This window comes from Salmo salar, chromosome ssa13 (assembly GCF_905237065.1).
Source record: "Salmo salar chromosome ssa13, Ssal_v3.1, whole genome shotgun sequence".
NCBI classification, from domain to species: domain Eukaryota; kingdom Metazoa; phylum Chordata; class Actinopteri; order Salmoniformes; family Salmonidae; genus Salmo; species Salmo salar.
Window position 1 is genome coordinate 10,904,223 of NC_059454.1, and position 60,948 is coordinate 10,965,170.

General features: G+C 42.2%; 3 protein-coding genes and 1 long non-coding RNA gene across 22 annotated transcripts in view; 2 read left to right on the plus strand and 2 right to left on the minus strand.

Moving 5' to 3' along the window:
• Positions 1-11,069, plus strand: part of LOC106566409 (myelin transcription factor 1) — a 137,147-nt gene extending 126,078 nt beyond the window's left edge. For 10 of the 12 annotated variants that reach the window (XM_045692921.1, XM_045692919.1, XM_045692922.1 and 7 more), the window contains 6 exons: positions 356-439; positions 4,808-5,029; positions 5,332-5,423; positions 5,681-5,784; positions 9,036-9,179; positions 9,358-11,069. In XM_045692921.1, the coding sequence (XP_045548877.1) occupies positions 356-439; positions 4,808-5,029; positions 5,332-5,423; positions 5,681-5,784; positions 9,036-9,179; positions 9,358-9,501 (790 nt within the window). In that variant the 3' untranslated portion in view covers positions 9,502-11,069. The remainder of the gene's footprint in view (positions 1-355; positions 440-4,807; positions 5,030-5,331; positions 5,424-5,680; positions 5,785-9,035; positions 9,180-9,357) is intronic. The other 2 variants (XM_045692923.1, XM_045692925.1) reach the window with 1 other exon arrangement.
• A 9,264-nt stretch (positions 11,070-20,333) lies between these two features.
• Positions 20,334-28,403, plus strand: LOC106566428 (protein-L-isoaspartate O-methyltransferase domain-containing protein 2). Of its 6 annotated transcripts, none has more exons than XM_014134456.2 (6): positions 20,334-20,357; positions 21,820-22,131; positions 23,128-23,230; positions 23,389-23,560; positions 23,935-24,058; positions 24,219-28,403. In XM_014134456.2, exons 2-6 carry the CDS (start codon positions 21,825-21,827, stop codon positions 24,671-24,673), a joined length of 1,161 nt encoding a protein of 386 aa, XP_013989931.2. In that variant the 5' UTR covers positions 20,334-20,357; positions 21,820-21,824; the 3' UTR covers positions 24,674-28,403. The 6 variants fall into 6 exon arrangements, with proteins under 6 accessions (XP_013989931.2, XP_013989928.2, XP_013989926.2 ...); XM_014134453.2 differs by having other exon boundaries at positions 20,347-20,532; positions 21,785-22,131; XM_014134451.2 differs by lacking the exon at positions 20,334-20,357 and adding an exon at positions 20,539-20,836 and having other exon boundaries at positions 21,785-22,131.
• Positions 28,404-28,479: 76 nt separating this feature from the next.
• On the minus strand, positions 28,480-46,533 carry LOC106566426 (kinesin-like protein KIF3B). Of its 3 annotated transcripts, none has more exons than XM_045692931.1 (9): positions 46,360-46,533; positions 42,988-44,514; positions 41,314-41,415; positions 41,030-41,152; positions 40,694-40,812; positions 40,259-40,375; positions 39,973-40,078; positions 39,639-39,838; positions 28,480-30,409 (listed from the first exon to the last, which is right to left on the minus strand). In XM_045692931.1, exons 2-9 carry the CDS (start codon positions 44,404-44,406, stop codon positions 30,289-30,291), a joined length of 2,307 nt encoding a protein of 768 aa, XP_045548887.1. In that variant the 5' UTR covers positions 44,407-44,514; positions 46,360-46,533; the 3' UTR covers positions 28,480-30,288. The 3 variants fall into 3 exon arrangements, with proteins under 3 accessions (XP_045548887.1, XP_045548888.1, XP_013989924.2); XM_045692932.1 differs by having other exon boundaries at positions 42,988-44,458; positions 46,360-46,450; XM_014134449.2 differs by lacking the exon at positions 28,480-30,409 and adding an exon at positions 36,185-36,858.
• A 4,086-nt stretch (positions 46,534-50,619) lies between these two features.
• On the minus strand, positions 50,620-51,887 carry LOC106566427 (uncharacterized). Its single transcript, XR_001319878.2, has 3 exons — positions 51,708-51,887; positions 51,292-51,392; positions 50,620-51,154 (listed from the first exon to the last, which is right to left on the minus strand). It is a non-coding gene; the product is annotated as an uncharacterized lncRNA (long non-coding RNA).
• Positions 51,888-60,948: the final 9,061 nt, after the last annotated feature.

The window sequence follows — 60,948 nt, forward strand, 5'->3', positions numbered from 1 at the left end:
AGACACACAAGGCCAGTGAAGCTTAGAAAGAGATCATGGCAGTTTCAGGCAGGACTCATACACTCACACACTCATCTGCAATTGTGAAAATCAAGTTTTATCTATTTTTGATATGCTTATCCTTTTAGCTTGGTTTTACTACTTTGTTGGATTTACTATTTAAAATAGCGGTTTTGGTTTATTTTATTTTAATTTAAAATGTTTCACTTTCTTTCGGGCATTAGAATAAAAAAATAAGATGCTTCCATATAATGTTCCATCCCTTTGTCAAACAGTAACGTCACCACCATAAAAGACGATTGTTCAAGGTGTTTTTCCACCCTTTTTTTATCGGCTTCATACTTTCTGTTTTCAGTTTGTCTGGGTGCCCCCGTGCCAAGAAAGGTGGATTAAAAACATCTCCCACCAAGGACGACAAGGAGGACTCCGAGCTCTTAAAGTTCGTACCACTAAGAAAGCCACGCCCTTTTTTCTTCCAATTAAGATATACGGTAAAAGTCACTTCCAAAAAAGTAAAGGCAGTCACCATGACCTCCGTGCAGAGGCAGGATGACCTGTCCCCAGTCTGTCTCCTAGAGATGACATCATCACAGCAGTACCACACCCAGACCAGCCTGAGACACACTGCGCTGCCTGTGCTGACTCATAGTACTGTAGTTCATCGTAGAGTATTGCAGTGTAGATCATGTCTCAAAAAATATTACATTAACATTTCTCTGAAATTGTCTCTTTTCAACTGACGACAGCTAATAAAAGACCTTGGTGTCTGTGTTTGTTGAATGTGCTTGCTTGGTTATGCTACCACAACATGATGCCAGGCAACAGGTACAGTACCTATAGTGAGGTACCTATAATATTAAACCTACGGCGATGAAGAAAACCTTTGTTTTTGGCCTCACAGTGAAATAGTGTTACATAGTGAAACAGTGTCACAGAGTGAAATAGTGTTACATAGTGGAATAGTGTCACACAGTGAAATAGTGAAATAGTGTGACACAGTGAAATAGTGAAATAGTGTCACACAATGAAATAGTGAAATAGTGTCACACAATGAAATTGTGAAATAGTGTCACATAGTGAAAGAGTGTTACATAGTGAAGTAGTGTTACATAGTGAAGTAGTGTTACATAGTGAAATAGTTACATAGTGAAATAGTTACATAGTGAAATAGTTACATAGTGAAATTGTGTTACATAGTGAAATAGTTTTACATAGTGAAATAGTTACATAGTGAAATAGTTACATAGTGAAATAGTTACATAGTGAAATTGTGTTACATAGTGAAATAGTTTACATAGTGAAATAGTTACATAGTGAAATACTGTTACATAGTGAAATAGTGTTACATAGTGAAGTAGTGTTACATAGTGAAATAGTGTTACATAGTGAAATAGTGTTACATAGTGAAATAGTGTTACATAGTGAAATAGTGTTACATAGTGAAGTAGTGTTACATAGTGAAATAGTTACATAGTGAAATAGTGTTACATAGTGAAATAGTGTTACATAGTGTTACGTAGTGACATAGTGTTATGTAGTGACATAGTGTTACATAGTGAAATAGTGTTACATAGTGAAATAGTGAAATAATGTTACATAGTGAAATAGTGTTACATAGTGAAATTGTGTTACATAGTGAAATAGTGTTACATAGTGAAGTAGTGTTACATAGTGTTAGGTAGTGACATAGTGTTATGTAGTGACATAGTGTTACATAGTGAAATAGTGTTACATAGTGAAATAGTGAAATAATGTTACATAGTGAAATAGTGTTACATAGTGAAATTGTGTTACATAGTGAAATAGTGTTACATAGTGAAGTAGTGTTACATAGTGAAATAGTGTTACATAGTGAAATAGTTACATAGGGAAATAGTGTTACATAGTGAAATAGTGTTACATAGTGTTACATAGTGAAATGGTGTTACATAGTGAAATAGTGTTACATAGTGAAATAGTGTTACATAGTGAAATAGTGTTCCATAGTGTTACATAGTGAAATAGTGTTACATAGTGAAATAGTGTTCCATAGTGAAATAGTGAAATAGTGTTACATAGTGAAATAGTGTTACAGAGTGAAATAGTGTTTACATAGTGAAATAGTGTTCCATAGTGAAATTGTGAAATAGTGTTACATAGTGAAATAGTGTTACATTGTGAAATAGTGAAATAGTGTCACATTGTGAAATAGTGTTACATAGTGAAATAGTGTTACATTAGTGAAATAGTGTCACATTGTGAAATAGTGAAATAGTGTTACATAGTGAAATAGTGTTACATAGTGAAATAGTGAAATAGTGTTACATAGTGAAATAGTGTTACATTGTGAAATAGTGAAATAGTGTCACATTGTGAAATAGTGTTACATAGTGAAATAGTGAAATAGTGTTACATAGTGAAAGAGTATTAAATAGTGAAATACTGTTACATAGTGAAATAGTGTTACATAGTGAAATAGTGAAACAGTGTTACATAGTGAAAGAGTGTTACAAAGTGAAATAGTGAAATAGTGTTACATAGTGAAATAGTGTTACATAGTGAAATAGTGTTACATAGTGAAATAGTGAAATAGTGTTACATAGTGAAATAGTGTTACATTGTGAAATAGTGAAATAGTGTTACATAGTGAAATCGTGTTACATAGTGAAATAGTGATACATTGTGAAATTGTGAAATAGTGTTACATAGTGAAATAGTGTTACATAGTGAAATAGTGAAATAGTGTTACATAGTGAAATAGTGTTACATAGTGAAATAGTGAAATAGTGTTACATAGTGAAATAGTGAAATAGTGTTACATAGTGAAATAGCGAAATAGTGTTACATTGTGAAATAGTGAAATAGTGTTACATAGTGAAATAGTGTTACATAGTGTTACATAGTGAAATAGTGTTACATAGTGAAATAGTGTTACATAGTGAAATAGTGTTACATTGTGAAATAGTGAAATAGTGTTACATAGTGAAATCGTGTTACATAGTGAAATAGTGTTACATTGTGAAATTGTGAAATAGTGTTACATAGTGAAATAGTGTTGCATAGTGAAACAGTGTTGCATAGTGAAACAGTGTCACATAGTGAAATAGTGTTACATAGTGAAACAGTGTTGCATAGTGAAATAGTGTTACATAGTGAAACAGTGTTACATAGTGAAATAGTGTTACATAGTGAAACAGTGTTACATAGTGAAACAGTGTTGCATAGTGAAACAGTGTTGCATAGTGAAATGATGCCAGCTGCTGTAATGGCAGTCTTACACATTCTTTTTTTATATTAAATTATGTTATAACTATATTTACCATACACTTTGTGCTTTACATAGTGAAATAGTGTTACATAGTGAAATAGTGTTACATAGTGAAATAGTGTTCCATAGTGTTACATAGTGAAATAGTGTTACATAGTGAAATAGTGTTCCATAGTGAAATAGTGAAATAGTGTTACATAGTGAAATAGTGTTACAGAGTGAAATAGTGAAATAGTTTTACATAGTGAAATAGTGTTACATAGTGAAATTGTGAAATAGTGTTACATAGTGAAATAGTGTTACATTGTGAAATAGTGAAATAGTGTCACATTGTGAAATAGTGTTACATAGTGAAATAGTGTTACATTGTGAAATAGTGAAATAGTGTCACATTGTGAAATAGTGAAATAGTGTTACATAGTGAAAGAGTGTTACTTAGTGAAATAGTGGAATAGTGTTACATAGTGAAATAGTGTTACATAGTGAAATAGTGAAATAGTGTTACATAGTGAAATAGTGTTACATTGTGAAATAGTGAAATAGTGTTACATAGTGAAAGAGTATTAAATAGTGAAATACTGTTACATAGTGAAATAGTGTTACATAGTGAAATAGTGAAACAGTGTTACATAGTGAAAGAGTGTTACAAAGTGAAATAGTGAAATAGTGTTACATAGTGAAATAGTGTTACATAGTGAAATAGTGAAATAGTGTTACATAGTGAAATAGTGTTACATAGTGAAATAGTGTTACATTGTGAAATAGTGAAATAGTGTTACATAGTGAAATCGTGTTACATAGTGAAATAGTGATACATTGTGAAATTGTGAAATAGTGTTACATAGTGAAATAGTGTTACATAGTGAAATAGTGAAATAGTGTTACATAGTGAAATAGTGTTACATAGTGAAATAGTGAAATAGTGTTACATAGTGAAATAGTGAAATAGTGTTACATAGTGAAATAGCGAAATAGTGTTACATTGTGAAATAGTGAAATAGTGTTACATAGTGAAATAGTGTTACATAGTGTTACATAGTGAAATAGTGTTACATAGTGAAATAGTGTTACATAGTGAAATAGTGTTACATTGTGAAATAGTGAAATAGTGTTACATAGTGAAATCGTGTTACATAGTGAAATAGTGTTAGATTGTGAAATTGTGAAATAGTGTTACATAGTGAAATAGTGTTGCATAGTGAAACAGTGTTGCATAGTGAAACAGTGTCACATAGTGAAATAGTGTTACATAGTGAAACAGTGTTGCATAGTGAAATAGTGTTACATAGTGAAACAGTGTTACATAGTGAAATAGTGTTACATAGTGAAACAGTGTTACATAGTGAAACAGTGTTGCATAGTGAAACAGTGTTGCATAGTGAAATGATGCCAGCTGCTGTAATGGCAGTCTTACACATTCTTTTTTTATATTAAATTATGTTATAACTATATTTACCATACACTTTGTGCTTTACATCTCATCTCTCTCTACAAGTTACATATCTATAGATATACTAATGTTTACCCCTCTCTCTCTGTCACTCTCTCTCTTCCCTACAGATGCCCTGTGCCTGGCTGTGACAGTCTAGGTCACATCAGTGGGAAGTATGCCACGCATCGCAGTGCCTATGGGTGCCCGCTGGCTGCCCGCAGGCAGAAGGAGGGGATGCTCAACGGTAACCCTTTCTCCTGGAAGGCCTTCAAGACGGAGGCCCCCACCTGCCCCACCCCCGACTGCGATGGATCAGGACACGCCAACGGCAGCTTCCTCACACACCGCAGGTAAGGACCAATCATAACACAGAACACAGGCCAGCTTCCTCACATATCGCAGGTAAAGGCCAATTACAACACAGAACACAGGCCAGCTTCCTCACACACTGCAGGTAAAGGCCAATTACAACACAGAACACAGGCCAGCTTCCTCACACACTGCAGGTAAAGACCAATGACCACACAGAACACAGGGCAGATTATTACCCCTGGTTGCATCATCAATCTAACTGTATCATTTTGTGTTTCATTCATGGTTTCAAATACTCAACTTTATGAAATGGACCATTTTTATTCCTCCTGTTTTGTAGTCTCTCTGGCTGTCCCAGAGCTTCCTTTGCCAAGAAGAAAGCCAAGTTCCCTGGAGAGGAGTACCTGAGTACCAAGTTCAGGGCCAGTGACGGTAAGAGCAAAACGGAATAGGAAACACCTTTATGTGGCAGTCAATGTCTAGTCAATACAGTATTTCAAACTGGGTTGTTTGTCCATTACCTCTGTGGCATTGTTCTTTTCGAGTTTTTAATAGTTGGTTTAATAAAATAATGAGTTTTTTTAATGGTGAGAGAGCGTTGCGTCTTTTCGTTTTTCAAACTATGATGTTGGTCCAGTTTTCCTGTTCTCTCTTATGACATCATGCGTCTCTCCCTTTCCATCCTGTAGTTCTGGATAATGATGAGGACATCAAGCAACTCAACAAGGAGATCAATGAGCTCAACGAGACCAACAATGAGATGGAGACAGACATGGTGAACCTGCAGACACAGGTGTGTGTGTGTGTGTGTGTGTGTGTGTGTGTGTGTGTGTGTGTGTGTGTGTGTGTGTGTGTGTGTGTGTGTGTGTGTGTGTGTGTGTGTGTGTGTGTGTGTGTGTGTGTGTGTCACATCCTGGCCAGTATATAAGGTTAATTGTTTTGTAGTTTGGTCAGGGCGTGGCAGGGGGTATTTGTTTTATGTGGTTCGGGGTGGTGTGTTTGTGTAAAGGGTGTTTGATTTAGTATTTCCGGGTTTTGGTTTATGTTTAGTTAATTCTATTGTTAGTCTAGTGTGTGTGTTTCTATGTTTGGTTGATTGGGGTTGGGACTCTCAGTTGAAGCAGGTGTTGTCTATCTGCCTTTGATTGAGAGTCCCATATATTAGGGTGTGTTTGTATATGTTATTTGTGGGTGATTGTTCTGTGTGTAAGCCGTATGCTTTACCAGACTGTTTGTAGTTGTTCGTTCGTTTCGTTTTGTTATTTTGTATGTTCATGTTTGTAGTTAATAAAAATCAAGATGAGCATACACGTACCTGCTGCGTATTGGTCCTCCTTCACCGACGACAACCGTGACAGAATCACCCACCACCAAAGGACCAAGCAGCAGAGGAAGGAGCAGACGGAGTTCGAGTTGGACTGGCGGGAGAAGTGGACTTGGGAGGAAGTTCTGGACGGGGCCGGACCCTGGCATCAGGTTGGGGATTATCGCCGCCCGCAGTGGGAAATTGAGGCAGCCAAGGCAGAGAGGCGGTGGTACGAGGCCAGAGTGGACGCACTGAAGGAGATGCACGAGAGGCACCCCCAAGAAAATTTTGGGGGGGGGCACACGGGTAGTTTGGCTAGGCGAAGGAAGAGCCGGAAGCCAGCTACCCGTGGTTATATGGAGGAGCGTATGGGGTGGAGAGCGCTATGTTTCGCTGAGGAGCGCACTATCTCACCCATACGCACGCACAGTCCGGTGCGCGTTATTCCAGCCCCTCGCAGGTGCCGTGCTAGAGCGGGCATCCAGCCTGGTAGGAGGATGCCTGCGCAGCGCATCTGGTCGCCGGTACGCCTCCGAGGACCAGGCTACCCAACTCCCGCTCTACGCACGGCTACCATCAGGCCCCTGCACAGCCCAGTCTGCCCTGTACGAGCACCCCGCTCGTACAGGGCTACTAGTTCCATCCAGCCAAGGCGGGTTGTGCAGGAGGTAAGATCTAGACCGACTGTGCGCCTCCATAGCCCTGGGTTTCCAGCTCCTGTCTCTCGTGCGGACCCGGAAGTGCGTCAACCCAGTCCGACTCGTCCTGTTCCCGCTCCCCGCACTAGCCTGGAGGTGCGTGTTCATATGCTGGTATATCCGGTACCAGCACCACGCACCAGGATTATAGTGCGTCAGCCCGCCAGTCAACAGTCATCATCAGAGCTGCCCGCCAGTCAACAGTCATCATCAGAGCTGCCCGCCAGTCAACAGTCATCATCAGAGCTGCCCGCCAGTCAACAGTCATCATCAGAGCTGCCCGCCAGTCAACAGTCATCATCAGAGCTGCCCGCCAGTCAACAGTCGTCAGAGCTGCCCGCCAGTCAACAGTCGTCAGAGCTGCCCGCCAGTCAAAGGTTGTCAGAGCTGCCCGCCAGTCAACAGTCGTCAGAGCTGCCCGCCAGTCAACAGTCGCCAGAGCTGCCCGCCAGTCAACAGTCGCCAGTGAGGTCAGACTGCGCTGAACTGCCGGAGTGGCCAGACTGCGCTGAACTGCCGGAGTGGCCAGACTGCGCTGAACGGCCGGAGTGGCCAGACTGCGCTGAACTGCCGGAGTGGCCAGACTGCGCTGAACTGCCGGAGTGGCCAGACTGCGCTAAACTGCCGGAGTGGCCAGACTGCGCTGAACTGCCGGAGTGGCCAGACTGCGCTGAACTGCCGGAGTGGCCAGACTGCGCTGAACTGCCGGAGTGGCCAGACTGCCCTGAACTGCCGGAGTGGCCAGACTGCCCTGAACTGCCGGAGTGGCCAGACTGGCCAGACTGTCCCGAATGGCCAGACTGCCCTGAACTGCCGGAGTGGCCAGACTGCCCTGAACTGCCGGAGTGGCCAGACTGCCCTGAACTGCCGGAGTGGCCAGACTGGCCAGACTGTCCCGAATGGCCAGACTGCCCTGAACTGCCGGAGTGGCCCGAGTGGCCAGACTGCCCAGACTGTCCCGAGTGGCCAGACTGCCCAGACTGTCCCGAATTGCCAGACTGCCCAGACTGTCCCGAACTGCCAGACTGCCCAGACTGTCCCGAACTGCCAGACTGTCCCGAACTGCCAGACTGCCCAGACTGTCCCCCGGCGATGCCAGACTGGCCCGACTGCCCCCCCGGCGATGCCAGACTGGCCCGACTGCCCCTCGGCGATGCCAGAGTGGCCCGACAGCCTGGAACGGCCGGAACCAGAGCCACCTCTAGAAATAGGTGGGTTGGGGAGGGGGGGTGTCGCACAGTGCCGTCGTTGACGGCAGCCACCCTCCCTTCCCTCCCTTTAGAAAAGGGGACTTTTTGTTGGTGTTGCTTGGTGTTATTTTTTGGTTAAGGTGCTTCTGGGGTAGCACCTTTAAGGGGGGGTACTGTCACGTCCTGGCCAGTATATAAGGTTAATTGTTTTGTAGTTTGGTCAGGGCGTGGCAGGGGGTATTTGTTTTATGTGGTTCGGGGTGGTGTGTTTGTGTAAAGGGTGTTTGATTTAGTATTTCCGGGTTTTGGTTTATGTTTAGTTAATTCTATGGTTAGTCTAGTGTGTGTGTTTCTATGTTTGGTTGATTGGGGTTGGGACTCTCAGTTGAAGGCAGGTGTTGTCTATCTGCCTTTGATTGAGAGTCCCATATATTAGGGTGTGTTTGTATGTGTTATTTGTGGGTGATTGTTCTGTGTGTAAGCCGTATGCTTTACCAGACTGTTTGTAGTTGTTCGTTCGTTTCGTTTTGTTATTTTGTATGTTCATTTTTGTAGTTAATAAAAATCAAGATGAGCATACACGTACCTGCTGCGTATTGGTCCTCCTTCACCGACAACAACCGTGACAGTGTGTGTGTGTGTGTGTGTGTGTGTGTGTGTGTGTGTGTGTGTGTGTGTGTGTGTGTGTGTGTGTGTGTGTGTGTGTGTGTGTGTGTGTGTGTGTGTGTGTGTGTGTGTCACATTATTGAGTCAATATCTAACAGTTTAACATTGTGGTTTATTGCAAAATGACTGAGCTCAAGTAAATGTATATACAGAATGTGTAAATAACTGTTGGGCTGTGGTGCAGATCTCATCCATGGAGAAGAACCTGAAGAACATTGAGGTGGAGAACAAGCTGATAGAGGAGCAGAACGAGGCTCTCTTCATGGAGCTATCTGGCCTCAGCCATGCCCTGATCCGCAGCCTGGCCAACATACGTCTCCCACACATGGTGAGTTCTATACACTTACATACAGTACAGAAACAGCTGTGGCTGAGGCTTGAACATGCAGACGCAAACTAATACACACACTAACACAAACTAATACACACACACACACTGACAGAAACACACTAACAGAAACATATACTGTACATACAAACTGAAATTCCTTGTTTTCACATCACAGCAGGAGCCAATCACTGAGCAGAATTTCAACAGCTATTTGAGCACCCTGACTGACATGTACACCAACAAGGAGTGCTTCCAGAACCCGGAGAACAAGGCGCTTCTGGAGAGCATCAACAAGGCTGTGAAGAGCATCAAGGTGTGAAAACCTCCAATGAGGAAGAAGAGTGAAAACATGTAAAAGGAGAGGAGAGATGGAGTCAAGAGACCACAGTATATTTACCGAGAATACAAATACAAAAAAGGGCATTCAGGTTTTACAAACGACAACTTAAATTAAACCCAGGGAGCATTCTGTAAAGAAGAAAAACTTAACTAGGACCAAAATCCAAACATGCTGCTGCTGGGATCGGAAGGAGGAAGTGGAACGGAACCAAATCCTTCAGTTTGAATTGATTAAAGAAAATCTATATCTGGGGTTTTGTTTGTTTGTTTTATGTTATCTTTGTCGTTTTTCATGTCTGTCCTGTTTTGGAGGTATCTCATTGACTGTCCCATTCAAGCTTTAGTTCAGCAACAATTTGGAGAAGAAAGAAAGAAAGAAAGAAAGAAAAAGAAAGAAAGAAAGAAAGAAAGAAAGAAAGAAAGAAAGAAAGAAAGAAAGAAAGAAAGAAAGAAAGATGGAAGTAGTGGGTCTGATCTGCCTACATGAGGTGAAGAAAACCATTGAGGAAATAACAAAAACCAAGCCGAAAAAACGCCAACATTGTGTCCTAGGGAAGACACTAAGGCTTCAGAAAGGTTGCTCTGGGGCAGGATAAGGAGAGCGTGCTTGTGAGCGCTGCAGCAACCCCTATTGAGGAGAAACGAATGGAAAATCACTGAACTCTGAGGTCTTCTTGAGCAATGGTTCATGTACTTATTGTTGTTACTACAGCAGCAAGATGTCAACACGGCTCTATGTCTCAATTCAGCGGAACAACTCTTCAAATGAAGATTAAGTCACAAATCACTGGGGAGTTTTTCTCTTCTGAAAATCAACAGTACAGCCTGTACTATATTTTTAATGGAACAACTGGTGTATGAGAGCAGCAAATGCAGCCTTTTTTCTTTGAACTGAATGACGATAGTAACGGTCAATTCCTGTTAGTTATATCAATAGTTTTTATGAACATAGAAATTGCACTTAATTTCAATAAATAGTTTGTGGTACAATAATTCTTGTTATATAAATTATAAAAAATTGGTGAATGCTCAAAATTGTAATTTATTGCCATTTTATGTTAAACTACTTGTATTTATTTAATGTTATCTATTTATTAACTTTATTTTATTGTTTTGTGAAACACAAAATGCAACCCTGCTGGTCTATCATGGCCATAAAGATTTTAAACAGGGAGTCTTCTACATCAATATTTAAAAATCTATACAGATAACTGTTCACACTTAATTATTTTATATATCTTATTTTATTTTAAATATAATTTTTTTTACATTTTTAAGTGCAGATATTTTATAACTGACAAAGTTTTGATAATTTTATAAAACTGTTTTCATTTCTGTTATTTCTGTTATGATAAAGTATCTTCGGAAAATCCACGGCTTAAAAAGAAAGTATGTATTTATTATTTATTTAATATTGAAGAAATTGACTGTCATATGGTTGTATATTTATTTAGTCATTTCTGTGTGTGCTGTGATGGCTGAGTCTTAGTAGTCTTAAAATCCATTGCTAATATTTCAATAAAGAAAAAAACATGGTCCGAAAGAAAATAATAGAATATTGTTTGATTTGCTTTCATAGATATACCAGCAGTTCTTCCTAAGCAGAATAACCAACAAAAGCAGTCACTGTTCTGTTGGTATCAGATTGTTTTTGTGTCAACAAGGAATTGTTTGTGTTTTGTCAGGAAAAATAAGACCAAGAAAATAGAAGGATAAAATGTTTCTTCCCCGAGCGCTTTGTAGTGGCCAACACTGGCTAACCCAAAACATCTTTACTGTACCAGAGATGTTTTAATGCCTTTTGATCAAATATTTTTCTCTGTTTATTCTTTTCTCTAAATGTCTCGGGCAGAAGCTCCATAGAGCTCTGTTCCAGTGTGTTCTAGAGCTCTGTTCCAATGTGTTCTAGAGCTCTGTTCCAGTGTATTATAGAGCTCTGTTCCAATGTGTTCTAGAGCTCTGTTCCAATGTGTTCTAGAGCTCTGTTCCAGTGTATTATAGAGCTCTGTTCCAGTGTGTTCTAGAGCTCTGTTCCAGTGTGTTCTAGAGCTCTGTTCCAGTGTGTTCTAGAGCTCTGTTCCAATGTGTTCTAGAGCTCTGTTCCAGTGTATTATAGAGCTCTGTTTCAGTGTGTTCTAGAGCTCTGTTCCAGTGTGTTTTAGAGCTCTGCAGCAATGTGTTCTAGAGCTCTGTTGCAGTGTGTTCTAGATCTCTGGTCCAGTGTGTTCTAGAGCACTGTTGCAGTGTGTTCTAGAGCTCTGTTCCAGTGTGTTCTGGAGCTCTGTTCCAGTGTGTTCTAGAGCTCTGTTGCAGTGTGTTCTAGAGCTCTGTTCCAGTGTGTTCTAGAGCTCTGTTCCAGTGTGTTCTAGAGCACTGTTGCAGTGTGTTCTAGAGCTCTGGTCCAGTGTGTTCTAGAGCTCTGTTCCAGTGTGTTCTAGAGCACTGTTCCAGTGTGTTCTAGACTAGATGTCTGGGTCTAAAACACTTTAAGGAAAAACTAAACTATCAAGGAGAATGACAACTAATATCAGATCCACTTCTACGCCCATGTAGCCTTATTTTAGATTTCATTTGTTGATGCACAAAGTGCCACAAAACCCTCACTTTCTTTCCTGGTTCTTTGCATTCTGCAATGTACAATGTCTAGTCACGTGACATGACCAGGGCATCAGACCGAGAGTTGGGATTGTTTCAGATGCCTTTGTTTCTTTGCCAAGATGGCCATAAGTACACTGTATATACATTCTGTATAAATAGAATTTTAAAAGCTATATGAATAGAAACATGCATATATTTTTCCAGTGTAATTGTTGCCTCTTTTCCTCTTCTGTTAGCTTATCAGAGGAACTACACATGTCTGAGAGTTGTGACGAATTGAGGCGGATATGACTGTGGCTTTTTAGGTTTCCTTTTCTATGGATTTCTCTATCTTTGATCCAGACATGGTGAAAATGCTAACGCATGTTGTAGTGAATCTGAAATGTCTGTAATCTTAACTAAATGGTTGGCTCTTCGTTCAAGTGTCCTGTGAGTGAGTTCATGCATAGAGGCCTCTTCGTAGTGGTCACATTGGCGCTATATTGTGCAGTACTGTGTCGTTGTGATAAGGTTATGATAAGGTCAGCTCTCAAACACAGATCACAATGTTAAAAAGCCAATAGGGAAAATGTAGTACTTGCTCTGAGTGATCTGTTGCAGCTAGTAGGAGACTCTTTGATAATCTGATGAGATAGCCTAGGGGGAGACCCTGTGATAATATGATGAGGTAGCCTAGTAGGAGACCCTGTGATAATATGATGAGGTAGCCTAGTGGGAGACCCTGTGATAATATGATGAGGTAGCCTAGTGGGAGACCCTGTGATAATATGATGAGGTAGCCTAGTGGGAGACACTGTGATAATATGACGAGGTAGCCTAGTGGGAGACCCTGTGATAATATGATGAGGTAGCCTAGTGGGAGACCCTGTGATAATATGATGAGGTAGCCTAGTAGGAGACCCTGTGATAATATGATGAGGTAGCCTAGTGGGAGACCCTGTGATAATATGATGAGGTAGCCTAGTGGGAGACCCTGTGATAATATGATGAGGTAGCCTAGTGGGAGACACTGTGATAATATGACGAGGTAGCCTAGTGGGAGACCCTGTGATAATATGATGAGGTAGCCTAGGGGGAGACCCTGTGATAATATGATGAGGTAGCCTAGTGGGAGACCCTGTGATAATATGATGAGGTAGCCTAGGGGGAGACCCTGTGATAATATGATGAGGTAGCCTAGTGGGAGACCCTGTGATAATATGATGAGGTAGCCTAGTGGGAGACCCTGTGATAATATGATGAGGTAGCCTAGTTTGAGACCTTGTGATAATATGACGAGGTAGCCTAGTGGGAGACCCTTTGATAATATGATGAGGTAGCTTAGTGGGAGACCCTGTGATAATATGATGAGGTAGCCTAGTAGAAGACCCTGTGATACTATGATGAGGTAGCCTAGTGGGAGACCCTGTGATAATATGATGAGGTAGCCTAGTGGGAGACCCTGTGATAATATGATGAGGTAGCCTAGTGGGAGACCCTGCGATAATATGATGAGGTAGCTTAGTGGGAGACCCTGTGATAATATGATGAGGTAGCCTAGTGGGAGACCCTGTGATAATATGATGAGGTAGCCTAGTAGAAGACACTGTGATAATATGATGAGGTAGCCTAGTGGGAGACCCTGTGATAATATGATGAGGTAGCCTAGTGGGAGACCCTGTGATAATATGATGAGGTAGCCTAGTAGGAGACACTGTGATACTATGATGAGGTAGCCTAGTGGGAGACCCTGTGATAATATGATGAGGTAGCCTAGTGGGAGACCCTGTGATAATATGATGAGGTAGCCTAGTGGGAGACCCTGTGATAATATGATGAGGTAGCCTAGTGGGAGACCCCGTGATAATGTGATGAGGTAGCCTAGTAGGAGACCCTGTGATCATATGATGAGGTAGCCTAGTGGGAGATCCTGTGATAATATGATGAGGTAGCCTAGTGGGAGACCCTGTGATACTATGATGAGGTAGCCTAGTGGGAGACCCCGTGATAATGTGATGAGGTAGCCTAGTAGGAGACCCTGTGATAATATGATGAGGTAGCCTAGTTGAAGACACTGTGATAATGGGTAGTGTAATTAGCTTTCAGCAAGTGTAATGAAACTCTCTCGTGTATTTTTTTTAAACCATTGAAAGTGCCAGCATTTGAGTATGGACTTCTAATAGCACACTGGGTTATGGCCACTAGCAATGTACTGGTACTCACCCCAGCAGAGTGAGAAAAAGAGAAACAAAGACCTGCATATTTACCCTGTTTGTGTTTTAATGTACAGTACCAGTCAAAAGTTTGGACACACCTACTCATTCAAGGGTTTTTCTTTATTTTTACTATTTTCTACATTGTAAAATAATAGTGAAGGCATCAACACTTTGATATAACACATATGGAATCATGTAGTAACCAAAAAAGGGTTAAACAAATCAAAATATATTTTAGATTGCAGAATCTTCTAAGTAGCCACCCTTTGCCTTGATGACAGCTTTGCACACTCTTAGCATTCTCTCAACCAGCTTCACCTGGAATGCTTTCCAACAGTCTTGAAAGAGTTCCCACATATACTGAGCACTTGTTGGCTGCTTTTCCTTCACTCTGCGTTCCAACTCATCCCAAACCATCTCAATTGGGTTGAGGTTGGGTGACTGTAGAGGCCAGGTCATCTGATGCAGCACTCCATCACTCTCCTTGGTCAAATAGCCCTTACACAGCCTGGAGGTGTGTTTTGGGTCATTGTCCTGTTGGAAAAGAAATGATAGTCCCACTAAGCCCAAACCAGATGGGATGGCGTATCCCTGCAGAATGCTGTGGTTGCCATGCTGGTTAAGTGTGCCTTGAATTCTAAATAAATCACAGACAGTGTCACCAGCAAAGCACACCCACACCATCATACCATCCACATCCTCCTCCATGCTTCACGGTGGGAACCACACATGCAGAGATCATCCATTCGCATACTCTGCATCTCACAAAGACACGGCGGTTGGAACCAAAAATCTCAAATTTGGACTCATCACCAAAGGACAGATTTCCACCGGTCTAATGTCCATTGCTCGTATTTCTTGGTCCAAGCAATTCTCTTCTTATAGGTGTCCTTTAGTAGGGGTTTCTTTGCACCAATTCGACCATGAAGGCCTGATTCACGCAGTCTCCTCTGAACAGTAGATGTTGAGATGTGTCTGTTACTTGAACTCTGTGAAGCATTTATTTGGGCTGCAATCTGTGGTGCAGTTAATGATAATGAACTGATCCTCTGCAGCAGAGGTAACTCTGGGTCTTCCTTTCCTGTGGCGGTCCTCATGAGAGACAGTTTCATCATAGTGCTTGATGGTTTTTGCGACTGCACTTGAAGAAACTTTCAAAGTTATTGAAATGTTCCGTATTGACTGACCTTCATGTCTTAAAGTAATGATGGACTGTCATTTCTCTTTGCTTATTTGAGCTGTTCATAATATGGAGTTGGTCTTTCACCAAATAGGGCTATCTTCTGTATACCACCCCTACCTTGTCACAACACAACTGATTGGCTCAAACGCATTAAGAAGGCAAGAAGTTCCACAAATTAACATTTAACAAGGCACACCTGTTAATTGAAATGCATTCCAGGTGACTACCTCATGAAGCTAGTTGAGAGAATGCCAAGAGTGTGCAAAGCTGTCTTCAAGGCAAAGGGTGCCTACTTTGAAAAATCTCAAATATACAATATATTTTGATTTGTTGAACACTTTTTTTTGGTTACTACATGATTCCATATGTGTTATATCAAAGTGTTGATGTCTTCACTATTATTCTACAATGTAGAAAATAGTAAAAATAAGATAAAAACCCTTGAATGAGTACGTGTGTCTAAACTTTTGACTGGTACTGTAAATCTAAACACTGTTTGAGATGAATAATTCCCTTTGCATCAGTGTCCGGGGGGTTTGATTCAATTAATGCTATCGCGTTTTTATGCATGGCAGTAATACTTTTCAGACCAAAATCTTTTGACCCTCCCCTCTATTGTTTTTATAGAGGGGATGCAGATTTTGGCTCGCAGGTTACTGGAAAGAACTGACTAAATCTACATAATAAATACGATACTAGGGCATTAGCCAAAGCTTGCAGCGATAGCAGGGATTGGATCAAAGCCCTCCAAGTGAAAAGAGAGGAACGTGTGGGAGTGGAGATTGATTTGCAGCGCTAGAGGTCTCCCTCTTGGTTTGAGAGAGAGAGGCGTTTGTTACATAAATATGTGTCCATCACTCAGAATGTCAAAACCTTTAAAGGCTTCTCCCCTTTTGTTTTGTGTAACCTTTCCTCAGGAAGGAGTTCTTGATACATTTGATTAAGAAAGCAGCTTATTCTTCCACCTCCCTTTAATGCACATGTATACTAAACTACAAGAGTATACAGATTATGATTATTCTCATATCTTATTCGATATGGTATGACCCCTTTTAAACTGCTTGAACTACACTGAGATGTAAGATTAAATGGCTAAATGACAGTCCAACACATTTATAAAGCTAGGTACAGAACTTAATCTAATCAAGTGTTAACAACAACAGCTTGTTCATTTGATAATGAGTGATGAACATATTCTTCATATAAGGAGTTTATGTCTTCTGTATTTGTAATGTTTTAGTATTTTTCTAAATGGCCGATTGTGATGGGATAGAAGCACTGAACATTTGGGCTGTGTCAAATTGGCAGAGTAGAGTGTCTGACTGGTTTTGGTTAAACACATGGTCATGTTACGCCAGCCAATGTAATGCTGTGTTGACAGTTTTTATTTATAAACACTACATTTGACTACATGGATGATAATGTTCATGTCTACGTATGAGACAGGATGGAGGAGCATGGTGACATATTGTACCATGGCATGTAAAATGATCCATTTCAGTTGGTAGTTGTGAATGGATGTGGTCTCATGTAGTGGTTGTAAAAGTACAGCGTTGCATGTGAAAGCTATAAATCTCTGTTTGCTCGGATCAAAAGTGATCACACACCTGTGAATCGCCCTGAATAATACAGAATATAAAACCAATGATCTAATATCTCAGTCTGTGGTAGGCCAGGGTATACAAAGATCCTTAATAGCCTCTCTTTAATGACCTTTGCCCTTCCTTCACCAGTTAAATTGAGGACAGACAGAGTAGAGTACCCTGTAAACATGAGGAAAGATAGCCCAAAGCTCCCTATTCTGAGATTGGTACTGTACACATCTGGAGGCCCCTGATAATGGTCCCCTGATTCTGTTCTGTCCAGCAAAGGGAGGGAGGGAGCCAATCATTAGGTGCCTATACTTCAAACATTATCACCCAATTTAAAAAAACACAAAACATAACAAATCAAAGTAGATCACATACATACCCCACTAACATTCCCAGGAGAAAATCCTATCTGGTAGAATGGTAAAAGGTGTCATTTAGCTAATCAAACCAAAACAAACTCTTTCTGTAGGTACTGTAGCTTAAAGCTGTGTGCTTTTATCATGTGTGCCTTTCTCGCTCCACTCATTGCAGGCAAAGGTATGTTTACATTTGAAGAAGCTGGCTCAAATCCTGCTCAGGAGGTTGGCAGGGGTGAAGACAACATTTTCAGGGGGTCAGGGAGGATTGGGGGGGGCTATTTAAAAAAAGAAAAAAAGTGATTAAATGTGTCTTTGACAGGCAGGAGAAGATACTATTGCTGTTGCCGTGGTGACACATTCATGTTGTTACAGAGACACAAAACATCAATATGATATAATGGTAAAGAAACTGTGATCTAATTACGATGATTCAGGTACCCAACTGCATGGACAGTTTCTGTAAAGGAAATATCAAAATGAACATAAACTTTATTATAGATAATGCATTAGTGTGTAGGGCATTATTTTGAAAAAAATGTGGAAGTCTCTGTACATATTTGTATTAAGGAACAATGTCATTGTTGTTGTATTAAAGAACATTTGAAAAAACGTTTGTGACTAAATCCACAGCCAAGGGTTGCCCTGCTAGCCCATTTTTACAGAGATGAGCTATTTTTACTGGTGATTTTCTAGGCATTGATATTATTAATACCCTTTTGAAAATTACAAACTTCCAAAATTACAAGCACTTCCACAATGATAGATAGTAAGGATTTTTGTTACTTTTGTAGAGGTGGTTGTTCTTTTGCTACCATTTTGTAAAGCAGGACAGGCCTTGGCTGTATGGCCTCTGGGTCTCCTGTTTTCTTTTGGAAGTTTACTCTGTAGTTGGGCTGAAATTGTGACTCTGTGTTTGTGTACTTGTGTACATGTTCCCTTGTTCCTGTGTCAGTATTATAAACAAGATAAGTGATGTCAGTTATTGTGGGGGTATCAACCATGTTATCTATGAAAAACATGAATAAAGAATTATAGACAAGTGCATCGGTCGCTTGCGTTAATTGGTGTGTGTGTGTGTGTGTGTGTGTGTGTGTGTGTGTGTGTGTGTGTGTGTGTGTGTGTGTGTGTGTGTGTGTGTGTGTGTGTGTGTGTGTGTGTAGATGCCATACAATGTAGGCTATGGGTTGCCAGAGAATAAAAGAAAAGAAAAACCGTCTCTCTTGTTTTGTCGTTTGCCAAAATGGAGGACAGTGTTTGATGACAGGCTGCACGGACATGGTTGAGCACTGCCATCTGCTGGTCTACATGGAATCTCAAATAGTGTGCCACAGTCACATGACATGTTTGAGTCAGATATTTGCCAGGTCATTATTGTAAATAAGAATTCGTTCTTAATTGACCTGTCTGGTAAAATAAAAGTAAAATACATTTTTTGTCAGTGAAATCTCCTCAGACTCCAGTAGCCAATTTTCTATAACATGAACAAGCATGAACTACTATAACCTTTTAAAAGGCATGTTGCTGTCTGTGTATACATAGAAATATAAATTACTATATGCTATTTATCTTAGGCTACTATAATAGAACAGACAGCATACATTATTCAGCTCTGATAAAATATGATTTGCTTCATGTCCACATCCTGGTTCAACCCTAACCCTAACCTTAACCCTAACCTTAACCCTAACCCTAGCTTCATGTCCACATCCTGGTTCAACCCTAACCTCAACCATAACCCTAACCTTAACCCTAGCTTCATGTCCACATCCTGATTCAACCCTAACCTTAACCCTGGCTTCATGTCCACATCGTGGTTCAACCCTAACCTCAACCATAACCCTAACCTAAACCCTAGCTTCATGTCCACATCCTGATTCAACCCTAACCTTAACTCTAAACCTAGCTTCATATCCACATCCTGGTTCAACCCTAACCTCATACCTAGCTTCATGTCCACATCCTGGTTCAACCCTAACCCTAGCTTCATGTCCACATCCTGGTTCAACCCTAACCCTAGGCCTAAACCTAGCTTCATGTCCACATCCTGGTTCAACTCTAACCCTAGGCCTAACCCTAGCTTCATGTCCACATCCTGGTTCAACCCTAACCCTAGGCCTAACCCTAGCTTCATGTCCACATCCTGGTTCAACCCTAACCCTAGGCCTAACCCTAGCTTCATATCCACATCCTGGTTCAACCCTAACCTCAAACCTAGCTTCATGTCCACATCCTGGTTCAACCCAAACCCTAGGCCTAATCCTAGCTCATGTCCACATCCTGGTTCAACCCAAACCCTAGGCCTAAACCTAGCTTCATGTCCACATCCTGGTTCAACCAAAACCCTAGGCCTAATCCTAGCTTCATGTCCACATCCTGGTTCAACCCAAACCCTAGGCCTAACCCTAGCTTCATGTCCACATCCTGGTTCAACCCAAACCCTAGGCCTAACCCTAGCTTCATGTCCACATCCTGGTTCAACCCAAACCCTAGGCCTAACCCTAGCTTCATGTCCACATTCCAGCTCAAACCTAATCCTAAAGATCAATATAAAGCTCGCATTCAACTGATTGATGTGCTATATTAATCAGGAGTGATGAAATATGAGCAATCATAGCTGTTGTTGTTAACACTTGATTACATTTTAAAAAATCACAGTTTTTCTATTCTATTTTGTAAACATCTAGCAGCCTGCACCACATTCACTTTGGTGTACATTTACAGTTGGGCTTGTTCAATTACTATATTGTATGTTCAGGCCCATTATTTACTTTATTGTATCAATCAATAGCCAATCAAAATGTTAATTAGATCTACATTGCTTTTGCTGACGTATAACGTAAGCGCGTCGACTGGTTGAACGTTTACGTCTCAAATCAAATGGTATTTGTCACCTGCGCCGAATACAGCAGGTCAATACTTTACACTGCAATGCTTTCTTACAACCCCTTAAACCAACAATGCAGTTCTAACAAAATAAAAGTTAAGGAAAAAATTTACTAAATAAACTGAAGTAAAAAAGTAACACAATAAAATAACGAGGCTATATACAGGGTGTACCGTTACAGTGACAACGCGGGGGTACAGGTTAGTTCAGGTCATTTGTACGTTGGTAGGGGTAAAGTGACTATGCATAGATAAACAGCAGTGTACACAAATCTAAACTATTTTTTTAAAACCTGAAACGGAGTAGCCATTTGATGAATTGTTGAGCAGTTTTATGGCTTGGGGGTAGAAGCTGTAACGTTTTGGGGGTAGACGCTGTAACGTTAGCGCCTAGCTAGCACTAGCAGTGAACTGTCTGAGCGCTACCGAACAAAAGCCTTAAAACAAGCTGATTTATAGCGGCAATCGGTATTTAAACACGGAAAAATTGATTATCAAGTTCTAGGTAATTATATCTTCCAATTAACGTTATGTTGGCGTGTGTCTGTCGACCTTGCCTAACGTTAGTCCTGAATCTTTGTTGTTCTGCCTGCGTGCGTGGAAGACTCAGATTACGATGTGTCGTTTTTTCTTCTTCAGATTGCCAATGTGTCAACCACGTAAAAACTATTTAGATACTAACTAAACCACTTAATTGACATGATCTAACACGTTTGCATATTTGTTGTGGATATTTTGGACTCAAAATTGAGTTAGCTTGCGCAGAAAATAGTAACCGCAACGTGTCTCACGAAGGTCATCGAGTGCACGATGCATATGGGGGTAACGTTGTAATTTTGACATTTCTTTCTGAACGGAATGTTGTTTTTAGCATGGTGTGGTTGTTTTTCAAGCTTTGTGTTAGAAAACGCAGCGTTCTTTTACAGGAAATAGTGTACTTTTCTCCTTAACACAAGGCAAAGGTCCAAGTCCTACAGCGCCATCTTATGGTCCTGTATTTGTAATCTCTGTTGAAAAATAAATTCATAATGTTATTCAGAAATATTCATTATAATCGAGGATTTTCTCAAATCATTTATTGTGCTTAAATTAGTCATTTGGCAATCAAACACAATGTCTGTTTGGGCATCAAAGGAACTAAGCATTATTAAAGTGGCCAGGCTCCTTTGTTCTCTATTGCTTTATGACACAGCAGGCCCACTCAACATTTGGCTTGTCATGTCCTCATTGGTATTGTTCGCAGGGTCAGGCCACAGGTACAGCACTCACACCTAATGTGCTTAGGAAGTCAATTCATGAAGCACTTTCAGTATAAGTCATTGGAAGGCAAAAATAGGATTATTTTATTCTGAAATGTACAAAATATGAAGTGGAGGATGATGTTTTGTTAAAGTGGTTGCAATGCAACAAACTCTTTCAATTCAATTGTACACAACCTGTTTCTGCTCTTCAGATAAAGACTCAGAAGTTCCCTTTCTCTCTTGCCAGTCAAGATGGGAGGAGCTGTGAGCGCTGGCGAGGACAATGACGAGTTGATTGACAACTTAAAGGAGGCGCACTATATCCATTCGGACCTGGTGGAGCGGGCCTTCAGGGCTATCGACCGGGCCGACTACTACCTGGAGGAGTACCGTGACAGCGCCTACAAGGACCTGGCCTGGAGGCACGGCAACCTCCACCTATCAGCCCCCTGTATCTACTCTGAGGTGATGGAGGCCCTGGACCTGCACCCTGGCCTGTCCTTCCTCAACCTGGGCAGTGGGACTGGGTACCTCAGCACTATGGTGGGACTCATACTGGGTGAGTTGCTGTAACTGGTTTAGCCAGCAGCATACCACCCTGCATCCCACTGCTGGCTTGCTTCTGAAGCTAAGCAGGGTTGGTCCTGGTCGGTCCCTGGATGGGAGACCAGATGCTGCTGGAAGTGGTGTTGGAGGGTCAGTAGGAGGCACTCTTTCCTCAGGTCTAAAAACAAATATCCCAATGCCCCAGGGCAATGATTGGGGACATTGCCCTGTGTAGGGCGCCGTCTTTCTGATGGGACGTTAAACGTGTGTCCTGACTCTCTGGTCACTAAAGATCCCATGGCACTCATTGTAAGCGTAGGGGTGTTAACTCCGGTGTCCTGGCTAAATTCCCAAGCTATCCCTCATACCGTCACCTGATCATGCCCAGCTTATAATTCTCATCCCCCCCCTCTCCCCTGTAACTATTCCCCAGGTTGTTGCTGTAAATGAGAATGTGTTCTCAGTCAACTTACCTGGTAAAATAAAAAAATAAACACTCTGGGCCTGGGTGAGTTACTGTAGCAAACAGTACAACCACTCTGGGCCTGGGTGAGTTACTGTAGCAAACAGTACAACCACTCTGGGCCTGGGTGAGTTACTGTAGCAAACAGTACAACCACTCTGGGCCTGGGTGAGTTACTGTAGCAAACAGTACAACCACTCTGGGCCTGGGTGAGTTACTGTAGCAAACAGTACAACCACTCTGGGCCTGGGTGAGTTACTGTAGCAAACAGTACAACCACTCTGGGCCTGGGTGAGTTACTGTAGCAAACAGTACAACCACTCTGGGCCTGGGTGAGTTACTGTAGCAAACAGTACAACCACTCTGGGCGAGTTACTGTAGCAAAGAGTACAACCACTCTGGGCCTGGGTGAGTTACTGTAGCAAACAGTACAACTACTCTGGGCCTTGTTGGAAAAGGGAGAAATCAGCAGGCCAACTGATTGGAAAAGTTGATTGAAATGTATTGTGGATGTTTGTTCTTTTTCTGTTGTAATCCTGGTTCCAGGTCCATTTGGTGTGAACCATGGGGTGGAGTTATATGCTGATGTGATTGAGTATGCCTATCAGAAGCTAGACTACTTCATCAAAACCAGCGAAAGCTTTGACAAGTGAGACTCTTTATCTCTGATTGCCTTTCCAGTCTACAGCAGCCTTGAAGTTCTCTCTGTCAGTAGACATGGTGGCTAGTTGAATGTCAGGTGGGAGTGTGTAGCCTGTAAAATAGATTGTTTTTGTCTTTTAGTTTATACTGTATTTGTGTTTTTAGGTTTGAGTTCTGCGAACCTTCTTTTGTGGCGGGGAACTGCCTGGAGATCCCTCCTGAGAGCAGGCAGTATGACAGGGTGTACTGTGGGGCGGGGGTGCAGAGAGACCATGAAGAATTCATGAAGAACCTGCTGAAGGTGGGGGGTATTCTGGTACTGCCCCTAGAGGAGAAGGTGTGTATACTCACACTAACTAGATTTCCATCCAGCCTTTTTATGCGACTAAAGCACTTGTCGGATAGAAAATGTCATGACGGGCCAAATTTGTCGGTAAACTCAGCAAATGTCGACAAAATAAAATACGCTAGAGGTGGTGTGATCTTTTTGTCTGTAAAATGTATTATGCGATAAAAGGCGGTGAAAGTGCCATATGCCCTAACACGACACAGCTGATTGAAATAACCATCTCATCATCAAGCTTTGATCATTTGAATCAACTGTGTAGTGTTATGGGTAAAAACCAAAACGTGCACCCAGGGGTGGGGGTGGCAAGACTGTGTTTGGGGAAACCCTGCCCTAATGTACCCTCATCTTGTACCCCTTCCTAGCTGACCAAGATCAGGCGTACAGGCCAGAGCAGCTGGGAGACTAAAAAGATCATTGCTGTGTCCTTCGCTCCACTGGCACTGCCCCAACATAACACCAATGGCGAACCCAAGACAGTCCCACTACGTGAGTACCTTGTCAGTTTGGGATTTTATAACATAAAAGTCAGAAGAGATGAGTGAAACACTATAGAGAAAAAAACCCAGACGTTTTGATCACCAGCCAAAGCATACTAACGTTCTCTTCATTCTCTCTCCTTTCTGATCTCTGGTGACCCACGGAGCAGCCATGTTTGAGGTGCGGACGCTGCAGGAGCTGGCTCGTATAGCCATCCGTCACACCCTGAGAGTGACCACGGACAACGGGGAGGGTCAGCCACGGGGTCAGGGCTCTTTTGGAGGAGGCAGGGGCCTGGGGGTCAGTGGGCTCCACAAGTACGGCCCACGTTTTAAACGCCGGCGTGTTCACCGCCGCCACTGCACCTCTGTAGTACTGGCACACAAGCGTGTGGTGAGCAATGCTGACCCCACCCCTGCTCCCCTGGACAACAACAACAATAACCACGGGGGGCAGGAGGATGGGCAGCGAAGGGCAGCCCGGGAGGAGGAGGAGGAAGCAGAAAAGGAGACAGGGGAGCTACTCCCAGCAGAGCCACCTATAAACATCCTGAGAGAGAGGATTCTCGTTTTGCCCCTCCCGGAGCCTCTGAAGATGTACCTGCTGTACTGCCGGGAGAAATGACTTCTCCACAGATACAGCACCCAGCAGAAACCAACAGCCCCTGACTGGGTTTCTGTTACTGACTGGGTTTCTGACCCCTGACTGGGTCTCTGTTTCAGGCCCCCGACTGGGTCTCTGTTTCAGACCCCCGACTGGGTCTCTGTTACTGACTTGGTTTCGGACCCCTGACTGGGTCTCTGTTTCGAACCCCTGACTGGGTTTCTGTTACTGACTGGGTTTCTGACCCCTGACTGGGTCTCTGTTTCTGACCCCTTGACTGGTTCTCTGTTTCGAACCCCTGACTGGGTCTCTGTTTCGCTCCCCTGACTGGGTCTCTGTTTCGCTCCCCTGACTGGGTCTCTGTTTCGCTCCCCTGACTGGGTCTCTGTTTCGCTCCCCTGACTGGGTCTCTGTTTCGCTCCCCTGACTGGGTCTCTGTTTCGCTCCCTGACTGGGTCTCTGTTTCGCTCCCCTGACTGGGTCTCTGTTTCGCTCCCCTGACTGGGTCTCTGTTTCGCTCCCCTGACTGGGTCTCTGTTTCGCTCCCCTGACTGGGTCTCTGTTTCGCTCCCCTGACTGGGTCTCTGTTTCGCTCCCCTGACTGGGTCTCTGTTTCGCACCCCTGACTTGGTCTCTGTTTCGCACTCCTGACTGGGTCTCTGTTTCGGACTCCTGACTGGGTCTCTGTTTCGCACCCCTGACTGGGTCTCTGTTTCTGACTGGGTCTCTGTTTCTGACTGGGTCTCTGTTTCTGACTGGGTCTCTGTTTCTGACTGGGTCTCTGTTACTGACTGGGTCTCTGTTACTGACTGGGTCTCTCTCTCCCTCTCTCACTGTTTCTTACTCAATTCCTTTCCTGTCACTGTAAGAAGGAGACATATTTGACCAGTATGGGAAGGGTTTCACCTTGGTGATAGAAAGGCGTCTCTAGGCTCTCTGGTACTCAGTAACTTAGCTTTCTCAATGGTGCAGATGTTTTAGACAGCCAAACAGATCAATTATGTGAATGGATTTTTTTGTTGCAGTAGTTCGGAAGGGAGGATCTTTGTGATTTCACGTTTTCACTCAACCCAACAGAAGTTGTTTCCCCCTTAAGCTGTGTGTGAGAATGGGATCCATCATATTTTCTGTGCTGAGTGAGGACTAGACTAGATCTATGGTGATGTCTGTTATCTGGTTGGAAGACCTAGCTCTACTTATTGGACATCACCTGCAGCCACATGACCCAGAGCACGTTGGTCCAGATCTTCTCTACTACGAGAGACTGGAAGAACCATCTGAGATTGCTATCGAGCCTTGTGCTTCATAAATGGAGAGACGATGGGATAGTGTCAGAGAGGAGGAGAAAGTTTGTCATTTCAGTAGTGTCCAGAAGCCAGAGAGATGTTTGACCTCTGAAGAGAGGTGGTGTCTGTTTATGAGATGTGTTGTGACACTGATGACCCATGATGCCTGTGGTTTAGAGACACTTAAAGCGATATTATTGTTTGACTCTATTTTGTTAGCAGACTGGCAGTGGATATTAGGTGTTGTTTGAGTTAACTTTCTTGATAATAAATGCAGGAGACACTATGATGCCATGATCATGTCCAGCAGACGTTTGTTTGAACATGACAGACTAGGGTTGACCATGCTTCTTCCATTGTTGTGATGGATTCTGCTCAAATTCTTCTTTTTGTAAATGTGTTTACTCTTCCCTCAAAATGGTTCAGTTCCATTTTTAATTCAGTCAATTCTGGAAAATCATTTAAATTTGATTCATAGGTAGATAAACTGGGATTTTTTTTTTTTTCATGAGTTGAATTTCATTACCTTCTGAATGAATTTAAGATTAAAGTAACTCCAACCCTGACTTGTACATTTATCCAAAGCTGGTCTTTTGGTTTACTCTTTAATCAATAGTGAAAGAAAGTTAGTTTACAGAGGATCATGTTTTTTTCTTCTACATAAACTATATATACAAAAGTATGTGGACACCCCTTCAAATTTGTGGATTCAGCTATTTCAGCCACACCTGTTGCTGACAGGTGTATAAAAATCAAGCACACAGCCATGAAATCTCTATAGACAAACAGTCAGTAGAATGGCCTTACTGAAGTACTGACTTTTGTGCTACCGTCATAGGATGCCACTTTTCCAACAAGTCAGTTCGTCAAATTTCTGTCCCGGCTAGAGCTGACCCGGTCAACTGTAAGTGCTGTTATTGTGAATTGGAAACGTCTAGGAGCAACAACGGTTCACCCACTTAGAGGTAGGCCACAAAAACTCTTGTCTGTTCCCAGTTGTAACACTCACTACCAAGTTAAAAACTGCCTCTGGAAGGAACGTCAGCACAATAACTGTTCATCGGGAGCTTCATGAAATGGTTTCCATGGCCAAGCAGCCGCACACAAGCCTAAGATCACCATGCACAAAGCCAAGCATTGGCTGGAGTGGTGTAAAGCTCGCCACCATTGGACACTGGAGCAGTGGAAACGCGTTCTCTGGAGTGATGAATCACGCTCAGTCCGGTGGACAAATCTGGGTTTGGAACACTACCTGCCCGAATGCGTAGTGCCAACTGTAAAGTTTGGTGGATGTGGAATAATGGTCTGGGGCTGTTTTATATGGTTTGGGCTAGGCCCCTTAGTTCTAGTGAAGGGAAATCTTAACGCTACAGCATACAATGACATTCTAGATGATTTTGTGGCAGCAGTTTGGGGAAGACCCTTTCCTGTTACCACATGACAATGCACCTGTGCACAAAACAAGGTTAATACAGAAATGGTTTGTCGAGATCGGTGTGGAAGCGCTTGACTGGCCTGCACAGAGCCCTGACCTCAACCCCATCGAACACCTTTGGGATGAATTGGAACGCTGACTGCGAGCCAGGCCTAATCGCCCAGCATCACTAATGCTTGTGGCTGAATGGAAGCAAGTTCCCGCAGTAATGTTCCAACATCTAGAGCAAAGCCTTCCCAGAAGAGTGGAGGCTGTTATAGCAGCAAAGGGGGGTCCAACTCCATATTAACGACCATGATTTTGTAATGAGATATTTGACGAGCAGGTGTCCACATACTTTCGGCCATGTCGTGTGTCATGCCACTGCTATAAGCCTGGAATCACATAAGACAGGAAATGCATGTAGCTACTATGTGTGCTGTCAAAACAGCAGAGAGAAAAAAACCTTTCATTTCTAACTTATGCCATTTTGTTGATGTGTGAAGGTTTATCTTTTTGCTTGTTTAGTTATTATACATTGTGTGGTGGTCATCTGCATATAAATACAATTTTATATATATATATATATATTCTTTAGCTCATACTTGCTACAGATACCTTAGACTGGATGTTAACCTTCTGCCTCAATTCAACATTCAGATAAGTTCAACACTTAGTCAGCCTCCAGTGTCACACCTACAGTATGTCACATGAAATTGGCATTTTAGTCAAAACTATTCTGATTTGTCCTTTTAATATAACGCTTTCACATTGATTCCAAATGATAAGTGATAAATCTTTACTCAGTTGGCCAGGCAGGTTGCTTTGCTCATCTGACTCAGCACGTTTTGTGATAGTTTACATTTCAATACTGTGGTAGAATATGAGCGATAAGGTATTTCCCAGTTTGCTTTTATACTGTGCTGTAGAACCATTCCTTAAGTTCTGTCAAATGTATGTGTTGTACTTTCAGTGTTTAAGGATGTTATTTTGGAATTTGAGCTGTACTTTTGACTGCTGTTAATAAAGTCAATTTATGCAAAAGTTGAAAGTTTAGCATGTGATCATACAATTTATAGCACTTTACTCCACCACACAGTTTCACTTGTTTAATAAATAGATCAATGTGTAATTAGATAATCTTTATTCAAATAACAGTCGGACTTCTGCGTTGCCAGTCACACCGACTGTAGTGCATCTGCATAAGTTTAAAATTTGTCAATATCAGAATCATCTTATACATAAAGTTTAGATACAGTGACATGACAACGGGATAAAAATGTAGGGATTTATTTTAGATGCAAAATTCTATGGCTTGGTGACGTAAGAATTTCCTAAAAATCATGCTGAATTAATGTTATGGTCAGAAAAAAATAAATGAGGGGCTAACAATTGTATAAAGATTACCATCTCATGCCAAATGCATACAAGTCTCAACACACAGAATCTGAGTGAACATCACATTTTAGGATAGAACACATCCTTCCCATATAAAACATTGTAACGGTTGATCCGACCTTAAAACAAACAAACAAAAAAAATTAAACACTAAAGCCATTTGAAATGCACGTACCGTGTCAGATAAACACATAGAAAATTAAAGTGCACTTAAAATTATACAAATCCAAAAATAGTCTATTTCAAAGAAAATAAACAATTACAAAAAAATGGTATCTACATGTATATAAAAATGAAAAAAAAAAATAATAGAAAAGTTAACCTTTTTCAGTATTTAATTTTTTACACCTGCAAAGGTGATACAGGACTTTCTATATCTTAGTATACACATATACTGTCACAGGGTAGTATAACCCTGCAGTAGCAGAGAGGGAGTGGGGACAATGCTCAGATGCAGGTTTAAAAACAGTGAATTAAGACTGCATATTTATCCAAAACATACAAGGAAAGCTACGTCCATTTTGATTGAGGCCTCTTGTCATAGGTAGAAAGTTTAAGGTACAACAAATCAGTTGATTCCAAGGAACACTCAGAGCCAGATCGGAGGTTGGTAAAGATGAGGTTGAGGCAACACACAGCTCCCTGCCTCTCCTTTAGCCAGCCGCTGTAGGTCTGTAGAGTCTGGAGAATCTAAGGCACCTCAGAACCCTGATAGATGATTAGGCTTGTGTTGACCTCTAGTTCCCCTCTTCCATATCCCTGTCATATGTGCTCCAGGAAGAACAGCATGTAGTGATTCCAGCAGCGACCGGCCACATCGCGTGACGTGACAGACATGTTGCAGCGTGCTTTACCCTCGGGCCTGTACAGTTAGTTCACCATGCAGTACAAACAAAACACTCCCCACTTATTGAGAACAACAGAGACTTAAAGCTCAACTGTGTACAGACAGACCTGGATAACAGCTTGTAAACCTAAAGTAGGGACATTGACAACCACAAACACTTCTGGACAGAGACACACACCCCCCCCCCACCATGTCATTGACATGTACAGCAAAGCATTTAGATCAAGGTGTAATCTGCCCTTTCAGATGCCAGCACCCATGTCCACGTCTCCTCCCGTCACACTGCAGACCTAGGAGGGGCCCAGGAGGACACATGCATAGTTGTGAACTAGAGCTCAAAAAAGGATTGGTCTAGACGACACCATCCTTATCTGTTTACATTAAGAACATGTGTGGGACCCATAAGACTTAGGCCAGACTTAAGGGAAGGTAGTTTTCAACCGCTTGTCTCTGGAACATCATGCACAGATGGCATAGTATTGTACTGCAGTAACCATGTGGGTTGGTAAGGTAGATACAAATGTCTTTTTTTTTAAAAAAAGCAAAAATGATAAAGGTAAAATAAAAATTTTAAAAGAAAAAAAAAGTGCTTGAATCAGTCTCTGTCACTTTCTCTTGCAGACTGCAAAAAAACAAAACAAAATGCAGTCTTTTCAATTTTGGGTCCAAAAACAGGAAATGTGTGGAGTTATCACTTGGGCACCAGTCCACGGGATTGTGGGTATAAAGGATGTCCTGGGCTGGAGGGGCTGTATGGAGAGTTGGGGGTGCGAGAGGTAGGGGTACCAGTCTTCTTACCCGTTTTAGGTCGGCTGGTTGGAAGAGAAGAAGATAATGCTTTTTTGTGGGGGGGGGGAGACATCGATGTGGAAACATCATTGGATGGCTTCTAAATGTACTTATGATTTTTGCTTTATAAACCCTGTGGTATCGAGTAGACCTGTGACACTAAACAGGCAGAAACCCTCCCTACTGAAATAACTAAGGACAAAACCCAGAATGGCACTGGAGGGAAGTGACCATTTTACAGCTCCTAACCAATTGTGCTATTTCTTTGCACTGATCGTAACCTTTTTTTGTACATAATGTTTCCGCCATCGTTTCTTATGACAGAAAAGAGCTTCTGGACATCAGAACAGCGATCACTAACCTCGATTTGGACGAAGATTTCTACTTCAATGAGTCGGAGGTGAAAGACATTGATTATCGCAGACCAGGCACAAATCCCCAACACTCAGAGGAGGAGACGGCGCTATAGGAGGCCAGCGCGCAGGAGACTACGTCAGAGCAGATACGTCACCTCTACCCTCTGTTCACTGGAGAATAAACTGGATGAGCTCAGTTCGAGACTCTTCTCAACGGGACCTAAAGAACTATAATATCCTGTTTCTCAGAGTTGTAGCTGACAAAGGGCAATATAGATCTCTGCAGGACAGAATGGTGACGTCGGGGAAGAGCCGGTGTGCAATCTCTTATATAAAAAAATAAAAGTATCGAGGTTCTACTCAGCCGATTTAGAATACCCCATGATAAGCCGTAGACTAGTGATGTATGGGTTGACTCATAACTCACAGTCCCCGTGGCTATATCCGTGGGGCGGACTGGTTTAGGATCATGAAATATTGTGTGGATGAAGGGCGGGTGGATGGCAGGCAGGTTGAAGAGAAGAAAACAATACCATTAAAAAAAAAAAAAAAAAACATCCACAAATGTATAGTTCATATCCATGTTCTACATTGAGGTTTTTCTTTCATTATTTTAGGCTGTTTGGTATTAGTGCGTAAGCCTAATCTTTAGGGTCTAAGTGTACGCGCAAATAACCTTCACACCAATCGCCAAACACTTTTAGATACGGACAGTAAACATTAACTTCAGTCCATGGAGGCAAAAATGGACAATGTCGGAGTTTAATTCAATAAGAATATTCTGCCTCCAATACTGCCGGTGAATCAGCACAACAATTTACAAAAATACTCATCATAAAATGTTGATAAAATATTAAACTGGTATTCAACAAATTATAGATAACCATCTCCTTTATGCAACCGCTGTGACAGATTTCAAAAAAGCTTCACGGGGAAAGCACACTTTGCAATAATCTGAGTACGGCGCTCAGAAACACACACCAGGCAATACAGATACCCGCTATTTTGGAGTCATCATAAATAGCATTATAAATATTCACTTACCTTTGAGGATCTTCATCAGAAGGCACTTCCAGGAATCCCAGGTCCACAATAAATGTTGTTTTGTTTGATAAAGTCCATAATTTATGTCCAAATACCTCCTTGTTGTTTGTGCGTTCAGTGAGCTACTCCAAATGTAGGAAGCGCGCCCAGAATTTCACAACGAAAAGTCACAAAAAGTTCAATTTACGTTTGCTGAAACATGTCAAACGTTGTATAGCGTCAATCTTTAGGGTTTATTAACATAAAACTTCAATAATATTCCAACCGGACGATTCCAATGTCTTGAAAAACGTTATGGAACACAGCTACCTCATCACGTGAACGCGCGCCACAAAACACATGTCATTTTCTGAGTCACCAACTTCCCGGCCTTCTTGTTCGCTCCCTGTTCACTGCAAAACCCTGAAACTAGGTTTTAAAGACTGTTGACATTAGTGAAAGCCTTAGGAAGTGCAAAATGAACCCTAAGTCACTGTGTGTTAGATAGGCAATGACTTGAAAAGACTACAAGCATCAGATTTCCCACTTCCTGGTTGGATTTTTCTCAGGTTTTTGCCTGCCATATGAGTTCTGTTATACTCACAGACATCATTCAAACAGTTTTAGAAACTTCAGAGTGTTTTCTATCCAAATCTACTAATAATATGCATATTCTAGTTTCTGGGCCCGAGTAGTAGGCCGTTTAATTTGGGTACGTTTTTCATCCGGCCGTGAAAATACTGCCCCCTACCCAAGAGAGGTTAAAGAGGATGATAGCAGTGTTATGTATGATGATTGTGAGGCGATATACAGATTCAATAATCACTAGACAGAGACTTCAAATAGGCTTATGGCATGTCAAGGGAACTGTAGCCTTCTGTTTAGATGGGTTGAATGGAAACTGAAATCTGGACACCTACTGTAGGTATACAAAACCGCTCACATAGCCTTAATAATAAATAACGACTGCAGAATTAAGCATTTCTTACAGCAAAATTATTACTTGATTTCTTTCTTTCAGCATCTTGAGAGTATGCGAATACTCAGTTAGGGACCGTCTGCAGAGGTGCCATCTTTATCAGCATCATAAAAGCTGATCGTATTTCATCCACATAAAATATGCATCCGGGGCAAACTGAACTCATCAGAAACGTTGGGTTGTTTTCACAGCTTTCTATTTCCATACAACCAGTCAAACTGATGTCGTTTGGACATTTGTATTTTTATCTATTATTGTCTTTTATCCCCGGTTCCTAAACGTCTTTGCTCCACAAATGAAGACGACAGAAAACTTTATAGATGTCAACTAGATTGAAGCATTCATTCTATAAATATGACATTCTGTTGAGTAATGGTTTATTTAGTCTTCTAGGTCAACATATGATGTCAGAAGAGAAGCTGCATGGATCTAATTATAGACAAGTTGAATAACAAATAGCCTACAGAAATGTTGGAAATTACAAGCAGAAACGTATCTTAAAAAAATAAAATAAAAATAAATCAGGAAAATATTCTCCACCCCGTCAAAGTTTTGTTCCACCGACTGACTGTAGACTGCAGTGCATTTTCTATATTAGCGGGATAGGGTTTGGTGTGGGCCTTAGGTTTTTCACTCACATGTAGTCAGGCGGTTTTCACATGTAGTCAGGCGGTTGCGGATGGGTTATTAGCAATTGTGGGTGGGTGCAGCTAAACAGCTGACCCACGCACCATATTATTTACCAAGAGAGTTTATTTTTTGTAGCTGTCCATTTACCACCACTAAGACCACACTCAAAGAGCTGTATAGGGCCATAAGAAAATGCTCACCCAGAGGTGGTGCTCCTAGTGGCCGGTAACTAATGCAGGGACACTGAAAACCGCTGACCTAATTTCTACCAGCATGTCACCTGTGCAACTAGAGGCGAAAAAAAAATAACAACCGTACATACATATCCCAACCAGAAGCCATGGATTACAGGCAACATCCGCACTGAGCTAAAGGCTAGAGCTGCCTCTTTCAAAGAGCGGGACACTAATCCAGACGCTTATAAGAAATTCCTCTACGCCCTCCAACGAACCATCAAACTGGCAAAACGTAAATACAGGACCAAGATCGAAACCTACTACACCGACTCGGACGCTCAGAGGTGGCAGGGCTTGCAAACTATCATGGATTACAAAGGGAAACCCAGCCGCGAGATGTTCAGTGACGCGAGTCTACCAGACGAGCTAAATAACTCGCTTTGAGGCAACCAACACTGTGGCAAGCAACACAGCACCAGCTGTTCCGGACAACTGCGTGATCACGCTCTCCGTAGCCGATGTGAGGAAGACCTTTAAACATTCACAAGGCTGCAGGGCCAGCTGGATTACCAGAACTCAGAATGCACTGACCAGCTGGCAAGTGTCTTCACTGACATTTTCAACATCTCCCTGACTCAGTCTGTAATACTTACATGTTTCAAGCAGACCACCAGAGTAGAGGTCGACGCCGATACCGATTATTAGAGGACCAAAAAAAGATTTAAATTTGTATTTATTTATAATAATGACAATTACAACAATACTGAATGAACACTTATTTTAACTTAATATAATACATCAATAAAATCAATTTAGCCTCAAATAAATATTGAAACGTTCAATTTGGTTTAAATAATGCAAAAACAAAGTGTTGGAGAAGAAAGTAAAAGTGCAATATGTGCCATGTAAAAAAGCTAACGTTTAAGTTCCTTGCTCAGAACATGAGAACATATGAAAGCTGGTGGTTCCTTTTAACATGAGTCTTCAATATTCCCAGGTAAGAAGTTTTAGGTTGTAGTTATTATAGGACTATTTCTCTCTATATGATTTGTATTTTATATACCTTTGACTATTGGATGTTCTTATAGGCACTTTAGTATTGCCAGTATAGCAATATAGCTTCCGTCCCTCTCCTCGCTCCTACCTGGGCTCGAACCAGGAACACATCGACAACAGCCACCCTCGAAGCAGCGTTACCCATGTAGAGGAAGGGGGGAGAAAAAAAAAAACAAACTACTCCAAGTCTCAGAGCGAGTGACGTTTGAAATGCTATTAGCGCGCACCCGGCCAACTAGCTAGCCATTTCATATCGGTTACACCAGCCTAATCTTGGGAGTTGACAGGCTTGAAGTCATAAACAGCGCAATGCATTGCAAAGGGCTGCTGGCAAAACGCACGAAAGTGCTATTTTGAATGAACGCTTACGAGCCTGCTGGTGCCTACCACCGCTCAGTCAGACTGCTCTATCAAATCATAGACTTAATTATAACACACAGAAACACGAGCCTTAGGTCATTAATATGGTCAAATCCGGAAGCTATCATCTCGAAAACAAAACATTATTCCTGTTACATTGCACAACCTTCAGTGTTATGTCATAATTACGTAAAATTCTGGCAAATTAGTTCGCAACGAGCCAGGCGGCCCAAACTGTTGCATATACCCTGACTGCGTGCAATGAACGCAAAATGACAATTTCACCTGGTTAATAATGCCTGCTAACCTGGATTTCTTTTAGCTAAATATGCAGGTTTAAAAATATATACTTCTGTGTATTGATTTTAAGAAAGGCATTGATGTTTATGGTTAGGTACAGTCGTGCAACGATTGTGCTTTTTTCGCAAATGCGCTTTTGTTAAATCATCCCCCGTTTGGCGATGTCGGCTGTCTTTGTTAGGAAGAAATAGTCTTCACAGTTCGCAACGAGCCAGGCGGCCCAAATTGCTGCATATACCCTGACTCTGTTTGCAAGAGAAGTGACACATTTTCCCTAGTTAAAAGACATTCATGTTAGCAGGCAATATTAACTAAATATGCAGGTTTAGAAATATATACTTGTGTATTGATTTTAAGAAAGGCATTGATGTTTATGGTTGGAGCAACGTGTACCTAAGCGATTATATGCAACGCAGGACAGGCTAGATAAACTAGTAATATCATCAACCATGTGTAGTTAACTAGTGATTATGATTGATTGTTTTTTATAAGATAAGTTTAACGCTAGCACGCAACTTACCTTAGCTTCTTACTGCATTCGCGTAACCTCGTGGAGTGCAATGTAAAGCAGGTGGTTAGAGCGTTGGACTAGTTAACAAGACTGAATCCCTGAGCTGACAAGGTAAAAATCTGTCATTCTGCCCCTGAACAAGGCAGTTAACCCACCGTTCCTAGGCCGTCATTGAAAATAAGAATGTGTTCTTAACTGACTTGCCTAGTTAAATAAAGTAAAAAAATATATATATATATATTTTTTTACTTTATTTAACTAGGCAAGTCAGTTAAGAACACATATATAAATTAAATATTAAAATAAAATGATTCAAAAAAATAAATAAATAAAACGGCCAAATCGGCGTCCAAAAATACCAATTTCCGATTGTTATGAAAATTTGAAAATCGGCCCTAATTAAATCGGCCATTCCGATTAATCGGTCGACCTCTACACCAGAGTCTCTGTGCCCAAGAACACCAAGGTAACATGTCTAAATGTATATCGCTGCGTAGCCCTGAAAAGCTTTGAAAGGCTGGTCATGGTTCACACCCAGGACCCACTCCAATTCGCATTCTGCACCAACAGATCCATAGATGATACAATCTCAATTGCACTCCACACTTCCATTTCCCTTCTGGACAAAAAGGAACACGTTAGAATGCTGTTTATTGAAGGCTGAGCTGTAGTCAACACCATTGTCCATTCCTCTCCAAGCTCAGCACTAGCTAAGGACCCTGGGATTAAAACACCTAAATCACTAAGGAATTATCATGGTCCACACACACCAACAGTTGTCAGGAGGCTGAAAAGATTTGGCATGGGCCCTCTGCAGCTGGGCCTTCGAGTGGTGCAGCAGTGCTTGAAGCTACACTACAGCCCCGGGTTCGATCCCAGACTGTGTCACAGTCGGCCATCACCGGGAGACCCATGAGACGGCGCACAATTTGCCCAGCATCGTCCGGGTGAGGGGAGGGTTTGGCCGGCCGGGATGTTCTTCTACCATCGCGCTCTAGCGACTCCTTGTGGTGGGGCTGTGTGCCTGCAAGCTGACTTCAGTCACCAGCTGTACGGCGTTTCCTTTGACACATTGGTGCGGCTGAAGAAATAAAAGCTGAAATAAATCACTCTACTATTATTCTTACATTTCACATTCTTAAAATAAAGTGGTGATCCTAACTGACCTAAAACAGGACATTTTTACTAGGATTAAATGTCAGGAATTGTGAAAAACTGAGTTTAAATGCATTTGGCTAAGGTGTATGTAAACTTCCGACTTCAACTGTATGTCAGAATGCTGTTCATTGACTAAAGCTCAGCCTTCAACAACATAGTACCCTCAAAGCTCTTCATTAAGCTCGGGGCCCTGGGTCTGAACCCCGCCCTGTGCAACTGGGTCCTGGACTTCTTGACGGTCCGCCCCCAGGTGGTTAAAGTAGGAAACACCTCCAGGGGCCCCATAAGGGTGCGTGCTCCGTCCCCTCCTGTACTCCCTGTTCACTCATGACTGCATGGCCATGCACGCCTCCAACTCAATCATCAAGTTTGCAGACGACAACAGTAGTAGGCCTGATTACCAACAATGAGACAGCCTACAGGGAGGTGGTGAGCGCCCTGGCAGAGTGGTGCCAGGAAAATAACCTCTTCCTCAATGTCAACAAAACGAAGGAGCTGACTTCAGGAAAAAGTGGAGGGAGCATGCCCCTATCCACATCAACAGGACCGCAGTGGAGAAGGTGGAAAGCTTCAAGTTTCTCGGTGTAAACGTAATTGACGATCTGAAATGATCCCCCTACACAGATAGTGTGATGAAGAAGGCGCAACAGCGCCTCATCAACCTCAGGAGGCTGAAGAAATTTAGCTTGGCCCCTAAGACCCTCAGATACTTTTACAGATGCACAATTGAGAGCATCCTGTCAGGCTGTATCACCGCCTGGTACGGCAACTGCTCCGCCCACAACCGTACGGCTCTCCAGAGGGTAGTGAGGTCTGCACAACGCATCACCGGGGGCAAACTACCTGCCCTCCAGGACACCTACAGCACCCGATGTCACAGGAAAGCAAAAAAGATCAAGGACAACAACCACCTGAGCCACTGCCTGTTCACCACGCTATCATCCAGAAGACGAGGTCAGTAGAGGTGCATCAAAGCTGGGACAGAAGCTGTTTTTCAGTCTATCTCAAGGTCATCAGACTGTTAAACAGCCATCACTAGCCGGCTACCATCCGGCTACTCAACCCTGTACCTTAGAGGCTGCTGCCCTGTATACATAGAATCACTGGCCTCTTCAATAAATTGAACACTAGTCACTTTAATAATGTTTACATATTGCTTTACTCATCTCATATGTATATACTATATTCTACTGTATTTTAGTCAATGCCACTCCAACATTGCTCATCCTAATATTTATACATTTCTTTATTCTATTTAACATTTGTGTATTGTTAGATACTACTGCACTGTTGGAGCTAGGAACACAAGCATTTCACTTGCTAAGAATGTGTGTATATGTGACCAATAAAGCTTGATTTGAATAGTTTGTCCGGGTAGTTATTTGCATTGACCCTTTTTGCACCAGCTCTTTTGACTCATCACATATGATGTGGTTACTGTTTATTATCTATCCTGTTGCCTAGTCACTTTATTCATAGTTGTATGTACACTACATTAGTAAAAGTATGTAGACACCTGCTCGTCAAACATCTCATTCCAAAACAAAACCGTTCATATTAAGTTGCTGCGGGGTCATCCAGTCAGCCACAAGAGCATTACTGAGGTCGGGCACTGATGTTGGGCGATTAGGGCTGGCTCGCAGTCAGCATTCCTATTCATCCCAAAAGGTGTTCGATGGGGTGGAGGTCAGCGCTCTGTGCAGACCAGTCAAGTTCTTCCAAACCGATCGACCATTCATTTCTGTATGGACCTCGCTTTGCGCACAGGGAAACATGAAAAACAGCCCCGGACCACTACTCCTCCACCAACACCAAACTTTACAGTTGGAACTATTCATTGGGGCAGGTAGCGTTCTCCTGGCATTAGCCAAACCCAGATTTGTCAGTGGGACTGCCATATGGTGAAGGGTGATTAATCACTCCAGAGAACGCGTTTCCACTGCACCAGAGTCCAATGGCGGCGAGCTTTACACCACTCCAGCCGACGCTTGGCATTGCGCATGGTGATCTTAGGCTTGTGTACGGCTGCTCGGCCATGGAAAACAAATTTCATAAAGCTCCCGACGAACAGTTCTTGTGTAGACGTTGCTTCCAGAGGCAGTTAGGAACTTGGTAGTGAGTGTTGCACTCGGCGGTCCCGTTCTTTGAACTTGTGTTGCCTACCACTTTGCGGCAGAGCCGTTGTTGCTCCGAGACCTTTCTACTTCACAGCACTTACTTCACGGGGGCAGTCTAGCAGAAATTTGACAAACTGACTTGTTGGAAAGGTGGCATCCTATGACAGTGCCACGTTGAAAGTCACTGAGATCTTCAGTAAGGCCATTCTACTGTCAATGTTTGTCTATGGAGATTGCATGGCTGTGTGCTCAATTTTATACACCTGTCAGCAACGGGTGTGGCTGAAATAGACAAATCCACTAATTTGAAGGGGTGTCCACATACTTTTGTTTGTGTATATATATATATATATATATGAGTACATATCTACCTCAATTATCTTGTACATCCACTCAGTACTGGTACCCTGTGTATATAGCCTGGTACCCTGTGTATATAGCCTGGTACCCTGTGTATATAGCCTGGTACCCTGTGTATATAGCCAAGTGATCATTACTAATTTTGTATTTATTCCTTGTGCCATTTTTTTTTTTTTTCTACTATTTCTCTATTTACATTTCCCCCCAGAATGGGACAGAGCCTTACCCAGACTTTGGTTTCTTGACTGCCCCAGTGCTGGTGGGCTCGAGGCTGCTGTGGAACCTGGAGGCATCCACCTGGATCGCATCCTCTTCCCGCAGAGCATCCTCCAACGCTGCTGCTACCGTGGGCGCTATGACTGGCTCCTCATACTCCTTAGTGGTCCGAACGGGCAGGTCCATCTCCAGCATCAGGATATTCTCAGCCTGGGGAAACAGACAGAGGGGGGGGGGGGACAGACAGTATGGACTGCTACCACTCAGAGGTCAAGGCGTGAGTCACAGTCACCAGGGACAGAGAGCAGAGGGACAGAGAGCAGAGGGCATAAAGAAGATCATACCTTGTATCTGACCTCAGCCCTTATCACCATGGACGTGCGGGCGTGCTGACTCAGGGGTCTTCTGTAGCCCACCGCTGACACTGGCCTGGTCATCATCTGCTGGTCACTGAGAGAGAGAGTTATCAAAAAGACAGCCACACAATTTGTATGTGTTCCTTCCTACACAAGGGATTTTCCAACCACTTAGGTCAAACCCTGTGCATGTATGCATTATTACAGCATGTTTTGTACGCATATTTGACCATGTGCATGTCTAACTACTACTGCATAATTCATTTGCACATACTCCTCTATGCGGGTGATGGGACGCATTTTCCAGTGGTCGTCCTCCTCGTCCAAGAACGCCCTGTTCACAATCTTATTCTTCTCCTCCATGGGGATGAAATTCTCAATGATGAGATGCCTGGCAGACAGAATAACAAGGTCAGGGGGACCTCTTAACAGCCTGAGGATACTATTATTGATAATAGGAGGATGCCTAGGCAGTCATGGGGCGGTGGGAACCAACCACAGTACAATACCTAATCTAGAACAACTCTCCATGTTCCTTCCAGATATGCAAGGCAAAATCCAGGTCAAAGCTAATCACTCATGTTTATTCCAGGAATGTGCTCATTGTCAGAGGGGAACAACCAAAATAGACTACATTGATTTTTTTTTTTTTAACAGTGTGTGAGAAATGAGAGATGTGTGCTGGTTGGTGGCCTGGCGGGGTCCATACTTGAGTTTGAGATCCCGGGTCAACTCGTTCTGGGTCTGCTCCAGCTCCTGTCTCTCCTTGATGTGCAACTCCTGGACTTCATAGATCTCAGTTTTCACTGCCTGTAGCTTCGCAAAAAGCTGAGAGGAGACAAAATCAGAGGTATAATGAGGCAGAGAGCACAAGAGGAGACGAAAACACCATGGTTTCAGTGTAACAAACAAATGTACCAAGCGCCAATGAAAACTGAACATATTGTGCATGCCACAATCTCCTTTTAACTCTAGTAAACTGACAACATAAAGGACAGTTTCCTATGGAATCAAATGCACTATTTTGATACGGTTCCTGATCAACCTTTTTCAGCTTCTTGGTCTTGATGTCGACTTCCTGTTGTAGAGAGCTGTATGTCTCCTTCAACTCCAGGGTCTCCTCGTCACGATTCTCCACCTGCTGTTGCATCTCCCTCTCTCTGCGTTTCTACACACACACACACAGCCTCTCAGTAAGAAGGGCAAGGATGTGTAATCCCACAAAGAAGACTACTCACATAAATCATTTAATTCTTCCCATCAGATGGCAAATCAATACTATTAAGATTGTTTATTGAGTGTTCAATTCTCTCCATCCATACATATTACCTGTTCAGCAATTTCCTGTCTCTTCTGTTCAAGGATCCTTTGTTGCTCATTGGTGTGGTCTACTATGTTCTTTCCGCCCATCAGAAGCTTACTCTCCATCGCCTGGGAGAGGACACAATCAAGAGGTGTCAGGGAAACACAAAATAGCAGTGAAAAGTTTAGACACCTACTCATTCAAGGGTTTTTGTTATTTTAACCATTTTCTACATTATAGAATAAGTGAAGACATCAAAACTGAATTAACACATATGGAATCATGTAGTAAAAAAAAAAAAAAAAAAAGTGTTAAACACATTCTTCAAAGTAGTAACCCTTTGCCTTGATGACAGCTTTGTACACTCTTAGCATTCTCTCAACCAGCTTCACCTGGAATGCTTTTCCAACAGCCTTGAAGGAGTTCCCACATATGCTGAGCACTTGTTGGCTGCTTTTCCTTCACTCTGTGGTCCAACTCATCCCAAAGCATCTCAATTGGGTTGAGGGCTGGTGATTGTGGAGGCCAGGTCATCTGATGCAGCACTCCATCAATCTCCTTCTCAGTCAAATAGCTATTACACAGCCTGGATGCATGTTGGGTCATTGTCCTGTTGAAAAACAAATGATAGTGGGACTAAGCGCGAAGCAGATGGGATGACGTATCGCTACAGAATGCTGTGGTAGCCATGCTGGTTAAGTGTGCCTTGAATTCTAAATAAAATCACAGACAGTGTCACCAACACACCAGCACACCTCCTCCTCCATGCTTTACAGTGGTAAATACACATGCAGAGATCATCCATTCACCCACACCGCATCACAAAGACAAGGCGGTTGGACTAAAAATCTCAAATTTGGACTCAAATGTACATTGCTCGTGTTTCTTGGCCCAAGCATTCTCTTCTTATTGGGGTCCTTTAGTAGTGGTTTCTTTGCAGCAATTCGACCATGAAGGCCTGATTCACGCAGTCTCCTCTGAACAGTAGATATTGAGATGTGTCTGTTACGAGAACTGTGGAGCATTTATGCAATTTCTGAGGCTGGCAACTCTAATGAACTTATCCTCTGCAGCAGAGGTAACTCTGGGTCTTCCTTTCCTGTGGCGGCCCTCATGAGAGCCAGTTTCATCATAGCGCTTGATGGTTTTTGCGACTGCAACTTGAAGAAACGTTCAAAGCTCTTGAAATTGTCCACATTGACTGACCTTCATGTCTTAAAGTAATGGACTGTCGTATCTCTTTGCTTATTTGCGCTGTTCTTGCCATAAATGGACTTGGTCTTTTACTAAATAGGGCTATCATCTGTATACCACCCCTACCTTGTCACAACACAATTGATTGACTCAAATGCATTAAGGGAAAAATGAAATTCCACAAATTAACAAGGCACACCTATTAATTGAAATGCATTCAAGGTGACTACCTCATGAAGCTGGTTGAGAGAATGCCAAGAGTGTGCAAAGCTGTCATCAAGGCAAAGGGTGGCTACTTTGAATATCATTTTTATTTGTTTAACACTTCTTTGGTTACTACATGATTCCATAGTTTTGAGGTCTCCACTATTAATCTACAATGTAGAAAATACTACAAATAAAGATAAACCCTTAAATGAGTAGATGTGTCCAAACTTTTGCCGGGTACTGTATAGAATGAAAAAGAGAATGTTGGGGTGAAAAGGACCAGAATGTAGTCTCCTCACCTTGACTTTGGCAGTCAGCATCTCGCCTGCTTCCTGCTCCTTTTTCAGGGCGTCCATCTTCCTCTCCTTCTCCTTTAGCAGCCTCTGTTTCTCCTCCGCCACCAGACTGTGATCCTCCATGATGGCCTTCCTCTCCCTCTCCAACTTCTCCTGCTGTACACGCCAATAATCTGCACCCACTTTATCAGATGGTTCTACACCATCATCATCATCATCATCATCCTCCTCCGTCTCTCCATCCTCTGTGTCCTCTTCTAGTTCATCCCCAGCTTCTCCAACCCTCCTCCTCCTCCTCTTCTTCCCTGAGCGTTTCTCTAACTGTTCTTTGAGCCGAGCAATCTCTTCCTGGAACTCCCTGAGCAGAGCATCTTTAGGGTCCTCGTTGACGCGGGGCTTGTTCTTGATGTTCTTCGCCCGGTTTGAGTAGCGTAATGTGGTCAGTGTCTCTTCCACGTTGTAAGATGCTGGTCCGATGTTAGCCACCATGACTGTGCGGGCATTGCCCCCCAGGGAGTCCTGTAGCAGGCGGGTGAGCTTGGAGTCGCGGTAGGGGATGTGGGTGCTCCTGCCATCCACCAAGGCTGAGATAACATTCCCCAAGGCTGACAGGGACAGGTTGATCTTGGTGGCTTCCTTCAGGCGCTCTCCCTGGGCTCCTGTCTTAGTCTGCCTCTCACTGCCAGCCAGGTCCACCAGGTTCAGTTTGCCCACTCGAATGTGGTTCTCTCCGTCGACGCCCAGCTCGCTGCACTCGATGGTAATGACGAAAATGGCATGTGACCGGGAGCTGTGCTCATTCATATTGGTGGAGCCCACTGAGCGGTTCTGGTTCCCCACGTTCATGACGTGCTCTATTTCTCGTACACTCTTAGTGACGAAGGAGGAGAGGTCCTTGACGTATACACCCGTGTCTGGCCTCTCTTTCAGCTCCAGCCGGCAGGACTGGTCCTTGGACAGCAGGTCCCTGATCTCCTCCTGGTAGATCTCCAGGTACGAGGCCCTCACCAGGTACTGCTGGTTCTGGGAGCGGGAGATGTGCGTGAAGACGTGCTCAAAGGAATTGGGGATTACACCCCTTCTCTCTGGGTCATTGCGCACCCCCTCCATAGTGTAGGTCTTTCCTGTACCTGTCTGGCCGTACGCAAATATGGTCCCATTGAAACCAAGTAAGACAGAGTCCACCAGGGGCCTGAAGGTTTCATCATAGAGATCCACCTGTTTGGAGTTCCAGTCGTACACAGAGTCAAATGTAAAGACCTTGGGGTGTTCATGGGCTGCAGCCCCCCGGGGGTTTCGCACAGCCACCTGGCCCAGCTTCACATCCACCTGCACCACCCTCTCAAAGTTGGCTGCCCGCTCCTTCTCATTCATGGGTCGACAGCGGACCACCACCTTCACCGACTCTCTGGTCTTAGACATCGTGACGGTCCCCAGACAAACTGGCCTTGTCCCCCTGGCTTGTGTTTCTTTCCTTCAAGTATTGTACAGAGTCAGAGTTCACAATATCAGAGATGCCAGCATCAGAACCTGTAAAAAAATATATTTTTAAACACATATGATTATTTTCAAATAGCTATTGCCAACACGATTAGTTCATGTTTTCTTTTGTGATTATGAAGAACTTTGTGCACTGTATCAAACTAGCTTCCTGGCTACAACGTTTTTCAGACAGATAGCTTGCAGCTACAAAACATGGCTAAGAGTATGTGGACATTGTTGAACTTCTCATTCCAAAATCATGGTCATTAATATGGAGTTGGCCTCCACTCTTCTGGGAAGGCTTTCCACCAGATATTGGAACATTTCTGCGAGGCTGTGCTTCCATTCAGCCACAACAGCATTAGTGAGGTCAGGCACTGATGTTGGGGGATTAGGCCTGGCTTGCAGTCAGCATTCCAATCAATTCCAAAGGTGTTCGGTGGGGTTGAGGTCAGGGCTCTGTGCAGGCCAGTCAAGTTCTTCCACACCAATCTCGACAAACATTTTCTGTATGGACCTTGCTTTGTGTACAGAGGGATTGTCCTTGTGCTGATTTAGCTTCCAGAGGCAGTTTAGAACTTGGTAGTGGGTGTTGCAACTGAGGACAGACTATTTTTTAGCTTGTGTGACCTACCACTTTGCGGCTGAGCCGTTGTTGCTCCTAAATATTTCCACTTCACAATAACAGCACTTACAGTTGACCGGGGCAGCTCTAGCAGGGCAGACATTTGACTAAGTGACTTCTTGGATAGGTGGCATCCTATGAAGGTGACACATTGAAAGTCACCGAGCTCTTCAGTAAGGCCAGTCTACTTCCAATGTTTGTCTATGGAGACTGCATGGCCGTGTGCTCGATTTTATACACCAGCCAGCAACGTTTTTTTATTTATTTAACTAGGCAAGTCAGTTAAGAAAAAAAATTATAATTTACAATGACGGCATACCCCGGCTAAACCTTAACGACACTGGGCAAATTGTGCACTTCCCTATGGGACTCCTAATCACAGCCGGTTGTGATACAGCCTGGAATCAAACCAGGGACGCCTCTAGCACTGAGATGCAGTGCCTTAGACCGCTGCGCCCCTCGGGAGCTGGAATAGCCTAATACACTTATTTGAAGGGGTATCCACATACTTTTGGCAATGTAGTGTAGTTAGCAAGCTAACAAAACAACACAGCTGGCCGGTGACGTTTAGCTAGCTAGCAGTTTGAGCTGTCAGTTACACTGCTAGCTAGCTGGTTAATAAAACTAGGCAAGAACACAACATAGAATTAGGTTAGCTAAACTAGCTACTGTAGTTATTAACGTTAAGTAATTTCGTTAGCAAAACGTTGAAAAGGCATGAGTTATTGGCACACACAAAGTCACGTTAGCTTGGCAAGCTAGCTAGATAGTTATCGGTCAGTGCTCCCTAGTGAAAGCGTCGGAATATATCAACTCTGGTACTTCCAATGCTAGCGTTAGTTGATTGACGGTAACAAGCTAGCTAGCCAGTTCATCGCTGTGCACAGGCAAAATAACTCAATTGTCAAGGCTTTTCGGTTTGCTAATTCTGGCAATTATAGCAACAATAAAATATATCTAGCTAACGAATTGGAGAACATGTAAACATCATCCGGCAACAGATTAGAAAATGTGATTTTGCTAGCCTGCTCGTTTACAAAGAATCGGGACAGCACCCCAACAACCTCGATCGGACGGCCTAGCAACGGAAAAAAAAACATCCTTTCTCCGAATGGGCAGTAAGACAAGACAGTGCAGTTTGATCATGGGAGGCATCTCCCCCTGTGCAGTTTACGAGAACAAGCACACAATTAAAGTGAAACTCATTGACATTGTTAACTAACTATAATGCAAAATCCATGACAACATTGACATTGTCCGCTAGTTACCAGTCAAGCCAGTGCTTCCACCCAGTCAGCCATTAGAGCAGCCGTCCTTGCATCCCAGAAAACTGTCCCGGATGGAATGGAAAGGTGCCGGTTATGGCTTTTAACATAGCAGCCAATCGGTGTCTTTGTCCTGTTATGTAACAGCTAAAGACCTCTCCTCATAATAAATTGGAACAAATGTATCTTACAAAATCGTGTCAATATAACTTGGGACATTTTTATTCAAAAAAAAAAATGCATAGACAAATTGAACATTAAAAAGTGAGAACATGCATTAATTAATTGGTTTAGGCTACAGACATGCATCACCAGTGAAGCCTGAATATTTTCCATGTATCTGCACTGTGCACATGCAGAAGCTCAGTCATCATCGCATTTTAGTAATTTAGCAGACGCTCTTATCCAGAGCGACTTACAGTAGTGAATGCATGCATTTCATACGTTCAGATGCAGTAAATGGTATAGAGTACAGTATATACATATGAGATGAGTAATGTAGGGTATGTAAACATTATATAAAGTGGCATTGTTTAAAGTGACTAGTGATACATAATATTACATACAATTTTTCATTATTAAAGTGGCTAGAGATTTGAGTCAGTATGTTGGCAGCAGCCACTCTAAGTTAGTGATGGCTGTTTAACAGTCTGATGGCCTTGAGATAGAAGCTGTTTTTCAGTATCTCGGTCCCAGCTTTGATGCACCTGTACTGACCTCGCCTTCTGGATGATAGCGGGGTGAACAGGCAGTGGCTTGGGTGGTTGTTGTCCTTGATGATCTTTTTGGCCTTCCTGTGACATCGGGTGGTGTAGGTGTCCTGGAGGGCAGGTAGTTTGCCCCCGGTGATGCGTTGTGCAGCATAGAAGGTATTGCGGAAAAGGAACGTCTTTTTTATTTAACTAGGCAAATCAGTTAAGAACAAATTCTTATTTACAATGACGACCTACCCCAGCCAAACCCAGGCGACGCTGGGCCAATTGGGCGCCGCCCTATGGGACTCCCAATCATAGCCGGATGTGATGCAGCCTGGATTGTTGATGCTATGAAGAGTATAATAATGTAATGTATACAGCGTGTGTAATAATGCTACTGCTTGTTTAATAGCAGTGGTGTTGTGGAGGGTAAACACAACATTATTTTGCGCAAGGGTTTAGCGGAAAAAAATGGGAGCTTGACTTTATTCACCGCGAACGGTGATCAGAGTTTACTAAAAACATTTATCACTACATCACTGTAATAGTGAGTATGGAGTACAAGATCACACTCCCACACTGCAATGTCCTCCTCCTCACCCAAGATTAAAAAGCCATTCTAAAATTCTAAAAGCAGTTTGTCATGGACTACCCAGGAAGGGCAAATATTCACAGCTCGTCTTGCTTGTTACATTTTCCAGCGTAGTCCATCCCCGAAGAAATACGACGGCCGGGCATGGACATCACGGTCTCGTTTGATAAAAGCAGGAAGAGGAGGACACAGTTCCCGACGAAGTGGTCAGACTGGCTTAGGATGTACAAGTCCGGCTGGGCCAAGTCTTGCTTGTTGCTCACCACCTTCACCTGGGCATGGACAGAAACAATGATACACTGAATATAGCAGTATGCAAACAAAGCATGTTTACCAACAGCGCAACACCTGTGAAAAGTGGATGTACTGGGTATTTGTATTTATTTTTACTGACAAAGAACATCATCCAATCGATCACTCCAAGCTCACCTTATTGGAAGAACTTTTGGATCTCAGCGAGGTGGGACTGTGGCGATGTAAACAGAACAGGCAGAGGTTTTCTTGACCCAGAGCTTGAGGGCCCGGCAGATCTCAGCGCGATCCGGGAAGGACATGGTCATGGGGTTATAACCCATGGTCATGGCGAGGGGGTTATAACCCATGGTCATGCATTACCGACTGAGCCACACAGGCCGAGTGTGTGTGTGTTTCCAGTTCATCGACTGAGCCACACAGGCCAAGTGTGTGTATTTGTGTGTTCCCAGCTCATCAACTGAGCCACACGGTCTGAGTGTGTGTATGTGTGTGTTCCCAGCTCACCCAACCAGAGCCGATCCTCAGCTGTACGCCCACATATGGCCTGGGCAGCGATGTGGTTCCTGTCCCTCCCTCCTACACTACATACTGCTGCAGACCCATATACTCCTGTATCACAGGGAACTGAGCTGGGGCACCAGGACAGGGCCAGGACAGGGCACTCTGATGGAGGGAACATGTGCATGGAAGACATGAGAGGGGAAGCAAATTGGGACTGCAGTTAAAAATTTGCCAGCTGGCTAAAACTGGCACTTCTATAGTCATGTTGAATAATGGGCACTATCCTTGTAAAACTACATTTAAATGAATACATTTCTTATGGTATTTATTCTGTTATACCACCAGTAAGTTAAGCAAAAATCATGCTGATGTTTCACTAATAGGACAGCTATGTACTGTGGATCCAGTGAGGTAGGTGGTAGGAAGTGAAGGACAAGCCACCAAACAAGACAGACCTGTCAGACTCCACTCCTACATGGTCACAAATGGAAAGGATGTCCCATCCTGATAAATACAGACAGTGACGTTTCAGAAAACACCATGAGTGAGGCTTTACAAGACATTTATACCAGATCCAACTGTTTTCGCCACGTGGTAAACATAAATACACTGAAATAGAAAACTCAACATGCAACAATTTCTAATATTTTACTGAGTTACAGTTCATATAAAGGCAATCATTCAACTGAAATAAATTAATTTAGGTCCTAATCTATGGATTTCACATGACTGGGAATACAGATATGCACCAGTTGGACACAAATACCTTAAAAAGGGTTAGGGTGTGGATCATTAAACCAGTCAGTATCTGGTGTGACCACCATTTTCCTCATGCAGCGGGACATTACCTTCGCATTGAACTGATCAGACTGTAGATGGTGGCCTGTGGAATGTCTTCCTAATACTCTTCAATGGCTGTGTGAAGTTGCTGGATATTGGAACACACTGTTGTACATGTTTGGGATGCTCTGAATCAACATGCTCAATGGGTGACATGTCTGGTGAGTATGCAGGCCATGGAAGAACTGGGACATTTTCAGCTTCCAGGAAATGTGTACAGATCCTTGCGACATGGGGCTGTGCATTATCATGCTGAAACATGAGGTGATGACTGCAGATGAAAGGCACAACATGGCCTCAGGATCTCATCAGAGTATCTCTGTGCATTCAAATTGCCATAGATAAAATGTCATTGTGTTCATTGTCCGTAGTTTATACCTGCCCATACCATAACCCCACTGTCGCTGACATCAGCAAACGACACCATACACGTGGTCTGCGGTTGGGAGGCCAGTTGAACGTACTGCCAAACACCAGTCTCAACGTCAACAGCGAAGAGGCAACTCCGGGATGCTGGCCTTCTAGGCAGAGTTGCAAAGAAAAAGCCATATCTCAGACTGGTCAATAAAAAGTAAAGACTAAGATGGGCAAAAGAACACAGACACTGGACAGAGATATGGCTTTTTCTTTGCAACTCTGCCTAGAAGATCAGCATCCCGGAGTCGCCTCTTCTCTGTTGACGTTGAGACTGGTGTTTTGCGGGTACTATTTAATGAAGCTGCCAGTTGAGGACTTGTGAGGCGTCTGTTTCTCAAACTAGACACTAATGTACTTGTCCTCTTGCTCAGTTGTGCACCGGAGCCTCCCACTCCTCTTTCCATTCTGGTTAGAGCCAGTTTGCGCTGTTCTGTGAAGGGAGTCGTACACAGCGTTGTACAAGATCTTCAGTTTCTTGGCAATTTCTCGTACGGAATAGCCTTCATTTCCCAGAACAAGAATAAACTGATGAGTTTCAGAAGAAAGTTATTTGTTTCTGGCCATTTTGAGCCTATAATTGAACCCACAAATGCTGACGCTCCAGATGCTCAACTAGTCTAAAGGCCAGTTTTATTGCTTCTTTAAATCAGAACAGTTTTCAGCTGTGCTAACATAATTGCGAAAGGGTTTTCTAATGATCAATTAGCCTTTTAAAATGATAAACTTGGATTAGCTAACACAACGTGCCATTGGAACACAGGAGTGATGGTTGCTGATAATGGTTCTCTGTACACCTATGTAGATATACAATTTTTTTTAATCTGCCGTTTCCAGCTACAATAGTAATTTACAACATTAATGTCTAAACAAGGAAATTTCCCCAAACTTTTGAACAGTAGTGTATGTAAACTAATTTGTGCACAAAATTTGAGAGAAATAAGGTTTTTGTGCATATGGAACATTTCTGGGATCTTTTATTTCAGCTCATGAAACATGGGACCAACACTTTCCATGTTGCATTTATATTTTTGTTTGTATAGATGGTATGTGAGAGATGTGTGGGTAAATACAGTTATAGTAACAATCCACCTGGGGGCAGTGTTTTACTGTGCCATGCATTCTTTTCATTGGCATGAACAACACCAAATCAATGAATTAGTTACAAGAAAGGAATTTAATTGATATAAAAAGACAGACTCTGTTCCATGACCTAGTTTTCAAACAATCTCTCTGACCAGTTTCAAAGTGTATTTTTTTGGTAACTAGGCTCAATACCTAAACAACAATTCTTTAATCATCTCTGACTCTGCACCTCAATCACAACACTCCCCTTTATGGGGCAGGACTTCCTGTCTACACTCTGGGCAGCTGACTCAGTAGTCTGCCCTTAGGCCAGAGTGTTGGGGCAAGCTGCTCCATGAAGTCCTCTAGGCTTACCACGCCGTGGTAGTGTGTCAGAGCCTCCAGCTGGAAGAACTCACTGTATGGGGACATGTACCTGTTAAAATGGGGACACAGCTGTGAGCTTGAATCCTTCCTGCGTCTCATTTCTCCCAAAGTGTGCAAATCACTTGATGGATTTAAAAGGAAAGGACTGGTGAGATCAACATCAGGAAACGTTATTTCGAAACGTACATTTGAACACGGAGGCGCGTGGTGGCGGTACACTGTCATTGTGCAACTCAGCGTTTTTGCCAAAGACCCCAGAGAGTCGTCGGCTTGGTTTCCAAATCGACCTGAGGAACCAAATTGGCAATGGCAATTAATTATTTGAATTGGCTAGGCTATAGTTACCAACTTCAACTCTGAAGTTAGCTGGTTTAATCATAATTTATATTTGTAAAATAAAAAGCTAGATAGCAATAAATACATTAATCTGCAAGAATAAATAAAAGTTAAATAAACTTGACGGGGTAGGCCGACAATAAGGATTTGTTCCTAACTGACTTGCCTAGTTAAATAAATACAACCATAGCCAACGCATCACCAGATACTTATTCAAGTAAGTAGCAAACGTTAATGTTTACAAGGAAAGTTGATACAATTATTACCCATGCAAGGCAAATATAAAATGTAGCCGTTGTCGTCACACGTTAACTCTGTAGCAAACGTTAGACTAATTTGTAGCAATATTGCTGTAAGGAAATAACAAACCACAAAAAAAAGTTTCAAGCGATTCAGTTTCGCCGCCATTGTGTTTCATTCTACATCCCAGAATGCATTGGATACTGAAAAAAGTTTAACCCCCGAGGTGCTGATCTCCTTGTTCAGCTGCATCACTGAAACTTAAATTGATGTGGAATTGGAAATTCATATGATCTTGGATGGTATATGGAATCTTTAGACACATGTGTCTTTTTACAGACTTTGGTAAAAAGGTTTGAAGAGATTATCTATCACAGGATTTGTATGTGTAAGGTAAAACCAACACAGACCCTTAGACTAGCAACACTTTGTTTGGGTGTGGCCTCAAACCACATTACATAAACTCTTAGAAAAAACGGTTCCAAAGGGATTCTTCAGCTGTCCCAATAGAAGAACCCTTTTTGGTTCCACGTATAATCTTTTTGGGTTCCATGTAGAATCCTTTGTGGAAAGGGTTCTGCATGAATCCAAAAGGGTTCCAACTGGAACCAAAAAGGGTTCTTCAAATAGGTTATAGAACCCATAGGTTCTTCCTATGGGGACAGCTGAATAACCCTTCAGGTTCTAGATAGCACCCTTTTCTAAGAGTGTAGTGCTGTGTGTGTGTGTGTTAAAGATAAAGAGTCTGCCTGTATATTTGTGCATTGAATGGGGCATTAAAAACCCTCCCTGTCAACACTGCTGTCAATGAAGACATGGTCTAATTGGGTGATAATCTAATCTTGTTTTATAATTATTGTAATTTAGAAGACAGCAGAAGTTAATGAGGTGTCTTTAGCTTTAAATGTTATACTGAACAAACAATTTCAACTATTTACTGAGTTACAGTTCATATAAAGAGATCAGTCAATTGAAATGAATAGATTAGGCCCTAATCTATGGATTTCATATGATTGGGCAGGGGTGCAGCCATGGGTGGGCCTGGGAGGGCATAGGCCCACCCACAGCCAATCAGAATTAGTTTTTCCCCACAAAAGGGCTTTATTACAGACAGAAATACTCCTGTTTCATCAGCTGTCCGGGTGGCTGGTCTCAGATGATCCCGCAGGTGAAGAGGTCCTGGGCTGGCGTGGTTACACGTGGCCTGTGGTTGTGAGGCCGGCTGGATGTACTGCCAGATTCTCTAAAACGATGTTGGACACTGCTTATGGTAGAGAAATGAACATTCAATGCTCTGGCAACGGCTTTCTAGACATTCCTGCAGTCAGAATGCCAATTGCATGCTTCCTCAAAACTTGAGTCATCTGTGGCATTATGTTGTGTGACAAAACTGCACATTTTAGAGTGGCATTTTATTGTCCCCGGCACAAGGTGCACCTGTGTACTGATCATGCTGTTTAATCAGCGTCTTGACATGCCACACCTGTCAGGTGGATGGATTATCTTGGAAAAGGAGAAATGCTCACTAACAGGGATGTAAACAACATTTTAGAGAAATAAGGTTTTTGTGCGTATGGGACATTTCTGGGATCTTTTATTTCAGCTCATGAAACATGGGACCAACACTTTACATGTTGCGTTTTTATATTTTTGTTCAGTATAATAGACAGACTAACCGTGAGCAGTTCATATGTTCATGGGTGAAATCTCCCATCCCCCTTCTCCCGCAACCATGTGCAGATATGTGTACTCATGCAGACAAAATACACACACACATATGCAGGTACAGACTTTCCTCAAAATCCTTCTGCTGTTCTATATGTATGTGAACCTCTCTTACTCTGAATGTAGTTCACTCATAGAGGTCCATGACATGTATGTGACCGTGCAGAATACCAAATGAAATATGTGCTGTAATGAGCTCTGGTCAATTGCTACCAGGTTGTGGAACTTGATGGATTGGCTGTTCGTCCCATTACTTGAGAGGAAACTGCTCAAAGCCCACCCTTACAGGTTCAAATTCAGTCATCGCAATTCAAGGTATTTTCTCAGTCTCTCTTTCATGTGTTTGCTTCTGTCTCTTCGCGGCCTCTTTTCCTGTCTTTCTCTGCTCCACCCCCATCTCTTGAACACACACTGTTTTTCATTGTTAGAGATGACAGTGATGATAAGAATGCAGAGAGACACAACTCTCCACCCTGAGACCTCCTTCAGATGGATAACTGAAATAGATTAACAGACGACGGGCGGTGTATGATTGTTCTTTATATTTATGTCTCTGTCTCTTTTAGCCTCACTATTACTCTCTTTTAGCTCCATAATGAGAGATTTACAAATGCTAGGTATGGGAACTTTAAGGCACAGGAAAGGTTGCAGAGCACCGATAAGACAAAAACATTTCCATAATCTGCAAACCTCTGTGTATCTATTTGCATAAAAAACGACATTTTATGTGGATATCTTTCAATCTGTTTCTATGCTTACTATTGTCTTATCTACCCATCCCCCCTCCCTTTACATTGTCTCTATCAAGTCCCCTCTCTCTACCTTGTCTCTATAAAGTCCCCTCTCTCTACCTTGTCTACTATGAAGCCCCCTCTCTCTACCTTGTCTCTATAAAGCTCCCTCTCTCTACCTTGTCTCTATGAAGCCCCGTTCTATCCCTCTTCTACCTTGTTTCTATGATGCCCCGTTCTCTCTACCTTGTCTCTATGAAGCCCCATTCTCTCTACCTTGTCTCTATGAAGCCCCGTTCTCTCTACCTTGTCTCTATGAAGCCCCGTTCTATCTACCTTTTCTCTATGAAGCCTCGTTCTCTCTACTTTGTCTCTATTACGCTCCCCTCTCTCTCCAACAGAGTCTTATCTCCTCCTGCCTATATGGAAGGGGTGGTGGACCTTTGACCTCTCCTCCTGTCGACAAGCAGTGATGTCACACCGTCCTTGCTTTACTAGTGCCTGTTTGGGTACACTCCCAGAGGACCAAAAAGGACAGCATATAGACTGAATACATTTTTAAAGCTATACTTGTGCTCAACACACAACACACTACATTGCGAGCATGGAAAGAGACTGAGCGAAAAGGAAACCAGGTAGATCAAAGGTATTTAAGAGAATCTTATTTCAGTGTTGTACTTTACTGACATCAGGATTGGTTTCCCCTCTGGCAGCATGACAAGGTTATGATGTATTTCTGGTTTGACGGGCAATACTGGGTCCACCCTTCTGCCTTATCAACCTACTGCAGACTGCTGGTGTGGACTGTCTCATGATGATATCACACCTCATCAAAAGTACACAGCCACTACTGACCTCTCTCACGATACCTCCCTACCTAGGTCATTACCAAGCCCACTCAACAAATGTAGGGGTATGTTTTCATTGTGACTAACTATTACTTGTTACCATACTACCACTACGTTATTACATATTTATTCTGCGTTGTAATATAAAGTGTACACTTCCATATAAAGTAACATTCATTCAATCTAACATCAAAACAAGGTCTCAAACCCTGTTTAACAGTCACTCCTAAAACACGGTCTCAAAACCCTGTTTAACAGTCACTCCTAGAACAAGGTCTCAAACCCTGTTTAACAGTCACTCCTAAAACAAGGTCTCAAACCCTGTTTAACAGTCACTCCTAAACAAGGTTCAACCCTGTTTAACAGTCACTCCTAAAACAAGTTCACCCTGTTTAACAGTCACTCCTAAAAAGGTCTCAAACCCTGTTTAACAGTCACTCCTAAAACAAGGTCTCAAACCCTGTTTAACACACTCCTAAAACAAAGTCTCAAACCCTGTTTGACAGTCACTCCTAAAACAAGGTCTCAAACCCTGTTTAACAGTCACTCCTAAAACAAGGTCTCAAACCCTGTTTAACAGTCACTCCTAAAACAAGGTCTCAAACCCTGTTTAACAGTCACTCCTAAAACAAGGTCTCAAACCCTGTTTGACAGTCACTCCTAAAACAAGGTCTCAAACCCTGTTTAACAGTCACTCCTAAAACAAGGTCTCAAACCCTGTTTAACAGTCACTCCTAAAACAAGGTCTCAAACCCTGTTTGACAGTCACTCCTAAAACAAGGTCTCAAACCCTGTTTAACAGTCACTCCTAAAACAAGGTCTCAAACCCTGTTTAACAGTCACTTCTAAGGGAATTTAGTAAGTTATTTCACCACCTCTCCTGACTGTAACCAAATATGTTTTGTGAAGAGACCTGCTATAATTTCATTTGTGTCTCCCTTAGTGGCTTACAAAGTTTATGTGGCTCTGTTGTATTGGTTGGTGTTACTCAAAAGGGCTTGTCTGGTTGTGTGTGTGTTTGAAGTCTGAATCCACACACAAGTAAAGTTGCTAGTGTTCCACTGCTGCTAATTACAGCTTTAGCCTAACTTGTGTGTCTGTTGAATATTCTTAACACTGAATTAAAGTGATTTTTGGGACTGACACGTTCCCAATATAATCCCAGCCAAGTGAGCCAACATGCTACTGTCCTGCTACTGGAAAACCATTGTCTAAACACAATTCTGGGAACCAGATACAGGTGATAGAGGGAGGGTTGGGAGAAAATGGTGAGGGGAAAGAAATTGCATCAAAATCTATTTATTTTGCTCTCTCTGAAAGTGTAACACAATGTCTTCATTCTTACTGTACATGACGTGTATATTATCTTACTGTACATGATGTAGTGTACATTATCTTACTGTACATGACGTTGTGTATATTATCTTACTGTACATGACGTAGTGTACATTATCTTACTGTACATGACGTCGTGTATATTATCTTACTGTACATGATGCAGTGTGCATTATCTTACTGTACATGACGTAGTGTGCATTATCTTACTGTACATGACGTAGTGTGCATTATCTTACTTTACATGACGTAGTGTGCATTATCTTACTGTACCTGACGCAGTGTGCATTATCTTACTGTACATGACGTAGTGTGCATTATATTACTGTACATGACGTAGTGTGCATAATCTTACTGTACATGACGTAGTGTGCATTATCTTACTGTACATGACGCAGTGTGCATTATCTTACTGTACATGACGTAGTGTGCATTATCTTACTGTACATGACGTAGTGTGCATTATCTTACTCTACATGACGTAGTGTGCATTATATTACCGTACATGACGTAGTGTGCATAATCTTACTGTACATGACGTAGTGTGCATTATCTTACTGTACATGACGCAGTGTGCATTATCTTACTGTACATGACGTAGTGTGCATTATCTTACTGTACATGACGTAGTGTGCATTATCTTACTGTACATGACGTAGTGTACATTATCTTACTGTACATGATGTAGTGTACATTATCTTACTGTACATGACGTTGTGTATATTATCTTACTGTACATGACGCAGTGTACATTATCTTACTGTACATGATGTAGTGTACATTATCTTACTGTACATGACATCGTGTACATTATCTTACTGTACATGACATCGTGTACATTATCTTACTGTACATGACGCAGTGTACATTATCTTACTGTACATGATGTAGTGTACATTATCTTACTCTACATGACGTAGTGTACATTATCTTACTGTACATGATGTAGTGTACATTATCTTACTGTACATGACGTCGTGTATATTATCTTACTGTACATGACGCAGTGTACATTATCTTACTGTACATGACATCGTGTACATTATCTTACTGTACATGACATCGTGTACATTATCTTACTGTACATGACGTCGTGTACATTATCTTACTGTACATGACCACAACCCTGATTACCGAACATTAGAATTCTACAAAAACAAAGCAATCAAACACATATGAATATGAGCTGGGGAAATACATTTCTTACATCCATTGAAGCATAAGCAGGGCTGGGAACACATTTATTCAATATGTGGGATAGAACAACTAGGGCAAATGGCAGATCCTTCTTGCAATATACATGGACAGAGATCCAAACACTTTCCCTCTCACGGTATCTTAACATCTCTGGCGCTGGCAGGCTGTGATGGCTCTTTTGGTGGTTATGCTATGCGTCTAAGCTGTTTATCGCCAGCCTCTGGTAAAATAAACCACCCATCTGTTTTAATACCAAACACATAAAAAACGCTATACTAATTTCCCACCAATCGAGCACTCTGTGCCTAAACGAAGGGATGGCTGAGTATTACACTGGTGAGGAAATACACTCCAGATGGGAACAAATCGCCCCCTACTAATTGCCATTGTATTCATTGATGCCGCTTTGCCTGTTTTTCTGGCTTTTTATTCTGAGATGGCAAGGGGGCCTGGGAAGGGAACACCACCAGTTTGGGATGTGGGTGATGTTTAGAACGCGAGGAAGAGGTACATTGGGATAACACTAGAAACAGTTTGGGATTAGGCTGCTGCATGGCTACTGGTCCTTATAGCTTGGGATTAGATTACTGTATGGCTACTGATCCTTACAGTTTGGGATTAGATTACTGCATGGCTACTGATCCTTATAGTTTGGGATTAGACTACTGTATGGCTACTGATCCTTATAGTTTGGGATTAGATTACTGCATGGCTACTGATCCTTACAGTTTGGGATTAGACTGCTGCATGGCTTCTTATCCTTATAGTTTGGGATTAGATTACTGCATGGCTACTGATCCTTACAGTTTGGGATTAGACTACTGCATGGTTTCTTATCCTTACAGTTTGGGATTAGACTACTGTATGGCTACTGATCCTCATAGTTTGGGATTAGATTACTGCATGGCTACTGATCCTTCCAGTTTGGGATTAGACTACTGCATGGCTTCTTATCCTTACAGTTTGGGATTAGACTACTGCATGGCTTCTTATCCTTACAGTTTGGGATTAGATTACTGCATGGCTTCTTATCCTTACAGTTTGGGATTAGACTACTGCATGGCTACTGATCCTTACAGTTTGGGATTAGATTACTGCATGGCTTCTTATCCTTACAGTTTGGGATTAGACTACTGCATGGCTTCTTATCCATAAACAGATCCATATGTTCCCAATGCCCCACAACTCTATTGGCTTTATATAGGCAGGTCCCTTTCTTGTCTCTTGTCATCATTGCATTTGAAAGCCCAAAATGCTGGCGTCCCAGACCCAACATTTTATCAGAGTTAATTAGGTGTGTGGTATAGGCTGGGCTGAGACTGGGCTGAGACTGGGGAGTGCCTGCCCTGCTTTGAAACTCACTCTGCTCTTGTTGTTCATGGTGGTTTGTATGAGCAGTTTTGGGATGGAGAGAGTAGGGAAGAAGAGGAGCTAGCTACCACGGCAGGATCTATGTGGCGTTCCATAGGGTCATTTAAAATCGATCTACAACTCTAAATGACAGACCACCACTCAACAGCAATCAACCTGAATGTGGCCCAACCACACAGTAAGAAACAACCAGTCACATAATGAAAGCAGACAAGTTATGCTGGGAAATCGTTTCTCTCTTCCTCCTCTCCCCACACTCTCTCTCTCTCTCATTGTATTCTTATAGGGTACACTTACTATTCGGGTATTTAGAGTCTTGAAGGGGAAAGTAGCACAAACATTTTCACTAAGTAATGTGGGAACCTTTATGTAAAACAGCAGCAGCAGTGGATATATTAGTTTGATACACAGACAGACTTGTTTCTGTCTACACGCTTAGAAATAAAAGAGTGCTATGTGGCACCACTTGTCCCTGTAGGAAAACGGAAAACCCCTGAACCCTTTTCGGGTCAGATAGAACCTGAGGTTCCAAATAGAACCTGTTTCAGAGGATTTCCCTACATGGACAAGTGGTTCCAGACAGCACTCTTCTTCTTTTCTGAGAGTGTAATGTGTGTGTGATACTTACTCCTCACCCATCACCCACTTCAGTCTCTCAAAATCTTCCTGTCAAAAGTTGTGCTGCGGGATAGATTTTTATTGTCCTCTTCTTTAACTACAGGTATCAGAATATATTAACTGTTGAATCACTTTACTGGGATATTAATATCCTCTATTCACGTTTATGTTACTGTAACATGTGTTTAGCATAAAGCGATTTGTTTGTCACTATGGAATTTCTTATATTTATTTGAGAAGTTTAATTGTTTGAATTAGAAGAGTTTTGGAATCAAAAACCTCTCTTGGTGTGATTATTTTTACATTTTATATACCATTTCATGACTTTTTAAGGTTTAAAAGGCTGAAGGTAGGTTGTGAATTTCTTCATCCACACTGTAATCTCACTATAAACTCCTCCATAATATAACTACATTTTATGTTTGATTATTAAATCAAATTTAAATTGATAATAAAGGGCCCTCTCAAATGAATAAAATATCAATACATAACTGAAATTAAACAGATTTTATTATAGTTATTATGTTATGATCAAAGTTATTATGCCATTATGATTTTTCAGTTGAATCAATTCAGTGAATGACAGGGAATAAATAGTAATAAATACTTCCTGTATGGTACATCCCATGATTCCACGTTCCTGAAAACATTTAACTACATATTGTATCCAAACAGTTGAACCTAGATCCAAACATTTTAGGGGTTAAGAATCCCAATATTTAATGGGAAACATGAACATCAGAGATATAAACAATAGTACTGCAAAGACTTTAATCACACAGTACAAAGAAAAAGATTCCCAACCACAGTAGAAAAAAATAGATTCCCAACCACAGTACTTCTTTCTTAATCTCACGTAAAAAATAATAATAACAATGTAACTTTTGTACAAGACATACAGGAACAAATGACTGTAAAACGTCATTTCTATAAAGTCATGAGAAGGTGTGAAGATCGTGTTGAACAATTCACATTCTACTTGTTGAAAAATGATTTAGAATAGGCTAAGAGTTGGGTTTGAGTTGGAAATAAGTATGAGCTATTTGTTGCAAAAATATTTTTCTATCGATAACTTCAAAAACTTCATCCAAATACATGTATATTTGCATAAATTATGAATTCGTTTAAGCTACAGTAGACACTTCATAATGCTGTGTTTTTATCCAGATCTGCCACTAGTGTGGTTCATGGATACAAACTATACATTTTAGTTTTCAAAAGATCATAAATACGCAAAAGTTAGTCAAAGTGATATAAAGTTGTTTGACAAAGTTCTTCCGAACATTTCTACCAATTGCTAACATATATTAACATTACCCTTCAACACATATCAACACTACCCTTTCAACAACAAGTCTATTTCTCACAACAACCCCCGACTATTTGGTGTCCAACCACCAGATGTTTTTATCAGTCCAAATTATGAATAGTTGTCTTGATAC

Coding starts and splice junctions, on each gene's coding strand:
- LOC106566428 (XM_014134456.2), top strand. CDS start 21,825: ATGGGAGGAGCTGTGAGCGCTGGCGAGGACAATGACGAGTTGATTGAC. Junction 22,132..23,127: donor TATGGTGGGACTCATACTGG/GTGAGTTGCTGT, acceptor TCCTGGTTCCAG/GTCCATTTGGTGTGAACCAT. Junction 23,561..23,934: donor TACTGCCCCTAGAGGAGAAG/GTGTGTATACTC, acceptor ACCCCTTCCTAG/CTGACCAAGATCAGGCGTAC.
- LOC106566426 (XM_045692931.1), bottom strand. CDS start 44,406: ATGTCTAAGACCAGAGAGTCGGTGAAGGTGGTGGTCCGCTGTCGACCC. Junction 40,079..40,258: donor CCCATCACCCGCATAGAGGA/GTATGTGCAAAT, acceptor TCTCTCTCTCAG/TGACCAGCAGATGATGACCA. Junction 39,839..39,972: donor GGGCTGAGGTCAGATACAAG/GTATGATCTTCT, acceptor CTGTTTCCCCAG/GCTGAGAATATCCTGATGCT.